The following is a 71,584-nucleotide window of genomic DNA, read 5'->3' as shown; positions in this document are numbered from 1 at the left end:
AGAGGAGTATACCAGTAGTTAATCAGCCTGTCCTGATATGTTGTTGCAGACCCTATGGCATGAAGCAAACTCTTCTGCCTAAATGGCAGAAGCTTGCAAAAAAAAAAAAAAAAAAAAAAAAAATTAAAGAGGCGGGGGGGGGAATAGAATACATTCAGTCATTTAACCCCTGCATTTGCTTAGAAGGAAACTGAGTTGCTTTTAGTTCATATCACTGCATTTTGTGAGGCCATCAGAGCAGGATATTGATAGTTTTGTTCAGCTTCCCACACTTATTGCTGGGGCATTTGCTGCCAGCCACCACTAGAGCCAGGACATTCTCCCTGATGAACCAGCACTGCTCCCATGAAGCTCACCCTGCAGAAGCAATATTCAGGAGGAAGCTGGTTTGCATACTTTTTGTTTGCCTTTGCTGGGGAGGAGGTGGCAGCCAGGTTGTGCTTCAGCCACAGGTGCCCTGGGGAGGAGGCACCACAGCATGGCATGTCCCCAATGCGTAGATCAAAGGGAATTCAAACAGCAACTCCTCCTTACCTGGCCCGCCTGCTTGTTAAATACACTTAGTCTTGCTGGGACTGGATGTGAACAATAAAAAACATGGCTCATTGCCTTTAGACATTAATATAACAACAGCTGATAAAGTGGCTGATCTTCAGTGACATGCCTTGTTTTAGCACCATTGCTCCTGGGGAACTTAGTTCTCGTGGTAAGAACTAAATCTAGCTGTTACCAAGAAACTCTGTGTGTTAGCAAGGGACAAGATAAAAAAACCTTTCCACTGACATAGGGCTGAACATTAGATTCCTGGCTCATTGCTTACTACCCAGCTCTACAATTGACATATGGAAAACCATTTTCCATCATCTCCTATGTCTAAAGCAAACAAAAATAATAATAATAATAAATCAATAAAAATGAATTGAAAGGATTTTGACTGCACCTGTGCCACATTCTCTGCTGCACAAAAGAAAACCACACTACATTTTTTGAGTGGATGTTGCAAAAATAATATTAATTTTAAAGTGATTTTCAGCCTGGATGGTACAATAATACGTATCAGGGTTTTCAGCATGTTACAGGACAAAACCCAGAGCTGGATCTTGCTTTCACCCACAGCACACAGTAATTCAAGGATTCACCTGCACAACGACATTGCCTAGAAGTAGGGATGTGCAGTTCTGAGAGAGATGAAACAAAGCGATCAGTGATTCTCCTGATGCTACATCAAAGCTGTGGTTCTTTAGACTCAAAAGAAAACTAACTGCATCCCCTGTGACTCTGTCTCACATTGGTAGAGGGGGTACTTGGAGACCTAAGACAGGCTGAACGTGAGGCTGTTTAGGTGGCCTTATTTCTGTGATTACATTTCTCTGCCTGGTTCCAGCATGCAGTACCTGTCATACCAGGTGCCAGTGGCTGTTCATATTAGAAGTGCCTTCTTGCTTCCTCCTGTAGACCATAGACTCATTTGGCATTGGTAAAACACATTCGTCTTTCCTTTTTGGTTTTGTTTTTTTTTCATTCTTCAACTTATATGTCTAACTTTCCCAGACACTGAGCTGTTGAAATTATCCCAGAAGTTGAATTTAGATATAAATTAAGAAGGAAAAAAAGAAAGGAAGGGAAAGGGAAAGGGAAAGGGAAAGGGAAAAGGGAAGGGGAAAAGGAAAGGGAAAGGGAAAGGAAAGGGAAAGAAAAAGGGAAAGGGGAAGGGAAGGGAAAAGGGGAAATACAATGAGAAAAGGGTCTTCTGTTCTTCAGATTATTCTAAAATTTTGATAAGGTACAGTTTCAAAAGTCTAATTTGTGATGAAAAGGGATTGCTAAACAAAATTGCTAAATATCTTTCTGAACCTTAGAGCACTTAAGATTTATGTAGAAGGCAAGATATTAATCTGGTGCAGACCCATGTAGCTCACTGATTGCAGTGGGAGATTTATGGATTAGGGCTAGCTGAAGGTTTTGTTCACACTGCTTACAAATGTGTATACATGCAGGTATATACATGACAAAATAATGAGAAAGCCTTCTCTACTCTCATTACTAAAGCTTAAACTCTAACAAAGTGTAAATCTGAAGACTAACATTATTTGGCCCTGCAATTACCTGCTTGTATTGTGCTACACTTCATCCAAGCTACTGTAAAATACTGTAGGAGAGGCAGTAAAAACCAGTCACCGTGAAAAGCAGTTTGAACACAGATACTCTATACAGTGGCCGTGCTCTTGTGCTCACAGTCTCCGGCACCACAGCTTCACCAGCTGAGCTGTGGCGACTAACCTGGCACATGCTCCAGTCCTATATCCCACTTGCAAAGTAAAACTTGTTAACTTGAAATGGTGTTACGCTGCCTCTATTTTGCTGCTGTTCCTGATGGATAATAGAGATGAAACTGATTTAGCTTAAATGCTGAGGAGCCAGAGAAGTCCATAACTAACACCCTGTCCTTACACATCCTCTCAGCCTTCCCTGAGCTTTATTTCTTGCTGTGCAGCTCACAAAAGTTCACCTTTTTGCATGGTGGGAATTGGAGTGTGAAGGCAGATCCTGTTTCAGGTAACTTACTCATTCTGGAAATGTTTCCAGTTCAGCATACAATGATCCTGAAGAAGACTGTGACAACTACAACACACAGACCCTAGGCACCACGCACAAGGACACACAAGCTCTCAGCTGCTCCTGGTTACATTTTACAGCAACATTTAACTATTGTGAAGCCCCAAATGGAAAAAAAAAGACAAACTAGCACCTAATGGCTGGCCAAAGAAAAACGGTTCTTTCTGATCTAGTGTCACAGGCACTTGCATTTTTGATACCCCACAGCACTCCAGAGTCACCCCACCAAAAGCATCTCAACCCCACAGCCCCGTCCTGTGCTGGGGGGCAGCCCCACAGCCCACCTGGCTTTTGGGGCACAGGTAGGCAACGCCGGCAGCAGTGCCTGCAGGGGCTGCACTTACCATGGGTAGGGATCTTCTCTTTTTTCATAGCTGAAACTTGTCCAGAAGTAATAGCTTTAATTCTGCTCTGTAGTGGCACTATGTTAACTATCAGATGCTGAGGCATTTGAATACCTATCATTGTGGATTAAGTTAAGCCAAAATTTAAACCCTTCTTTAAGCTTGTTTTGTTTCCTTGGTATCAGTGTCGCCAAAGGAAAGTTATCTACTAAGTAAGAAGCTTTCAGACTATGAAGAAAAAGAGAATAAACATCAGTCATTAGTGAATGAATGAAATGTAGCCACAAATTTTCTGTGGCTGTTAGTTACAGAGTTAAGTGGGGAGAAGGAACCTGGAGTGATGTTGGGTTTGTGATCTGAGAGCATGTGACTAGTGAAGCTTCAGGCTCTCGCTGTGTTATTAATGATTGTTATGCAAGATGCATTAACAGATACTCATCAAGCCCTTGGCTACTGCTGAATGGCTCAGTAACCATGGCATGTATTCGTAATCTCTCAGTGTTTCATGATGGAAGCGAGCAAGTAAGTATAAGAGTCTCATACTCTAAAAGTTAAAGGGTTTGAATTTTTTAAGTTTAACCTGAATTATGAATTTCCTACATTAACAACACTTGATTTTACATAGTTAGAACATCATCATAATGTATTTTACCCTGAATTCTTTGCATGTCCTCTTATTTTCACATTAACATTGCTTTTGTTTGGCAGTAACGTAAGAGAGAAGGCTGATTACGAGTTGTTTATGCATGTACATACACATGCGTAAAGTGTGGCTATACAACAAGCTACATCTTAAAAATGCAGTGAAGCCTTCCAGCCCTCTTGTCTCACAGCCTGAACATTTTGTGGGTGACATCCCGACCCCGCGCCGCTGCCCCTGAGGTGGGAAGGGTTTCCCGCCCCGCACTTCGCCTCCACGTCTCCCTGAACACGCCACGCGTTCGGTGCGATCCCAAAGAACGGCGGCGGCCGACTTTTGTCAGGGCGACAGGAGCGAAAGGCTCACCCTCCTCTACGCGACGCCATACTCACCCTGGGCCTCTTCCAGATGAAGGGAACGGGCGGCTTTTCACTGAAGAAGAGAGAGGAGTTGCAGGCGGGGAAGTCGGGGTCCTCGAAGAGGACCCCCCTGCTCAGGCACTCCTGCTTCAGCTCCTCGAAGGCCTTCCCCGAGCTGTGGGTGGCACGCGCGGCCCCGGGCAGCGCGGGCGGCCTTGGCTTCGAGTCCTGGTACAGGTACGGCATGGCTCCCTCCCACCTGCCAGAGAGAGATCCCGGGGAGCCGAGGCTTAGTGGCCAGTTTGGGGCAGAAGCGAGGGGGCGAGGAAAAAGGAGAGGGAGCAAAAATACCTCTCGCGCCTTGTGAAGGAAAAGAGGGAGGCCGGGGAAGAGCGCGCTGTGGGGAAGCCGGTGGTGCCCTCCTCCGCAGCACCTCCTCGAACCGCAGCGCCAGGCCGACCTCCCGGCTGCTCCGAACCGCGGCGGCAGAGACGAACACCCTGAAAGCAAACAGGGAAGGAAAGCGGCCAGCCCTGGCCACGCTGGAAGCGGGAGCGGCCGGGTGGTGTGCCCTGTCCTCCCCCCCGGGGCAGAGCTGCTGCGCCTGCCTGGCGGGCAAGGGCGTGCACGGGGCCTGGCACCGCTCCCTGTCAGGGACAGGACGGGACGGGACGGGAGGTTGTCACCGGGACAGGGATGGCTTCGAGGGACACAACACCCAGCCGGAGCCCTCGGCGTCATGCGGCAGAGGTGAGCCCCGGGGAGAGAAACCAGAGCCGCGCGGCGGGGTGTTAGCCGCTGTTTCTCACAGGTGGGAGAGCAGCCTGGCGTTCCCGGTGGCAGGGCCGTCTTGGCGGGCAGGTGTTGTCCCCGTCAGATGAGATGCAGGAGGGGCAGCAGGGCTGAGAGGTGGCCACGGCCAGGGCTGCTCTGCCGGCAGGGGTCCAAGGGCTGGGGGTGCGCAGGAGGGGTGGTGGTAGCTGGTGGGGAGGGCTCGGAGCAGGACGTGTACCGAGCAGCAGGGCAAATCCCAGGGGAAGTGTCAGGAAATGCTACCCTGAGGAGGGACTTTAATGGGCCACACACTGAAGGAGGTTTTAAAAACATGTGTACTTGCTACTGATTTCCAGGTTTCATGACCTTGTTCGTCTGTCACTGTACTTCTGCTACGCGGCTTTTACCTGCCACATCGTATCTCACGTTGGACAGTAAAACACTGCGCTGGAGAGGACGCTGGTCAATGCACCGTGGATGCTCTGAAGGAATAACGGCAAGGCTCAGAGCCAGACGGGCATAGATATTCCTCTCTGCTTGGAAAGGGAAGAGATGCCACCCTCTTGGAACAAATTACAGTTCCTGTAATACAAAACACAGCCCTGAGTACAAACAGCATTCAGCCTCCCTTTGCTTTAATTGGCCCTTTGGTGGACCAGTCGAGCTTGCTGCCAAGAGATGATTTATGGAGAGCAATTGGGTGAAACAGAATTAGTTGCTTTCTGTTCTGCTATTTTTCACAGCAGTGCTGTGAGGAACGTGTTCTTTTTCAGAGCATATATTCCCTTGTTTATTCCCCATAATTGCATCCATTGTTGATGTCTGCAGGCTCCCTGCTGAGACCGAGTTCCCATTGTCCAAATGTATGGATGCTGTCCAAATGTGTGAGAAGAGGCAGGCCTCGTGCTCCAAACGTGGCCGTCATTTGACCGAACTTTAGGTCTGCAGAATAGAGTCCAAGCTACTCACCTCAGCTTTTTCTACAGTAAGTGCAGAAGATCGGCACCTCCAGAAAGTGATTCACTGTGTTCTCATCCATAAGATCCTACTGGAGATGACTGCATCTTTCATTTGGCTGTAGACCATGGACTAGCTCAGGGTAGGTGCCCAGCTATTAAATGCGTATAGTCAAGTGAGAGGGATCCCAGCCACGGGGCTAAGGCAGGCAAAAGGCATTTAAGTGCCAACACAAGCCCAGGGACGCGATGTATCCAACATCCCACGTTCAGCCAGTGGCAAAACCAGGAGCGAACTTTATCCACAACACCTCTGTGTGGTCCAAGGCATGTTCCCAATCACCAGACTAACGTGCTGACTGGGGAAGGAGATGTTCAGCGTCCCAGACATGCAGCCTCCACACCTGCTATGGCCCAAGGAGAGTAACCATATATCACTTCAGGCAGTTTCTGCTTTTCAGAGTTCAGCTGCATTCAAAAATGTGTGAGCTGAGCTCTACAGGTTCTCATCCTGCTGCAGGGGACTTGCAGTTTCTCTCCTATGTGAATGTTCTGGTGTGTGGGAAGGGATGTTTTCATGCTGCAGCCTTTCTCCCAGAGGGCAGGGATAGCCTTTCCCTCTCCTCACCCTGCTGCTTCATGTCATGCAGGGTAAGTTCACATCTCTGAGATCTCAACCTTGGTGTCAAGGCACTGAAAGTGCCCAGGAAAGATGGTGCCTGGGGAGGGCAGGTGGAAAAAAGAGAAATGAGCAGAAAATGCTAATAAAATGGCTCAGTTCTGATTAAAATACAACACTTCGCTAGTCACATGTTAAGAATCATGGGCTCATCCCTGAGGTTCTCTGGTCTGGAAGGGCAGAAACATACAAACATATGTATCACTTATATACTTACCCCAGTCAAGTATTTTACAAGGAAAGGGACTTCAAGCAGTTTTGCTCTTTTACCATCAAAACCCCTTTTGAAAGCAGTGAGAAATGCATTTCTCCCCTAAGATGACTCTTGTAATTGCTGCCACTTGGTGCTCTTTGCAGATACTCAGGGACTGTTATAGGCGGGAGGAAAGTGAAACACAGGTCCTGTGGTACTCTGTTATGGACGGACAACAGCTATATGTTGTTACTAGCTCAGGAGAGTGGCCAGCAGGGTTTGAACAACTGACCTACAACAGCTTTGCTCCTTAGATGTGCTGGTCCACTGAGTAAAAGCAGGGTAGATTTTAATGCTCCCTGAAACAGTGGGTGAACACAGACAGTGAGAGGCTGCAACACCAGGCTGCGTACATTTTAATTTAGCACGCCATTGCAACAGACATATTGTGACATTAAAGCAATACAGGAGAGCCCTGAGTAATAAAGTCCTTCCTCCATGATGACACTGTCTTGGAGACAGTAGGTTTCCAGCCCACCAGCCCTCTCCCAGCAGGGGCCATAAGGTAGGTCTGTCCTTGGGCTGCGAAGTGAGTGCCTGCCAGCATGTGAAGGCACTGCCGGCTGAGAGACAGATGCCAGATCAAATGCAATTCATTCCCAACAGGCCACCTCTGGACACCATTAGGCTCCTGCAGTCTGCAGAGATCTCTCTACGAGCTGCATCGCCAGGCAAGATTTCAACGTGACAGCGTAGCAGCATGAGTGATGCACAAGCTGGCAACGTATGTTAAAGCTGGACACTTTTCTTCCAGACATAATCATTAAATGCCTGTCCCTGAAACACCAGGAGTTTTATCTGCTACCTTCAGCCATGGCTCCAAAGCGCACAGAGTGTGAACACCAGTGAATTGCAGCTGCCCGCAAGCATCACCCTCCTGCCTAGCCACACTGCTCATCCCATGACATCCACAGAGGGGACTGCGTGGGCGTTGCACTGAAGAAGCAGTGGCTCTTGGTGAGCATCCTCTGCCAAGAGCAGAGCCTCAGGCACACTTACTGCTGATAGGAACAAGAGCAGAGTCACTTCTGTCATTTCTTTTTCTATCATCAATGCCATTGGGTCATACTTCCTTGGATCTTGTTTTCATCAAGAAGGCAGAAAATCTCATTTGGTTTTCTGTAGTTTTAACTGCTTTTTATCTGGGAGAGACTCTTTTTTTCTCTCTCTCTGCAGCTGTAGTTCACGGAGTAGAAGGTGACGTAAAGGGAACCCAAAAGGCCTGATGTAGGAAACTATGATTTCCACTTCTCCTTGGCCTCCTCGCTTAGCATCATGCTGCAGCTCTAACTTTCAGTCCCCACTGTTCAGCATCTGGCGTGTGCTTTTCTGAGTCGCACTTATGTAATTCCTTCCCCGTTAACATCAGGTGAACCCTGGTCACTCAGGATTTAAAGTTGGTTATTCAAATGACAGCAACCTGATTAAGTCTTTCATAACCTTATTGTCATTAAACCTCTTGCCTTGTCATCAGTTTAACATTGGAGGGTTTATCCATAGCCTTTGACCTGACTGATCCCACATTCTCCAGTGCTTGTTGCCTGCTGGCTAAGAGCCTTCAGTGTCATCTGACCTTCTCTGAGGGACTGGTTTAGGCAAGATTATTTCATTTTGTGCTCTTTCTCCAGGGGTTTGAGATATGACTGGTTTTGTCTTGGTCCCTTTATAGCTCTCCTTATATTTGCAAAGATTTAAGGTAGGTAGATGTTATTATGTGGACCGAGGTACCATCTGTGAAGCTCAGCTACTCTCTGTCCTTCCTTCCTTCCTTCCTTCCTTCCTTCTCCGAATTTGTATGAAGTTATATAAAACATCTTTGTCTGTCTCTGAGATTAGTCTCGTTTCATACTGCTTGGCGCCCTCTGAACCTTTCATTGGTTTGAATCCAAATGCCACAGTCATGGTCACATGAAACCATGCTGTTTCTTAGACTTTCCATTACTTTGGCTCAACGCAGAGCATGGACTTTTGCCCGGTGGCTTGCAGCTTGGCAGGCTTTGCACATGCTCCTGCACACATCTTTGCTAACTGAGGAGATGTTATATTGCTCTAACAACAGTGGAGACCAGATAAAATTGAGCCCAGCTTGGGGCTGTTTTTTTAAGGACTTTTCCTTTGGCTTCCAGCAATAAGGTAATATACGCTTTCTCTGGCATTTCCAGGGTTCGCTACAAGGGGCTAGAACATCCTTCTCTCCCTCATTTCCAGAAGCAGAAGTGAGGCGGAGGGAGGGGAGGTGAAAAAGGTCATGCAGGGCTTTAGGGGTTTGCAGGGACTGCAAGGCAGGCCTGAGGACTGGATGGCCCTACAAAATGTCGTGGACTGCCTAGTGAAAAATGCTGGAAAGCAACGAGAAAAAAGGTGCTGGAGAGCAATGAGGTAAAGGGTACTGGAAATCAAGGGGAGGGGTTTTAAGAAGTGCCCTTTGAAAATCTTGCCTGGACCTGATTAAGGAAAAAAGAGTCTTGGAGGAATTGCAGGATATCAAAATCTCATTCAAAGGAGGATCCTAAAATTACAGTGAATGTTCATTACCATTCTGCATAGTGGTGAGCGGCCACAGCCTGGCTGCTTTCACTGCGCTGTGTGCTTTGGTAAGTAACAATGACATTATCCGTGCTGGCAGCTGAAATATTATGGTTAGACAGCCATCTAAGTGCTTTACCCAGCCAAACAGGCACGGCTTTCTGAGCTGTTGTTCCAGGCTTTTGTCAGAGCTAAGCATACACCACTGCATTAATTCATTACTTTGGAGGAGGGGCCGTTTTACAAACAAAAGAGAGCTTTTAAGCTTATTTTTATTCTTTTTCTTTAGACTGTGAAACACCAAGTGGCAGTGTGGGAGAGGAGCCAAGTTGCAGCATGTCTTCAGCCCCCTGAGTCAGAGGCAATCCCTACGGGAGCTCAACTTTTCCTGGGAGAATAGCTGTAAGAGCACCCACCAATCTTTTTGGGGGGGCGGAAGCTTATGGGTTTCAGAGGCTTTCATCGCAGTGTGTTTCAGCATCCTGACCATGAGGCAATCTTAATTCTTTTCTCACTAGGAATATCCTGGGCTGAATTTTCTGTTCCTCAGCTTTATCCATTAAGCAGTAAGCTAAAATGTTATTTCATGTTTTTACAGTTAACATTGAAAAGATGGAAAAAAATAAAGCAAAGTAAAAATAAAATTAAGCCAAAACTGAAGCAAACATTTAAGCCTTTGCTTAAAAATCGTCCAGTAAAAACAGAACAGCAGGAAATTCTGATCTGCAAGAAGACTGATTTTTGCCACTTACTGAAACCCCAGAAACTTCAATTACAAGCTCTTTCATTATTTCCTGTAAAAAACTACCACGGGGATAAATTTAACTTTTCCCTCCTCTTGCTTTCAGAATTATTGGTTTAACAAAGTCCAGTAAGGTAATAACTTTTCCAAATGTTACTGGTGCTGCAGCCATGACGGCAGGCGCTCAGCACAGCCCTGGCCCAGCTGGGAGCAGCGATGCGGAGGCACTCCGCACGGAGGCAGCTTCGGCTAAGGAGAGAGGGATCTGGCATGATCCCTGCAGTTCTGCAACTGGCTGGATGAACGCCTGTCTTCACCCTCTTCGCCTTTTTTTTGCAAACTTTAGACCTGCAAATAGTTCCACGTCGGTGCTGGCGTGGGAAGTTGGTTCCCACTTGTACGTGGCATGGCTGGAGTTGGTCCTGAAGGAGGTGATGGGTCTGCAGAGCGGCCCTGAGGAGAGAGATCCTGCGAGGCTCTAGCAACCTGGACAGCCTTAACATAATGCTGCCTGGCTCAGTCTCTCTCTCTGCTTTCTACCTTTCCATCTTTCTACCAGGATCTGAAAGCGGGAGGGAGTCCAATGTGGCCAACAATTTTGCTATCGTCAGTTGTACACCCCTCAAATTAAAGCGGATCTGAAAGCCACACTCTTATCTCAGGTTGCAAATGGGTCCATCCTTTTTTGTACTGTAGATTATATTTAGAGCAGTGAAAATTGCTGCTGCTGTCCCGAGAGTGTTGCAGTTTTGCCCCCATAGCTGGCTGGCTGTGTGGGAGCTGCCTTTCAGTGGCTATGACTCCACAAAATGGAAGAGTCCCGTAACCCCCGCAGTGGGGAAGGAGTCAGTCTGTTTCTCACTAATAAATTGCATAAACTGTAGAGAATTAAAACCACTCCTCAAGGGAGGCAGGAGACCACCACAGATAGTCTTCTCAGAGGAACACCGAATAGCAGCCAAAATAGCGGAGTCCTGCTGCTTGCAACTATTCGCCCACCCAGGGCAAGAAGCTGTGGGCAGAGGAGTGGGAGGAGGGATGGAGGTGGCTTGAGGAAGGCTGGGGAGAAGGTGAAGGGGAACCTGAATTTGCCCAGGGAATAGGGGTATCCCAGCTTCCAAATGTCTTTCTATGGCTATGCTTTGAATTTCCAGGCTAGGAGACAACAACTATCGTGCATGGACCCCTGGGGACAATTTGGCTCGGGACCAAAAAGTGCAATGAGAGTTTCAAAGTCCCAGTAGTGACAGTAAGAATTAGCCTCCCAAGGTCTCACTTAGAAGACCCGCAGGGAGTAAATCTTCACTGAGCTTTATGCAACAACCTCACAATACTGAGGGGAGCAGGATGTTTGGTGGTGGAGCCTTTTGGAGCTCAATATTGTGGCATCTCCTAGACAGAGGTCACCTGGCTGCTTCCCTCGCTCATCTTGGGGAACAGCTTGAAGACTTCAGTGGCTGACCCAGCTGGAAAATGTTGGGACAGTGCAAAATCCCTCCCCAACACAAAGGCATCCATCAGGAGAGTATCATGGAAAGTGTATTAGTTCTGATAACAAAGCTGGCCCCAGGTCTTTGAGGCAGGCATCTTGCTGTGCAGGCACTGCCATCCCTGCTCCTCTGCCTTGCAGCTCTCATCCCAGGGATGAAGATACAGCGTGATCAAATAGGTAACACACTGGGCTGGGAGTCAAGAAACCTGGCTGCTTGTCCTTGAGATGTTGCCAACCTGCTGCATGACGGAAGGTGAGTCACGTCACCTCTTCATGTCCACTTTCCCTCTTAGGACAGGCTCACTCTGTCCTGGCTGCTTTGTTCTGGGATTGTCTCTCGCTCCTCATAGGCACAGCACCTGCCACAGGGAAGGAACCCAAATCAATTCTAGATCACCGATATAAATGTTAGACTGCAAAGTATTTTGAGATCCCTAGGGTAGGAGGTTCCCTTTGCTCACACACACAGTGGGCACATGGTCATGCCTCTGTGTGCATGTGCAGGCTGTGCATAGACCATTCTTAAAATGCTAATAAAAACTGCGTCTTCCACTGGGAGAGGAAAAAAATAAGGTTACACAATTCAAAGTGATCTCTACACTCAGGGCCTGCAAACAGAAGCCATAACAAACCAAAAGTAATTATAAGCTGGAACAACAAGTGTTAGTGTTAATATAAGCTCATTTAGGTATTAGATCATTAGAAGAGCTCCACAGATAGGGGAACATCAGCACACAGACCTCCCCCAAAGGGACTGTTCCTTGAGAAGCAGAAAGAGATGCGGAGATGCTGATGCTCGCTCCTCCATCACGGAGGCTTTGCAGCACCACCAGGACGTTGGCTGCCGGGGCAGCCGGCGCAGCCAAGGCACCTCTGCTCCTGTGAGGTGGGAGAGCCGTGCCACTTGTGCCCTTTTGGAAATCCCCAGCTACCTGAGTCAGCTCTCCAGTTGCCCACTCACTATGTGCATTTTGGCATCATCCAGGCTGGCACGCTGCATCCCTCCACCCCGGCACAGGGATGGCACGTGCGGTCCTTGGGGTTTGTGGCAGCCACATTACCAATTTCTCCATTGCTCTTGCTGTGGCATCCCATGGCAGAAGCAGGATAATCTCTCTCTTTCATCATCTGTACTTTGAATGCTATTATTGAGAAGCATTTTTGCAATCTTCTTTACACAAAAAATTGGGCAAGCTGAGTACATCCCCCACGCTCACCAGCTGCTTTCACAGAAAAGTGGTTCCAGCCAACAAGGGCAGAGGTCAGGTGTACAGAGAAAACATGGGGAAAATCACATGCAAACCTATTCCTTATCAAAGTTTTATTAAAACAGTTAAAAAAAATTACTTTGCACAGCCTTTCCCCACCAGAGGTAGCAAAAATAAACAAATAAAATCAGGCCCATGGCAGCTTGCCACAATTCTCTCAGAATGGGAGAAAAATTGGTTTACTAACATATAGAAACCTGCCTGACCCATTGCCAAAGCTGTACCCCTTCTTCCCTACTTATTTACTCTGGAAAAAGTCACCGAGTACTTTGTGTGCAGCTAAAATGAGAACAGAGCCCAACGGTCCGGCAGGAGACAGAGACACATTTCAGACCCCAGTGCAGTAACTCTGCCACTGGTGGTACACGTACCCTGATCAGGAGAGAAAAAACCTGAAAAGTGGCTACCTAATACTAAGAGCCTACCTGCAGTTTTTGAAAATTGTTCATATTTTCCAGGGCTTATGTTGATTTTGAAGAGATAGCAGCGGGTTCCTAAACGTGCTGTGCAGAGGAGCACAGCCCAGCAACACCGAGGCTGAGGGTCAAGTTCGCTGGGTGTGACGTTTCACTGGCGTGGCTCTACTGAAAGAGTGTCTCCAGTCTGTGCTGCAAAATGAGCCAGCATGAGCTGGCCTCAGCTCAGACATCTCTATTTCTATCGCCAGTTGAAGACAAGCCCTTAGAGAGGAGTGTGAGAGCTGTTATATGGATCAAGCTAAAATTCATGACAGCCAGCTGTCTGGGGATTTCCCCAGTTAGCAATTGCACCTGGGCCATCACATTCTGCAGCTTCCACTGGCCGTGCCCTCTGTGATTTCATTTAATCTCTTTTTGTACCAACTAAGACTTTCGGCCTCTGCAGCACTCTACGGCGGTGCCTCCTGCAGTTTATATATGTGAAAGGGTCCTTCCTTTCATTTACATTTGCTGCCTGATAATTTTACTGGGACGCCGCTGCTTCTGGCATCATTACAGAACAGTGATTCAGGACTTTCTCTTCATCTTCATCATTTTACGTTTATACTCCTATACCAGTGGTTTCTTTTCCAAACTGAAGTGTCGTGGTCTCCATAGGCCCTGGGCTGCTCTACAAAGTTTTTTCCTGGATGTCTCACAACCAGTGGTCCTTCCACCATCACGACTGCCTGCCACACCTGGGGCAACCACTGCACCAGCTGATGAAGCGATATTCCCCATCTTCCTTTTGTCGTATCCTCCCCCAAGGACATCCTCTTTTTCCTTTCCTTCCTGTCCTTTTCCCAGCACCTGTTTGCCCTCTCCAATGGGTGCCTTGTCCAGACCTCACGCTGTCTTCCCTTACCAAAGCAGAAGAGAGAGGCAACGTTGTGAATGTTGATGGGGTGTAGAGGCTGACGATTAACAATGTCAACCCACAGGCTGTATAAACCAACTGTTTGTGGCCTACTTCTTACTCAAGGTGCTTGTAGTCTTAAAAAAAGAAACCCCCAAATTTAGTAATGAATGATACGTGATCAGGTACATGCTATAATGTCTGAGTTAGTCATATATTAATTCATAATCTATGTAGGTCAGACATACCAACCTAACCTAGCAAGAACCCACATGAAGGTCTGTGGTCCAAGGCTGTGAGCAGAGTAATTTATTACCCCTCCTCCATGACTCCCACCATAACCTTGCAGGAGACAAGAACATCATCACAGGAATACATGTGGCCCCTCTGAGTTCAGATCTCAGAGCAAAATTTGGGAAAGCTGGAAAACAAACTGAACAAAACAGAATAAAATATTTACTGACGTCTCCACAGAAAGTGCTGAATTTTATACACCTTTTCCCAGAACAATCTGGATCAATGAAAACACTTTTAGATAGAGTGGAGACATGATATTCTTCAGTGAAAGAATAGCCGCCTGGGTAATCAATCGAAATTCTAGCTCGGACAAAATCATTTTCCCATTCAAGACCGAATTACATGCTGCTGGCTGTAGGGTTAGTGTTCCTCTGCCAGGGTTAAAATTTCTGAATCCTATTTGATGTTATTTACATGAAGAAGTGCTAGCAGCACCATCACCGAGAACTTTTCGTGGGGCAGGGGAGTGCTTCCCCATTAGCACTGCAGAAGAGTGAGGCTGACCAGTAGATTTGAGCACGGCTGCGAGGAAACCCGTAAGGGCAGCACCAGTGTTTTTCCACCCTTCTTTGCTCCCTCTCAGCAGCAACCATGAATAACAAGCAGGAAAAACAGAGGCAGGTTTTGAAGAGAAATGAGGGCAGTGGGGGGAGGAGGAGGGAGGGCTCGGCTTATGCAAGAGCGGGTATAAAAGGGGGAGCCGACTGCCCCTCCAAAATCGGGAAGAGTGGGGCAAAAGGAGAGCGTGAACCTCTTCGCTGAAGAGCAGGTTTGAGAGGTCTGTGTTTCTTTGTACCTTTACTGTGGCTGTTGCAGGGAGAGATCCGTTAGGAAACGTGCGTGGGCCCTGGGCTTGCTTTGCACAGGGGATGCCTGTAGGAACAGCCTTGTTTTCACCTTCTTCGGTTCCTAGTTGCTGGAAAACTTTTTGCCCAAGTTTGGCCCAATGCAGTTTTTCTAGCACAGCTCTCTTCAGGAAGCCAAATCCTCGGACACTGGAGCAGAAGGGCAGGATAGAGACTCTCTTCTTTCTGAAGTCGAAGCTCTAGCTTTAAGCACACGCTTGTTCCTAAAACCGTGGCAACCCAACAAAAAAGCGCCTGACAACAGGGTCCACACATAGTAATTGGGATAATGCTCGTGCACTGCTCAGAAGTAAAATGAAAGATTAACTGTAAGTAAGTCTTACTAGGATAAAGTGTGTTCCAGGTGTAGCAGTCTATGTTCTTCATAGTCTGAAAGCTTCTCCTCTAGTAGGAACTGTGAGAAGACAAAGATCTAAGAAGTGCACTAGTGCGTGATGCATCCTAATAGGGGAATATTAATTGAGTGAGCATAAGTGACCAGAAAATTAGCGGGGAGTTGTCTCTGAGCTTTGTAGCAGGGCATAAATGTAAGCTGAAATCAAAGGTTCTCCCTCATTACTGAAGCCAGCTGAATTCCCAGTGGTCTGAAACAGGAGGAGCACTGTGGTGAAAGTGGGTCATTGAACATTTTCTGGTGAAACTTTTTTTTCTGGAGAAAGCTGGGTATTTTAATTTGATGACTTTATTGATTGCGGGGGGGGGACAGAAGAAAGACTCCTGAGCTCCTCAAAGACATTGACAATTTTTTGTCAACAGAAAACAATAGAACTGAGGGCACAAACACCAAAAGAGCCCCAAAAGTCATCTTGGCTGAAAACCCTGAAAACTTGCAACTAAAAACTGAACTTTCTTTATGTGACAGAGCCACCAGAGCACCACATTGGAATTATTGTTCAGGTGCCTCCTGCTCCCCCTCTTCTGCGGGGCAGCATCCCCTGCAGCCAGGGATGCCTGACTTGGGGCTGGTACCTATAGCAAAAGGAGATCACCAGCTGCAGCGTGACTTGGTCATGGTCTGCAGGGGAGCTCGAAGCAGGAGATACCCAAACTGTAATGCTCTCTGGGTGCTACAGCACAGAGGTATAATGATTTAAGGAAAAAAAATACAGTGGCTGCGGGTTATGTGATTTCCTTTTCCAGTGTTTATTGTCCACAGCAAACACATAAGTCTGGCAGCTGTAGTATATGTTATTAGCATCACTTGTAGCTTATTAGCCAAAGTCAATAGTTCTTGTTAATAAGGATACTTTTCAGACACAAAGGTGCCCTTCACTGAAACAGCCTTCGTTTCTGTGTCCTTGATGCTGAGAGTATCATGCTGGGTTTGCTTTTTCCCTGTGTTCAAGCCTCTCCCAGGAGGATGCAGCAGCCCAGCTATAGCTCACAGGCACAGCGTGGTCCGGCCACTCGCGCATGCCACGGGTGCCTAGTGCCACACGCGGACCCGCGTGGCTGGCGGTGCAGGAGACACGGATTTGGGCTGTGCTGTCACACGTCCCACCCGCACCTCCACTGGCCTCGAAGGGACCAGCTTTCTCCCCCAGCCTGCCCGCGGGAAGGACTCTCCAGGGGAAAGGGGAAAGAAGGGGGATTGCCATCCGAAACCTAGCTCATTCTCTTAGCATTTAGCTGAACAAAATGCAGTTTTAATGGAGGAACTACTTCTCCCATTGCCTGGATCTGTGGCTGGGCTGCACGCATTTTATAGCTGTCTGGAGATGGTATAAATGCTCAGGGACTATTCTGTTGCCAGATGCTGCCTTGACTGAGATGCTCAGGCAGCAAGAGGACAAAACACCTTGAATATTTCAAGCTGTTTAAGCCTTGTGTGCTGATAGCATGTCATACGGGCCTGTGCTCAGAACCGCTTTCAGACCTCGTTAGAGCTAAGGTAATCGGATTGTTTCAGTGAAGGGCAGGGCTGCAGAGACAGAAATTTCCCATCCCTTTGGCATTAGGCACCTGGCACACTGTGCTCAGGCTGGCAGGATTCGGCTGTCCCTGTCTCCACCTTCAGCTCCACCAGCTGTGACTGCTCAGGTACACTGAGAACATTCCTCTCTCTTGGCTCTCTCCTTGAACCCAACACATAACTGGGCACCACAGTATGAACCACGCCTGCCTGGCCCTCTAAAATCAGGGCATGGATGTTAAATCAGCCCTACTGCCATTAAAGCCATGCGATTTTAATTACTAACTATAACAGGGGTACTGAAAGAGACCCAGTCTAGCCCAAATGCATCATTCCCAGTTTGATACACCATTTATTTGCTTAAAGAGGAAGAAGGGGCACTCCAAATCCCACCCCTTTTGCCAAATAGGACTTGGGAAGCTGAGCCTGGCAGGGATGGAGTCTCTGTGCTCTGGCTCTGGCAACCTAATCCATCTATATTTCATCCTCTCCTTTTCAACACATTTTGTTTTGAAGAGGAAAAAGAACAAACTTTTGATCTTCTGGATAGATCAAGAGGGAATGAAAAGGTAAAAATTGAGAGCTTAATCATTTTACTCTGCAGTAGTGTACATGTCCCACTCACTGATGGGTACCCAGGCTGCAAGGCAGAGATTAAAGTCAATTTATCCAAGAAAAAATCTGGTCTGACTGTACACCAAATACAGGTACAAAGAAATCTGTGTTCCTTTCAGTCTGGCACAAAACGAGCTGAGTTATTTTCAGGTCCTATAATCAGTTCTTCTGCATAGTAAACCACCTGTGTCTGCCTTAGTAAATGTGTAACTGCAGGCTATGCAGATGTGCTGGGTCCGGTTAAAGGTTGTGTATCCCCCCTGGAACTTTCTATGCAGCTGGTGTTAAGCCGTGCCCAGGTTTCATCGGGTCCTGTCTGGTCCGAGCTAACTTTTTTCGGCCCCCGAGCCTGTGATGTAAAGTAGCTTTGCGCAATGCCACTGCAGGCAGGTAGAAAGGGCCCTCCCGTGGAAAGGGCATAAATCCATCCACAATCACATCACCCTGCTCCAGGGAGAAGAGGTGTCGCGAGGAGCCTGCCCGAGGGGGGACGGCATCGGAGGGGCCGCACACACCAGGACGGAGGCGAGTAAGCACGCTCACTGGATTTGCTCTGAATGCCAGTTTTTCAACTCAGGTTTTCATGCTTTTTCTGAAACCCTCGGGGCTGAGTTCTTTAGGGAAAAGCTTTCCACAGATGGGGCTTAGTGTAAGTGCTGGTAGTGAGAACTGCTCCTCTCACTTCTGCTCATGAGAGAAGAGCTGGCATGGCAGCTCTGGCAGCTGTAGAGAAGTAACCAGCGGGCACCAGTGGTGCCTAATGGCACAGCCTGACTGGGTGGCACAGTCATCCTCCCTGCTGCTACAGGACAGATTAAGAAATCCTTCAACAGAATTGTATGATGGAGATGACAGGGTGGGAAGGGCAGTGCCTCTAACTTGTGGCTTTTTGGTTTGTTTTCCTGAGCTGTCCCAATCTGGAAAATGCAGCGAGTAGTCTAGAAATGCACTAGCACTGTGGCTGGGCTAACTGTGAGGATGAAGTTAGGAAGGCACCTCCCAAGACAATTTTTTAACCGGTCATAAGCAATGAAGAAGCTCTGTGATGCATGTCAGCTGCTGCCAGCAGGGCTGGGGAGGCAAAGACAGAGCAGGGAGCAGAGGGGACAGCAGCACCGACTGCCGCTGCCTACACGCTAATTTGGAGGATGGGGTGGGAGTTAATGGGGAAGAGCAATCCCTGGATGAAGGTAGAGGGCTGGAGACCTACAGCAGGGCCTCCCCTGCATGCCTCCGGGGAGCAAATAGTTTCAGGCCTGATGTGCAGGTACTCACTAGGAAGATGCTCAGACATCCCGAGGGACCATCACAACAACAGAAACTCCATTTGCAAACCAAGCTGTCAGATAGGAGCCTACAGCCTGGGAAAGTAGATGTGCACGTTAGCAGGCATATGTACTTAGCAAGGTATGGCTAATTACCAAGCATCTGCACATCTCAGTTTTTGTATTTGCAAGAGAGCGGTGATACTGCAAACTGGGGTATTATTAGGCATGAAACACTTGGGGATCCCTCAGTGAAATGAATATGGTTATACATCGTAAATCAGGCTGGGAAGGTGCCAGGTCTTGAACGGCTGGATTTAAACCCAGACACTTCCACCCTGTGTAAATTAAAGTGTCGGTGAGACAGACATTGCACTGTGTCCTTTCAAAAGGCTCAGGCTACCAGAATTACAATACCTGACAGGCTGGCGCGACTCAAAGAACCTTGCAGAAAGAAGGCGGAGAGCAGAGCTTGATTACTGGCAAGGCTGTTAGTATTTTGCCCATCCAACGAGCTCTGCAGAGCTTGGAAAGGGCCAAAGAGGGTGAACAGAGCCACAATAAACAAGAAATGAGTAGTAGAATAAAAATACAGCTCTGAATAACAGCGTTTTGGCCAATGATAAGTGTTATAGATGCATAATTTCCAGCACATTTGGATTTCAAATACAGAAATTCAAAGTTGTATACTAGAAATCCAGGGAAGGTACAGCTGAGCTATTAGTTATAAAAAAATTGAATGTAGGAAAAGTGAGAATTATACAAATGCAAATTTTGTCAGCACTTTTGCATGTGTATGTGTGTGTATGTGTGCCCATGACTTTCTCACTCCCAATACATATCAGAGCCTTTGTGCTAAACACCAGTGACATCCACATCCAGTAAAATTCTCTACTCCTCAGGAAAAACAAGAGGAGCAGGTGGTCTTTCTTTTAGCGCAGGAGAAGATTGCCTGTACAGTAGAGCAAAACTCAGCTTACCCCTTCCAACTCTGTATTCAGATAAAGAAGGTGGTTTCACCGTTAGCACATTTGTATAAGGAAGCCTTGAGTGTGTTTGCCTAGAAGCTAGAATGAATGTTTGCACCGGGCTATGAAAACTCTGCTAGTGCCAAGTGTTATGCTGACTAGACATACAAAGCGGGATCATTCAGTGGTTGGACCTTAAGAGACCTGGTTTCCAAACCCACTTCCCGCTTAACAGCAGGCAAATCGCTTAGCCTGTCCATGTGTCAGCAAGATTTAGTGCAGCAGTTCGCAGAGACAGCTCTGGCCAGGTCCCAGAAGCAATATAGTTGCATTATTATAATGTTTTGCCAGAACTAGCACACTTTAGTTTGCAAGCCTAACCAGTTGGCATACCCAACTGTAATGCTTCCCGTGCTAAATCGTTAGGGTACTGCAGCGGGTAATGGAGGCAAATCTGTGCTTCGCCTTTCCCCACCTGCCGCCATTGAAACTGGTGGCCATCTCACCGTGGGCTTTTCAGGGGGCAGAGTCAGACCAGCCAGCACTAAATACTGAAATTCCTGCCTTTGTAACTCCAACGCAATACTAGCACCTCACCTTGCGAGTAAGAGAAACTGTATTTATAACAGGCTGATCAGTCTTCCTTCCTCCCCACTTTTTCTTTCAGCAGACACCTTGGAAGCAATTTTTCAACATGAACCCGGCAGCAGGTCTTCTCTGTTTGTTGGTGTGCCTCACCGCAGTGACTTGTGACCGGGTCTACGTCCACCCTTTCAATTTGTTTTCTTTCAACAAGAGTACCTGTGAGGAACTAGAAAGCCTGGTCCAGGAGGGAAAGAAAACTTTTGTCCCCATCTCCATCAAGTCCCAAACCACACCTGCCTACGAAGACCACCTGAATGACGAGGATAAGCTGGAAGCCCCGAGCCTGAGCGGCTCGGGGAGGCAGAAACTGAGTTACATGAAGGACCTTGTGGATACCCTGGCTGCACGGTTTTACAGCGTGCTGCGGAAAGCACAGCGGGGCCAAAACGTGCTCCTGTCCCCAACCAGTCTTTACAGCTCCTTGGTGTCTTTCTACCTGGGCGCCTCAAACCAGACGGCAGCTGATTTGCAAGTTTTGCTGGGATTTGTTCCCCCCTCCGGGGACCCTGAATGCACCTCCAGGGTGGACGGACACAAAGTCCTTTCCAGCCTGAGGACGATTGAAAGCCTTGTCAAGAGCAGGGACAAGGAGCTGCTCTTTTCCAAGACGCTCTGCCTGTTCTCTGCCCCCGGCGTACCTCTGTCCCAACTGTTCGTGCAGGACTTGCTCCCCTCCGCCGATGCTCTCTACGCCCGAGCTGTTGACTTTACAAACCCAAGCGAGGCAGCAAAGCAAATAAACGCCTTCGTGGAGGCCAAAAGCGAGGGGCGAAGCAAGTGCTTACTGACAGACATCGACCCATCCGCCAACCTGCTGTTTGTGGTGGACGTCCGCTTGGCAGGTACGAGGCAGCGCTGCTCGTTTCGGGGGCAGGCTGGGTGGAGGACGGGGAACGGCTCTGCTCCGGGAAAGAAGGAGACAGTCACGCCTGACCAGCGGCGAGAGGGAAGGGCTCAGATGAACGGCTGGATCGCTGCTCCACGGACAGTGCCCTGCTCCCTGCCACTGTGCCGGGGGTCCTGCCTGCACCCTGCCACGGGCCAGCAAGGGCAACGGGGAAGAGGTGGAGGGAGATGGCTTCCGAGAAATTTTCCTTGTCCAGGAAGCTAAGGATTAGGAAAAGTGTGGGAAGGTCAATCAGAGAGGATTGCACAGCATTTCTCGCTGATGGCAGTAGTTTCTTTAATGCCAATAGGGTTATTTGTCTAACTGGGCAGCAGCACTGATCTATGGCAGTGAGCAGATAACATGTTGAAATGCAAAGCTGCGCAGAAGCAGCGGGAGGTGAGAGCAAGGCTTCCCATACTTGTGAACTGGGTAAGAAATTTATATTAAGGTTTAGCAAGCGTTCAGGTACGTCCTTTTTAACCTCCTTGGCTCAATCAACACTTCGGTGTTATGCTTACTACCTTTCCCATTGCTTTGGTTCGTAAGATCGCCAAGGGTGAGACCTCAGCCAGAGCTCGTGCTGCCTTCCCTTCCCTTCCCTCTCCCGAGCCCACCCGGCTGCCTGAGAGTGCTCCTGCAGCACAGGCTGGCCCTGATGGATGTGTTCCCAAAGGTGCCATCGCTGCCACTCGAGGGATGGAGAGAAAATCCCAGCAGACCCTCCGTGTAGGCCTGCAAGCCAACTTGGAGCCATGGGGCAGCTTGTGAGGAAGCAGGCAACCAAGCAAGCAGAAATGTGCCCAGGAAAGGGCACAAAGCCAGTAGAAATATAACAGAATTGGCCGCAGTCATGATGGTCGTGGTCCCTGTGCTGTGAGCCTGCACCAGCCTCTGTCTGATGCTACCAGAAGGCACGTTAAAGGCAGGATACGTAAGTTTACGGTAGCTAAACATGATTTTATACACACAGCCCTTGTCTAATGCACAGTGTGTTGTTTTTAAACAAACATACATACCAGCTAAGGGGCAGAGGGAAGGAGTGAAGAAAGAGAAGAATCAATTTCTTTCTCAATCTGTTTTTCAGTGAACATTAAGCAAGCCTCACGGCTCAAAGAGCCTCAGGAGTTCTGGGTGGATTCAAACACGAAGGTCTTGGTCCCTATGTTGTCAGTCCCAGGGACGTTCAAGTACAAAACTGATGCCAGCGGGACTTTTTCTGTGGTGGAAGTCCCCATCAGCAAGACCGCGCTGCTGGTGCTGCTGCAGCCCGTCAATAGCAGCGACCTGGAGCACGTGGAGTCGGAGCTGCTGTCGCAGTCGTCAGCCTGGCTTCAGCAGCTGTCCCCAAGGTAGGGCACGGGCACGGGCACCCTGCTGTAGGGACGAATGGGACAGGGTGTACCATGCATGCCTGCCTGCTCACTGACCGGGGTCGGATCCTGCCAGGGAGGGTTTAACACCCAGCACAAAGAGAAACACCTGCAAATGCAGCGGACCTCATGCCGAGGGAGCTTGACTTTGGTGCCATCGGCTTTTTCTCTGGGGGTAGTTCAAGGAAACAAGCAAGTGCCTTTCTGCAGGTGACAACGCAGGACCCATGAAGTGGGATGATCTGGGGTTTAATAGCGTACCCAGGGCAGATTTAGGGTGACTTCCCACTTGGAAACAGTAACATGATGCCCATTGGCCCTTTGTAGTTGTCTGTCCCCACATACCAAACACTTCTTGTGGCTGTTTTCACATGCCCGTGCCCCAGGACTGCCCAAACACCATGATTTCATAGTGGAGAGCACACACTCACTTGTCTCCCTCTCTCTCTCTCTCTTTTCTGCAGAGAAATTAAATTAACACTGCCTGAGTTAACAATAGAAGGCAGCTCTGATCTACAGGAGCTTCTTGCAGCTATAGAACTGCCTGCACTGCTGGGAAAGGGGGCAGATCTCAGTAAAATAAGTGATGCCAATCTAACAGTTGGAAAGGTACAGTATATGTCACTGATATTTAAAAAATAAGCCTCCTGCTCAGTTTCAGCCCCTTTAACTGTATAAATTTACTTAGAACAAACCAGTCAGAGCCTCGTAGGACACATGCTCGGTAAGGGACTTTCAAGATGACTGAACGATGCAAATATTCCTTAAATTAACCTCTTAGCAGCAACAGGTTTGCATTAAACTATTCAAATTTCATCACTGCAGCAAACACAACAGGCAACACAGAGATGAACTTCGAAATCTGAGTGTGCTGGGCACTGTATGTACAAATTAGGCTACATTCATTACCACCTCCAGCTCAAACACCTCCAGGCACCACAGCTGGAGTGCGTAGTAGAGGCTGCAGCTACCGGGCTGTTGAGGATAATCCTCCATCACATAGGGACTACTACTCCCAGAAACTGCAAACACAGAGGTGCATGCGGCACACAATCTCACTTGAAAACAGGCTGCAGCATTAAAATCCCACAGGGAAGACAGGAGAGGGCTGTCTTTCATAACAAGGTGAAAAATTATGTTCCAGAAGTATAATTTGAGTGCCTTTACTTTTATTTAATTTTATTTTGAGAAGGTGCCCTACCGTGGAAGTTCTGTCAGGGGCTTCAAGGGTACCAGGATTTCACACAGCCCAAGTGTACAAACAGTTGTAGAGCTTTTTCACGTTATGGAACAAGTACTCCAGCGTCTTTTTTAAACATCCATGGAGTCTATCCTGTGCTGCTTACAGCTGATCAAAGTTATTGATTTCTTCATGTGCTTTATAATTTATTCAAACTCTCATTTGTCTCTTCACTATCATGCTTTGATGACTCCAGAGTCACTCATGTGTTTTGCTTTACAGGTAATAAATAAAGCCTTTTTCAAACTGACCGGTGATGGAACAGATCAGCCAGAAGACCCTGCAGCACAGAAGGAAGATGCAGTGTTCCTGGATGTAACACTGAACAAGCCATTCCTTTTAGCTGTTTTTGAAGAGAAGTCAAGGGCCATGCTTCTCCTTGGCAGAGTAACAAACCCTCTATCTGGGGTTTAAATGCAAGCACAGGGGATGGGGAGGGAGGGGAATGATGCACATTTCCCATCACCTTTTTCTTATTCATCAGCTATTTTTATGATCTTGAGTGCTCTACTCAGCTTTGAGACAAAGCAGGTAGTGTTTGAAATACAGCTTTTTTAAGCTAAAACATTGCAACATTTTATCCTTGTTCATCTATTTCACCTGAGGTGACTCCAACTCTTCCTCCAGCTTCTCTTCTTTCCTTATTCCCACTTTGTCTCCCTTCTGCCCTCAGCTCCCTTTTTCGATGCAGTGGGGACAAAGCAGTAGCCAGCAGGGCATTGACTTGAAAAATATAGTTTTATAAGTGCAAGCGGCATTTACTATAGAAAGGTACAGAAAAGGACCTCTTCATTCTTTAAGAGGTCACTTTTTAATCTTTAGTTTGGTCAGTTTTGCAGGAGAGACCCCCTTCTATGTTACCATGAAAGTTTTACAGTTATCCACAGAGATTTCTAGCTTCATCAGCAACATTTTCCTTTAAAACGCTGCCAACAGCACGGGCAGGCTTCACTTGTCCCACTGAGACAAGATTTTTTGCCTTGGAAGCAAAAACGCATTCAAAGGAAGTTTCTTCTTTCTGCAGCCCAGATGGATACGTTCATTTCTTAACTCTACGGAAAAGCTAAAAATAGGGTTTTGGTAGCATTAATGAACTGTGCTGGATAAATTCTCATAGCCTGACAGAATTATCTCTGGGTTGTTTTTTTAGAAAAAAAATAAGGTCTACTATTCCAATACAATTCCATTCCTTGGATTACTTTCTAACCTGAGAGGCATTTATTACAGCCTTATAGCAAAAAAGAACATTACTGGTTAAAGCCCAGATCTGTCAACTTTAACATATCCAAACCATATGTTCTTGAAAATTAGTATTAACAGCAATAATCTATACTAGTATAAATGGTGGATGTGCTGCTACACATGAATAAAAAGGTTTCAGTGGTCCAATCCAACTCTTAGCAGAGTCATAAAGGTTTGAAACATTAAACTGGAATAACAGATTATCAGATGACTCTTGAATTAGGAAGCGAGGAACTGGGAGTGAAATCTTGGTACTACGGAAAGCCTCTCAGCAGAACAAGGATTTCCACCTCTCATCTCTAGATTTGTCTTTAGCACTGATGGCATTTAGAAAAGAACCGCAAACCTCTTTGCTATATGATGCCAGATGTACCCTACAGAGCACGGTAGCTCATTGTTGTCTACAGTGGCTCAAATGTCTGTCTAATCCAAACCCACTAATGGCAGTGGCTTGCTATCGGTGATGTAGATACGTGACAGATCCTTCTAGCTTAATGGAAAAGACTAATAAAAACCACAACTCACTCTCGAGAATACTAGGATTTTAAGTGCTACGGTATAGCATCCGCATATTTATCCAGTTACAGCGTATGTATTCCAGATGCTCCAACATCTAAATACTGTACTTGTATTATATACAGAACCAATTAACTATAAATATGCAGAGATGGAAAGATGCAAATAAAACCACTTCTAAGTTGCATTGCCACAGTTCGGTTGGGTTTATGTCCATAACTACATCCCTTGCTCTGGCTTCTGAAATTTGCTCCAAGTCAGATTTATGGTTTTTAAGACAGTAAGTTGCAAATTATCATGCAACACAGCCAAATATACAGTTGTAAGCATGAAAGAGGCAGCTTCCAAGTGTCCATGCTAATTTAAAAGTTATCCCATTTACTCGTTGGAAGTCAGATGGTAGCATCAGCCACAAATAAAATTTCAGACCACAAAATGTTCCGCTTCCATGATGAAGATGGAGGATAACGGAAGGGAGCCCCTGGCCACGCTGCCAGTAAGTTCTGGGACAAAATGCCATTATTCACAGGCAGGGGCTGCATGCTGTTGGAGGACTCCACACCCTATTCAGTGGTCACAGGCAGAAAAACAAACAAAACCCACCACCCACAAAACTAAACACTTTTCAGAAAAGAAACTCTGTGGTGGTGAGCACCTCTCCACTGACACCCTGGAGAAGAAAAGGAAGGAAGGACGGACAGAGGCAGGGAACTATACTACTAAAGTATACTGGCCAAAGCAAGGACTGGGAAGAGAGAGGTGCTGGAACAAGTGCTACAGTACCAAAAAGATAAGCTATGTGTACATGTACCCATTCTCCCAGATATTCAAATGGTTAAAAAAAACAACCCCAAACAAACAAACCACCCCCCAAAAACCCAACTAATTCTCTCCGCTTCCCCAACAACGTACGCTCTCCTGCAATTTGTTTCTGAGATCAATGTTACACCTAAAATTTTTATGGCATTTTATAGCTTTCACTCGCCTCCAGCGGTCTCCTCCTGTCCCACCAAATTCCTCTGCCAGGCACACCATGAGGCACGTTCCAAGCATCCTAAGCATCATTCACACACTGAGCTGTCAGCTGCAGTCTACAGCTCAACAGTCTACTCAGTGAAGCGTCTAAAATCATGCTCTAACAGGTGGGAGATTTCGAGAAAGAAAAAGACAAGGACAGGCTTCTTAAGTTTTGATAAAACAACAGAGTTTATACCTGAGCATAGCTGAAAATTATGCTGATAAGCTTAAACAAAAACAACCTAGGCAATTTGCTTCCTCATCCCTCCAGCTCAAGCGTGAAAATACAACTGCTGATAGAAAAAGGAGAGTAAATATTCCTGAATATTGAGTGGTCCAGCCAAATATACATATTGCTTGTTATGTTTAAGTGATGAGGTTAAAACAGTCTGGTCCACTTCTGATATAACCCACACACTTGAGAATCCAATTACCGTTTTAGAGGAAAACATGCCACCACTCTTTCCCTCCTCAATGCTATTAAGAAAACCTCTTGCAGCTAAACTCCTTCCAGACTTAAAAAGGCATAGCAAGTTTTCTAGAGGTCCTAGAAGGGAAGAAGAAAAAGGCACAAAATCTGCATTGCTGTCATGAAGTGAAGTGCACTTAAAAAAATCCCATAAAAATCTGAGGAATAGAAGAGGATTAGTAGCAGAAGACATCTCTATCAGAACACACTTACTTACACCATAGATCCTCTCCTCCTGACTGATCCACAGCATTTGAAAATGCTGAAATTCATTTTACCAAAGACAAAGTCGATTCACACCTCTTCTTTCTTTCAAGAGGGGGATCACACAAATTTTTAACTGATGTCGTATACCACTGAAAGAAAATTAAATGCTATTCAAGTGAACAAAAATAAAAGATAGGGAACTGACATAAAACCAGCAACATAGACATTTACAGCAATCATAGGACCATTCAATAATTTTGATTTGCTATACAATGTTATTTCCTGCCCTGAAATTCAAGCTGGTCTTCAAAGGAAAGAACAGAATTCAGCCTGTATACTCAGCAAGCTGATGATGACAAGTAGGAAGTTGTGCTATTGCAGGAAGATGCAGGAAATCACATGCAACAAAAGGGCAAGTGACCTTTTCATGCCTTTTTGGTTTGGTACACAGATTGCATCCTTATCCCTGATTTTGGGGGATACAAACAAAGCTGTTCTATCTTCAATCACTAGTATGCACAGATCTCAGCATCTGCTAGTTTTGTGACAGCTGTTACAGAAATTTAGACTTACAGGGATACATACCTTCCAAAATAAGAAGTTGGACAATGCGTTTACAATACTGCAATCTCAGTCTCAGACTATAACTTACACCTTCATTTTATAACAAGAAAAATTGTTGAAAACAACAGTAGCTAGTGGTAGCAAGACACCTCCACTCCTGACTCTTAATAAAAGCAAACGAAGAGATACAGGGAGACCAAGCCTTCTAGATTCATCAGTTAGAAGCCTGGAAAAATACAATACAGTCAACAAACTTCTTGTCCATAAGCAGTAAGAGTTACGTTCATTCAGCAGTGTATACCTAAGCCCTTGGCTGGCTGAGGATCTCCACATCCCTGAATGAGACAAACAGACCTGACACCCAGCAAGTTGGTTCACTTTGCTGTGTGCAGAAATAAATTTGGATGCTCTCTCAATTGTATGTGTTGCCATGAACAGAGAGATGCTAAGAAAATTAGAAGAGCCAAATCCTGCTCTCCATTACTCAGATTAAATCCAAGAAGAACCAACATAATTTTAAGCAGTAGTACTTTCCCCACTGCCCCCCTTCATAAAATTAATTTTAGAGAAGTCATAATAATCACCTATCCTAATCGCTTCAAAAGCGGCAATCACATAATTGTGTCTGCTCAACTAAAATATGGTCAATTCTCCAACAGTGAGGAATAAAAGCCTCAATGCTGTGAAAGGTTTGCTCACTACAACTTCAATGCTATGTAACAGCTGTGCCCTACGAACTCCGTATCTCTAAGTACTTGGAAGATTTGCATCATCTTTGGCTCCCCCATTAAGATCCAAGCTCTCTAAATACTTTAGGAAGAAATGGGTATTTTTAATTAATAAACATGAACTAGAATTCCAGTGTTAAATTTTCACAGGGTAAAACACAAACAAACAAAAAAAAGACACACAAACAAAACCTTCCTTCACTCACACAGAGCATTCTCTCATTTCAAAGCCTCAAATTCACCTCCTACTGTGCCCAGACTGTTACCTGTCCCTCACATACAAAAGAGAAATGTCAACAGGCAAATCACTCTAGGTTCAAGAGAGCTCTTTGTTAATCCTTCTACCATTTAGAACCCTAATAACACTTTCAAATTTCCTGCTATATAAAGATGCAGCTTGTACTGAAGTAACTAGGTTTGAAGTTACAAGAATTCTACACATATTCAGGCAAAATATTGCCCTGAATTCTAACAGACATTATAATACAAATCAGAAATACGCCAACTCTGAGTCAATTCTAGCTTAGTGAGTTAAGTTTTAGTTTGAAGGAAAACAGGTAGCCTGAACGTAACAGCCAGTAGAAGTTAGATACTGATACTAGAAATTATTTTTTAAATTTAAAGTAATTTAAGAGCTTTTTTTATGCTTTTTTTCCTCACGAACAAGGTCCATGAAAAAAACCAAATCAGTAAAATGAAAACATTCAAAACCCAAACAAGAGCTAACTATATCCCACGATGAGGTTAAGTGCAAGGCAGTAACAAGAAATAGCAGATTCCTATCCCTGTAAGCACTTTCTTTATTCCAGAAGAGCTGGAATAAAGTCCCTTTGAAAACTTTTGACAGCCATCAATGAATACATTTGATTTAAAAACATATGGGACATCAAAAGTTAGGAAGACAATTTATTACATGTTATTTTCATCATATAAGTTCATTCTTCTACATTTTAAGATGTACAACAAAAATAAAAAAACATTTTCTTCCACTTTTATTCTACAGTAGAAAGTTTAGAACTTTTCATTGCTTTCCATATAATGGAAAACTATGGTAAATTCTCAGTCTTTTGGTGAAACAAGCCTATCTTGACAGAAGATGCACTGATTTGTTGCTCGAGATACATTAGGAAGCACTTCATTGCTACTTATTTGGTAAAATAAAGAAGAGTTAAATTCTCTTTCTTTTAGGGACATTGTTTATCTTCAATCACATGCTTTCGAAAACATCTAGGATTGTTCTGCTGTAGGCTGATCCTTGGCAGTTAGAACCAGCTCTGTAAGGGCTGAAAAGCTTTTTATGCTGCTTGTTTCCAATCCCATCTTTCGTATCTAAAAAGACACATAAGAAACATCAGTTTTCTTTAAAACATCAAAAACTCACTAATTATTCTACTTAAACATTTAGCAAAGCACATGTGTTGTCCTGCATCAACATGCGGCAAAAAAACACAACTGCATATAGTGCACACTATAAAAAAATTTGTATCCAACTTCACTCAGTTAAGTCTTTCCAGTTAATGTAGTGTCTTGCAGGGAAATATTGAACCATCTTCTAGGCAACTTGTAACTAAAGCCAGTTGGAAGTTTTCCAATGAAACAGAGAGAGAAACTTGGCTGTAACTTTGTTTTCATATGCATTGATTTCAACTGAAATTTTTTCAACCCCCAAATGAGGTTTCTGGGCAAAACTTTAAAGATAAACATGAATACATCCAAGAACAGCCAACAGCATGATGATGAAAGCATTTCAATAGGCTGCAAGGGCCTATGGTTCTAGCTTCGAACTTCCTGGGGGATGAAAACAACTCTACAAACAGAGAGGTTGCTACGAGTCATTTCTTACCCAGGAAATCTATTGCTCTGACAATTAGAAAAATACAACCATGAGAAAACTAAGAGTGCACTGAAGAAGAAAAATCTGGATCTAAATAAAACCATAATGAAATGACTCTGAAAAGGTATTTGCTGCTGGAACTCTTTGTAATGTTCACGTGTACCAAAACAGCTCCTGAACTATTATGAATAATCTATCCCAGTTCAGCTTAAATTCACATCGGAGTGATGTTAGTGCACATAACAGGAATAAAAGAACAAAAGCCCAACACCAGTCAAAAACCGCCAAATAATAGTTCTTGTTAGTAAGAGTTCTGTACTTCCACCCAAATCTTCTTCCTTTGTGGTAGGTCTCAGATATGAGAAAAGCATTTGCTCACATACAGGCTTTATCTACGTGTTATAATGCATCAACAGCTCATAAACAAGACTGATGACAACTGTTTGCAACTAATGATATGGACCTGCACTTGGAACATTTGTTTATTTCTACATATAATTTTCAGAAAAAAATGAGTACAAAACAGTATGCCTATACAATTTGATGTAGCTACTGCACACACTTCCTGGAATATTTTCTTCTTTTATTTGTTTTGTTATTTAAGGTTTCATATTTGGCACTGAAAGGAACTTACAGGCTAACATCTGTAAAATAAGGCTAACATCTTCAAAGCTCTTGGGAACAGACCCTTGACTATGCAGTAACTCAAGGCTGGAAATACCCAGAGAGAAGGCAAACAAAAGCAGGGCCATAAAGATGTTTCCATCAGAGCTAAGGAAGGTCCCTGCCCTCTGATCCGTCCACACAGTGTTTCTTCTTTGTGCTTCTAAGCACCTAAGCAGTACTTGAATTTTGAATAGTAAGAAACACAAGCTATGCATGTGTATAAGAAAGGACAGGAAAGCATGCATTGCTCAAGTGGTATCTACAATCACCAAAGTCTCAAGTCACCTCCATTATACAGATGCGAAAAAACAATGCAAACCCCCCCCAAACCAAAAAAGTAAGTGAAGCTTCCCTTTCCTCCTATATCTCACTCCCTTCCAAAACCAGTAGTAACAGTAAACAAACTTGTTCCTCATAACTTACTTGTTCTCCAAAATACTCAACATCTAGGGCCAGCTGTAGTCGGATTTTGTTATCATCACTCATGCCCCCATTTGTACCAACAGGGTTTGAAGTTGTAGTTCTTCTGGCTTGCTTCAACCTTTTTAGGCTCTCTTCCATTTTCTTAACAGAACTTAGCACATCAGATACAGTTTCATAATACCTAAATTAAGGAAGATTAATGAGAAATAAAAAAATTACACAGTTACAGAAAAGCCTACTTGATACACATTAGTACACCACTGGCCCTGAGAAAAATGCTGAACAATGCTGGTAGGAATGGTTTTCCTTGTGAGGAAGGTACTTATGTTTCCATCATTATCAATTAATCAGTATTTCCATCATTAGTTCTAGAGGTCAATCTGAAGATTACTATTCAGTGTTGAAGCCTCCTTCTTATCACAACATTTTTGACCTGCTCAAGATGTTTGAACTCCATAGAGACCAAGGAATGCAATTGCTCAATTTCAAAAAGTCTGAATCAGCCTCTATTTACAACCAATAGAGCGCTAAGTTAAATTCCTTTTACAAGCAGGACAAGAATAACAGCCTGACAGACCGAAAAATACATAGTTTTAGACAAGTTATAGAAGTGTGCATGTATATGAGAGTGTGCAAGTGCACATCAGTCAGAAGTGCCTATTTCTAAAATGAAGAAACTGATCTAAACAGGACTCTCAGGAAGCTGGCAGGAAAAGTCAGAAAAACAGTAATGCCAAGTTAGAAATAGTATAGACGGAATAAAACACCACTTCCCACATACCGGGATCCACAATAAAGCAAGCATAGAATCAAACAAGGTAAACAAATCAACTAATCAGCAAAAGTTCCAAAAGCCTTATGGACTGAAATCTCATGCCTAAATGGAAAGGCATAATATCATATAATTAACTAACAGATGCCCAGGACAGCAAGTTGTTAAGAATAGCTAAGAGGAGAAAATAGAGCAACAGTGGGAAATTAGAGGATCCATAATCAAACAACTACTGTAAGAATTAAGGAAGTTGAAAGAATCTTCCCAGTGCTTACTTTTAAAAAGGGAGGCAACAGAAAGCAGGCAAGCTTTTTAAGGGATAATTAGATAGGAATGGCTAAAGAAAAAGTGCCTGCCAGTGCCATGGAAGCTGTTTCAAGATACCATTCTACAAAAAGTAAAAGTATACCAATAGAAGTCAACCGTGCTCTCTTTTCATACGTTGTGGTACTTCCTAGTACCACTCACTTGTGAAGACTTCCTACTTCTGCTGTACTTTGAAGTTCTTCTGCCATATAAGCAAGTTTAGTCCTCAGAGGTTTTTAACCAGTTTATGCTCTTTTCTGTTTTTTCTCATTTGGATGCCAGAAGATATTGTCACAGCAGGCAATTAAATTCATTACTTGCATCTACATTCTCAACGAAGAAACTACAATATTCCTCCATTTAAGAAATTCAGTTTCTTTGCCTCTTTTCTTGTTCAGTGAGGATAAGACATTTTAAAACAAACTGATAAGAATAGTAGCAACAAATTATGAAAACAGAATTCAACAGAAAATTCTAAGAAATTAGCAAATGACCCTGCCGATCTTACCCATGTTTAACTATTACCATTGTGTTTAAGCTAGCACTTAAGTTGGTTTTGGCAATGCTGACATGGAAGGTGAGAAACCGCTCTTTTGGGGGAAAAAAAGCTCTGGCTGGATCCAAGGAACTACAGAACAGCTACTTAATTTGCATGGTATCACCAGATTTACTGAAGCTTTCTTTAAAAGCAAGGCTTACTAGACACAGAGAGGTACATAGACTGACAGACAGACAAGAATTCTCTCTAAGATATTTTAGCTCTACAAGCACGCAACTTGACATTCCAGAAATCTTTGGAGTCCTTCAGCAACGTTACCTAAACATAACTGCTGTGGGTTAAGAACAAGCTTCTTTTTATGGACTAATAACTGGTTAAGAAAAGAGACACCAAGCTTGAAAAAGCAGGTTTTGTGCAAAATGGAAGTGACCAGTGGAATCCGGACCAATCTATGCTCAGCCCTGTCCAAAATACTTAAGAATAATTTTAAGGACAGTTGGTGAATATTTGAGTGTCAAAATTGTCTTATAATTTTAAATTTATTCTGAATAACCAAAAAAGTGAGTGCAAAGCGCTGCATAGGCATCGGGCATTAATAAGTACCTGAGAGGTGCCAGAAGTGGAGCAGCAGGGAGGGATAAGGAGGCGAAGGGCAGGCAAGAACTCATGTTCTGACTAGTGTTTGAAGCCTCAGTATTATGTGGCTAATTCTCAGAAAACATTAATCCAATGCTCGGCAGCAGCCAACAGACAAGACAATATGCTAAGAATTATTAGAAAAACCATGTAAGGACAGACAGAAATCACAGCATCACACTTTAACCTGCAAGGATTCTTCTGACCATACCATCTATGACCAGAAAGGACAAAGAAAATGAGCAAACAACAACTATAGAGAAGGGAAGAGGAAAGAAACATCAAAATCGGCAAGGGGACTCTTTAGTCTGAAGCAAGATTACAGAGATATAAAAAATTATAGCTGGCGCAAGGAATAAATTCTCCACAATGCAAGAAGTAGGGGGTATCCAGTGAAATCATCTGGAAAAACTTCCAAAAAGTATTGCCTTCTCATGTTACTCATTTTAACTGTCTGAACTCACAGAATGCAACATCCCACAGCAGTATGAATTTAAAATACAGCTAGACAAACAGACAGAAACAAAATCCAATAACGAACTTAATTCAGATGGATATTCATGCTCAAGAAGTCTTCAAGATGCTAACTAGGAAGCAGAAGATCTTCTAAAGAAGGTATTGCTTTATGACTGCCTTATTAAACCGTGAAGTTACCTCTTCAGCAGTTAAAAAAAATCCAAAGCTTTTTTTTTTAAACCACTAAAAAGTTAGACAATCATTACATACATTAAAAAAGTCAAAGAAAAGCATAACTCAAGTTTCTTGAAAATTCAACCACTGTTCACTGAAAATAACATGAGGTTAAGGTTTTATGTTAATTCTGAAACAAAATGCAAATTTTTAGTTCACTGCTGCATTACTACAGCCAAACAATTTTTCAAATGCCCTATCCACAATGTCACATTTGCAGAGATCTGAGCAGAAGCCAGGTCTCTGGATTCCCTGCCCTGCTTTTCATCTGCTGAATACCTAACACCAGAGTATCTGAAGAAATACACCCTGCCAAAAGAGGGGTATATTCTTGGATTTTTACACTTATGCTAATTCATAGTGTTCTGTTTTTTTCCTGTGCCCATTCAATGGACAGTGGAGTTTTTAATTAATGCAAAGAACGTTCTCTATGGTTGTCTTACTTTTGTGTGCTTTCAGAGAGGGCACCTTCCAACCATTGATGAACCATGGGCTGCTTCAATGTATCTTTGTATTCATTCTGTAGTAGGTAGAAGGGCTTAAGAGCGCTATCAACATAAGGTGAAGCTTTAGTTGGCACCTCCTGGTAGATGACAGGGAAACAAGATGGGGAAAAAGAACCATTTACTTACTGAAAGCATCAACACCAAATTCTAGCACATATGTAAAATGCCAAGCTGCACCTAAGCAAAGAGATACATACTCCATTCACGACAAATCCATGTAGAGGTCATTGTACATAGCAAAGACACCATCGCAAAATCATTCGGTAGTGTTATACAATGTGATATAATATAAAACAAGGTTCAAAATGACCAAAGCTTTTTGAGATGCATGTGCCACCAGCCACTCCTATTATCAGGGCGTGATCCTGAATGCCCTTTCTGCTTATGCTGATTTCAGAGAAAGCTGAGCAGACTCAGCGTCCACAACAGACTATTAAACCTTTTTAAAAATGCCTACTGTTTTGTACTATACTTCACTAAGCTGAAGACATTGTTCCTTCTGTTCTTATACCATCCTGCTCCCTCAGTATATTTTCCAGGAGAATGCTTTTGGGATAACTAATATCCCCTCAATATCTTCTTCTCAGCTAGTTTTGGTTGCAGAGTGCTTCATCTCTCCGGGGATGACCCATACATAGCTTGGGTGAATCTCATGCATTGCAAAGCAATGGAACGTATCCAGGGTACACACAAAATCTGACACCTGAAATACCTCATTAACCTCTTAAGAGTTTCAAATCTTAGAACTTGGCCAAGCAAAAGAGCTTTTGCACATCCAATTCCTACAAAGACTATCCTCATGCCAAATTCTGAATTCTGGTGAAAAATCAAAGTAATAGAACATAGTAAAAATAAAGTTGCCAGCACTTAACATGACTGTAATGAAGTACCTTCTCTACCCAAGTTGTCTCTCTCCTGTTTATCAGTTCAGGCTTTGCACCACACAAAGCCAGTTAGACTGATGGCCAAGAAAGCAATGCAGTCACACTCATTGAGTACAGAGCTCAAGCTAGCAACTCAACTGACTTGAAGGTGGCCAAGTCCTGCGTCTTTGCTTTGGCACAGTTAGCCCACCATCTGCTTAAACATCCCATGGACAACTGAGAGATTATGGCAGTCCACTAAATCACTATGCAGAGTTTGCTTTCAGATAACTGAGCTAAGCAGTGTAGGATTGTTGGGTTTTTCACCCTCCTTGGACTTACATACTTTGTTCTGTCTCTAACAAAGAATATTTTTACTTAAGGAAAGAGTAGAACAATCTAGTCACTACATAGATGAATTTTATTAGTCTTGAGGTTGTTTCTGTTTTTTAAATACAATTTCTGATTAAGTGTGTCCTTAAAACTAAGACAGTGAGAAACCTTAGTAATAAACTGAAGTAATAAACTACTCCCTTAGGAACAACTTCTCTTTCAGCTTACCCTAAATATTTAGCACACAAAGAAAATTTAATACCTTTGAAAGAAGTAGACTTAACAGCTCTAATTTTTTCCATGTAGCTACTGCATTGCTGGTGGCAGCACAGTTTCTTCGTGATAGCCAGGAAAGTGCTTTTGATTTTGGTGAGCCAAGGTAACCTTCACCCCACCCCCAACCAAAACGACCCCACAAACAAGCAGGAAGAGAGAGCAAGGGGAGAGGGGTGAATGGGAAAGAACAGCCTTCTGTGTTCAAATTAGGCAAGGATGTAGCAGTCTGTGGTTCCTGTTACTCAAATCTTTCTCTGTTGCCTGAATGATACCAAGCTAACTACCAACACAACTCTGCAGACAGACTGGCAAAGGCATGTCACAGTAGTAGAACAAGCCAAGATCAGACAATTGGGTTTGATACTGTATTTCACCATTACTTTTTATTAGTTTCTCAACAAATTACTCTTTTTAGCCATTCTCATCTTGTTCCTTCTGTGCAAGATACTTCTTGAATCAAATCCAAGCTGCTTGCTCACTGGGAAGAAGTTTCTTGACATAGCAGGCAGAAAAGTCATCCTCCCAAAAGAAGCCTGCCACTCAGCAGCACTGCCTCTTATGGTATATGTTATGACACGAGGGCAACACATTTATTCTCATTAACCCTTTTTCTTTTGCACATTAACCGTTCTACTCCTTGCTCTTCCTTCTATCTCAGGCCTGTGCTCTCATCTTTGTTAGCCTACCTAAAATTTTGAAAATACCATTATTTTTTTCCTTTGCAATGAGGTAAACAGTAAATCACTAAATTATCTCATGGTATTTAACAGGGTTCTTGACTGTCAAGCAGATATGGACAGGCCTGAAGAACTCATAAATGTACTACCCCGTTAGCATTCTTAGCATAGGCCTTACTGATTTATTTTTTCATCTGCAACCAGCACTGACCTTGTTGGTTCTCCTATATAGTCTTGGAACTTCCAGTGCACTCTTCAGGTAAGCGAAGGAGGACTCACTGAGATCCTGGATAATCCTGTTATTCAAGGTAGGCACGCAGGCTGATAAAGAAGTCTTTGAGTCTTCCAAGGCTCCTATTGAAGTAAAAATGCTAAAGTTTAAACTGAGCTACCCTGCCCAATCACAACATAAATTATGTGAACTCTGCCATCATCCCAATCTCACTCACTATCCTAGATGGCTGCGGGTGTCAAATACAGGATGCTTACTAAATAAATACACACCAGCCATTTATAAAATATAAAACATCACCAGTAACATTAACCATTCCTTAGCTGGAAAAACTGATGGAGGGACAGAAAGAAAAATAGGGGTCAGGTAACATTCTCCAGGTTCACAGTTTTTTCAGTATTACCAATGTAGCAAGGGGCTCGAATCAAAAGGCTCTGACCTACCAAAGAATTTCACTACCACAGTTTCCTTCTCACAGTACCTAAATTCCCTGTAGGAGTGTCTGGAACATGCTCAACTCAAAGCTCTGATTGACAGCAGACTATCTACTGAGCAGGGGATGTGCACAAGCTCCTACCTCTCTTAGGGACTTGGACATCTACCAATAACCCTGATTTAGAGATTTAAGTGGAATTCACAGCACAGAACTTCTGGCTGTACTTGAAGACAGAGACTAGTTCACTCACCCAGCTACGTGCCTGGCTTTAGTTACTAAATTAAAATCAGACTCCATGTTTCACATAAAGAATGATCAGACTACAAAAAAACCCCACAAAACAAACCAAAACCAAACAACCAGAAAAAGAGAGGCTAAAATACTTAATTGCTTCTGTCCTCTGAAGTTAAGGTATTTAACTATGAAACTTTGATAACTCTTCTCCTTACATGATTCATCAGGCCAGAGAGAGAAAAATCTTTTTAGAAAAATATTTTAGTTTCAACTGGATAATGGAAAGCCTCTCCTTACTTCTTCCCCATTTCCTTTACAAGTAGGATTTTAAAGGTATGATATGAATCTCCTTGTCTTAGGTCCCCCATTTCCTGGAGAAGCATCCTAATTACTGGACAATGACAAGTTACTTCCAAAAAATCCCACCAAACAAACCCAACCCCTCCCCTAAAAACCCAAAGCACTTCAGACTCACTCAATTGTAATCAAATGTTTTCCAGACTCAACATGTGTTCAAAAGTTTCTATTTAACAATTTAAACCTAAGCAAGCTTCATTAAATAATAAAAACATTAGTATTTTCAAATTTTTCATTGTAAATAATGAAACTGTGTGTAAAAGCTGTTTTTGTTTGGTTAGCAGGCAGAAGGGATTTGGGAGAAAGGGGAAAGAGACTGAATTCAGCCTCTCAGCTTTACCTGCAATACAAGATACATTCTTGAAGCCAATCATTTCAAGTTTTGGTTTAATCATTTCTAAGATATCAGGAATCTGAACAAAAAAACCCAAGAGATACAGTCATGTTATAAACATATTTTAATTACTTTTCCTACATTCTTTAAGTTTCCAGTGCATCAAAAGACACCTTCAATCTTTTCTACATTTTTACTGCATTTATGGGAAATCAGTACTAGAAGAATACAATATTCACAGGAATTAAGGCCTACGCAATAAATCCCCTATCTTACTATTGCCCTCAGAGGAAATAATTAGAATTAACAAAATATTATCAACCCACATGCAACTTACAACTTCACAAATTACAGAAATACCATCCTTATTGACCAAAAATACACAGAATTCACCCCTATTGGAAGAAAATTTGGTATCATACATCTCTTTTCCAAGGTTCTGGATCATTAGTAAAGTATAATCATAATGAGAAAACCTTTTTCAACCTCAAAGACTAAAACCAGTAAACATTTAAAAGAGAACATAATATTAAAGCTGAATATTGCACCACACTCCAGAGTTTTTACTAGCAAAGATAAGACTCTGACACAGTGACGCTCTGCAGCAAAAATGAGCAGAAACATTATTTTAGGGGTTAAGTCCAGCAGCTACTGATAAAAACAGTTTAAATACCTGAAGTGGTTTCTCTGTAATCTGCCATTCCAAATAAGCACAGAGTAGACCATTTATTTCAGGTGATATTTTCTATATCAGACTACTCCAGTTTTAGCATTTAAGATAAAAAAAATTGCTTTATGGTACATTATTTTAAACAATTTAATGTCCTTAACAAGATGCCAAACAATATTGGCACAAAGATCAACAAAGATTCTTTTGTAAGTAAAGTCACAAGCACAAACCTGATCCTGGAGTTTGTCCAGATCTGCAGCAACATATACCAACTGAGTACTAGATACAGAAGGCAAGGGCTGACTTTCTGGAGCAGCCCCGTTCCCTTGGTCCTCACCAGGGTTGAGGCTGACAGAAGATTCCTTTCTACCAACTGGCACTGATTTTTTGCTTTCCTTCATATTCTCACTGGAAATGGGCCTTACAGAAACCTGAAACATGAAATTGAGATGTGAGTGAGCCCTAGCAACAGTGAAGGCAGCTAAAGTTGGACAAACAGCACATAAAGGACTTGTAAGTTCTCAGCATTAGAATGCCACACTTACAAGGGATATTAGCGTTCCTAAATTACGTTAAAAAAAGGTATTTTTAAAACAGTTTTTGGTGCACTCAGGAGTTGGATGATTTGGAGCAAATTTGTCACTATAGTAGAGGGCAGTCCAGTCCTACAGCAATTTTCACCTGTGTGGTGTTCAAATGACCTTCTGCACTGGAGGGATGTGCAGGGCCAAAAATTTGATCGCTATCTGCTTCACAGAAACGGTTTATTTTCATATGCTGGAATACAAAAACCATAACCGCTCACTGCTGTCAAAAAAACCCTTACTCCCACCTCCTCTAGCCCTCTGCTGTCAGGCACATGCTTCACTCAACTACTCTGTTTTAACTCCAGTACTTACCAGTACTTTTCATGAGCCAATTTAGCTGACAACTGAGTCTTTGAGTCTTAAGAAAAGGATAAAGAGTGATCTTACTGCTGTCTTCAATTACCTAAGGGGCATGTATAGAGAAGAGGGAATCGGACTTTTCCTTGAGGTACAGTGAGGGACATCGACTGTAGCAAGGGAAATTCTGATCAAATATGAGGTAAAAGTGGTCAGTCATTGAACCAGGGTTCCCAGAGAGGTGTGAAATTGCCATCTTTGGATATACTAAAAATTCAACTTGAAAAGGCTCTGCACAACCTTATCTAAGCTGGCACTCTTTTGAGCAGGAATTGGGACCAGGTGACCTCCAGAAAACCCTTTAAAACCAAATTATTCTATCATGCTGTCTTCTTATGACACAAGAAACAGGGGGAAACTTGTATGGCTGGGAGCAGGGAGTAGAAGAGCAAAGCACGCAACCTCTCCTGCTCAGAAGCAGGGAATCCTTGATGTTGAGTCAGTTGCCCATCAAACTTCCAGTGTTACAGTCTCAACACTGAGCAACTGATCTGGATTAATTTACACCCCCCCCTTTTTTTTTTTTCAGGGTTAGTTTTTACCTGGCTCAGTTTCACAACCTTGTTCACTGTATCAACAAGCAAACACTTACACAAACAGAAAAAAACCCAAAGATTATGGCTACTTCTCTCAGTGGCAGAGGCAGCCTTAAGCCTACATGGAAGTACAGCCTTGGCAACCATCAGACAGTAATACTGCAGCAGCACTGAAATCTGTGGTTAATAACATATTTTGCAGTGATACTTTTTACAAAACACACTCATGAACTGATTGAAAGTGTTCTTGTTAAAGAATGCTAAATTCAGGAAAAAAGCACTTAAAAAGAGGTCACATACTTTTTTTCAAAAGGTCTCTTATTGATGGACATACCCAATCACCAAAACCATGAGCATGCTGTTCTCTTACCTCACCAACGAACACAGAGTAGCGTGCCAAAATTTGCAGACTAAGTTTCCAAAGACGGTGTGCTAATAATGGTAAAAACATTTGATCTGACCAGCACTTCAGAAGACTCGTCCAGACCATGTGAGTGGCCAAAAGACAGTATGAGCTGCCAGCTAGAAACAATCAAACAACAAAGGTCAAGTTCCTAAGCACATTTTAAAAAGCTGTAACATCAGTGTAATTGTGTTACCCGAGATTTTTTTTGTTAAAAAAAAAAAAAAGTAAAAAAAAGAGTATTCCAAAAGACACAATCACAAAGATAGCAAAGAGGATTTATTAAGCGTTGTCGGAAACAAACTCTTAAAGTATTAGCTCCTCATTGATTTAGATTTAAAATTCCACTAAGTCTTGCTGTAGCTGTGCAGGCAAAAGCAACAAATGAGAATTTGCCTGCAACAAAGGCAGGAACAGCTTGGCCAAATAATCCACTTCAGGAGATAAAGTTTCTAGCATAATTTTTGGCTGTCTTATGAAGGAGTTGTATTAGACATGCTTGCCAGCCTTAACAGTAATACTGTCTTAGCACTAAACTACTGCTCCTGTCACAGTTATATCTGAGATATCTGCTAGAAATATTTATTTAAAAAACAGTAGGAATACCTATATTTAAACCAAATACTTTTAAAGCAGTTCATGCACTAACATTTTATAGTATACAATCAGAGAGCTAAGAAATGTGTCTGCAAGCTCCAGGCAAACACCTCAAAGTGGTAGGTTTTATGCATTTCGTCTCCGTTAGGATTTTTTTCTCCTTGCTCTCTTCAGAGAGCATGTGTGTGCATATATATATATACACACACACAGACACATATTTATCTGGCTCTTAGCTGCGGCATTCGTAAGTATTTACTCTGTTAACTGAAGTAAGTTTTTCTGATTACAATACACTTCTAATGAATATACCACGTTTTCCCTTCCACTCTAATCCTTCCTGTGCATGCCTCCTCATCTTCTCATAATCAATGTATGTTTTTGGAGCAGATAGCAACACTATAAACCATAGGAAGCCTAAATGCTGCCAACAGAGCGCCATTTTCGCCTCTACATAGCCCTACAACAATTAAGAAAAATGTGCCCCAATAACACAGCATAGCCTTTTGGTTGTCACTTAGAGGATGCCAAATGCATGTTTAGTTCCTTCTTGCACTGAGGGAATACTTCCACAAATATGTTAATGGCTGCTGCCAAAAGGGGTGTTTTTAGTAAGTGAAGTGATCACTGAACAGTACTCTCGTATTGCCTTCTCTATAAAAATGTATTACACTGTTTAATCAGCTCATCAGAAAACAGAAAGCTCATGTGAACCTGTAGGATACATGTTACTAAATACTCAGCAGACAGACAGTAACCACTGCTACTTACACCACCGATTCCTTCACAATAGAGAAATTATTTTTTGCAATAAAAGTTTACCTGGTGCTTCCTCTAACGTATCTGAAAGTGCTTCTTCTAAGGCCCCTGCTATTTCTCTGAATCTGAGAGATAGAAAAGTTTTGAATATTACAATTCAACAACTGCTTAAATTGATGCCTAAACATTTTTTCAATGTTTATTTCAATATTATTTCAATGTTCTATCAATGCACATACACAAATTTTAAACATGGGGTTATTTTTGCCCAACATAAATTGGGATATAAACCAGACCAACACTTGGAAGAGAACCTTTGACATTTTACAGGCAGATACGAAGCTTGTAGTTTGGGAAATTATTAGTCACAGTTGCAAACATTATCAAAATGATAGCTCACAGAGTGTCAAGTCTTCAGCTTTTTTGAGGAGTGAAGCTTTTTATTTTGTTACGGTTTTTAAAGTAAAAGTGAACACATTGTCTCGTACTTGCTTTAGCTGACCTTCAGATTTGTCATGTGACACGGGAGGCTTCAGCTTTCTACATGTTTGTTAACATACAGTGGCATAAGGTTCTGCAAACAATTCTGTACCTGATAAAAATCAATAGTTCCTCACAGGATACCTTGACCCCCTTTATAAAAAATTCACCCTTCAAAAAAGTAAAAAAAAAAAAATCCTGCCTCCCCAATTTTTTTCGGTATAGCAGCAAAGTTAATATTAAAACCTCTGATACTTTTCCATATTTAAACCATATTGGATAAACAACATAGCATTTCCCTCATCTAAAAATTGTCAAGCATGAGCTGCAGAAAATTCTTCTTTAACCAGGTTTTCCCACAAAATGGTGAAACAAAGCTATTGTTTTAAGCTCCCCTATAGAAAGTTCTATTGTCATTGGTTTCCCCTTTCTTGTTTTTATGTGCATCATAGTAATTCTGTAACCTTTTCTATCAAACTTACTAATTACAAACCTGTAGGGCTGCTCTTAAAGCCTCTTAATTGCCATTTCCAGATCAGAACAGGGGCGCACCTAGCTTTTCTTGTACACACTCCTAATGGAGTGGATGCACGTTTAGCACCTAAACATATTTTAGAAGTATTTGTGAAATGGCTTCAAAGCCTCACTCCTGCATATGCACCACTTCCACTGACAGAGCACTGTCTTTAAGTCTTATGGTGAAAAAGATTAGAGAATGGAATCAGATTTTTAACAATGACATAATTTTTTGCTGAATGTTTCTTACATAGGAAAAAAATTTCCCCAATGCGGGGTTCACTACAGTTCCACTATTAGTTGTACTGACATAACTGAAGGAATGGCAAGGGAAAGAGTTACTGGGGCTGTTCGTGCTAGCACTGCTACAGAAGAAATGCCTGTACATCGACCTGTTCCTCAAAGGATCGTTTGTAAAGGCTTTAGTGAGGGCTGATTGTTCTGGGTAATTTCTGTAATTGAAAAAAGAAAAAACTCTATAGTCTTAACTATAAATGCCATAGTGTAAGATAATACTTCAATAAAAATCCCGTACGACTTAAGGATATTAACATACACCAAAGAAAAAGCTTCCCTGACATATATAATGGATATGTTGCATTATTTTCACAGCTGTGCACTAAAGAATTCATGGGCACTTCCAAAAGTTATCACATTATTCCAATAGATAGGAATAACACGGTGAAAGATGAACCAGCTCCTGTTATCCAACCATTTATTGAAATAGTGCACTATTTAGATTTACAGTAATCTTGGATTAAAGGAAAATGATTTTTAAAAAGTTTAATCAGTCAGAGCTCAAAATACCTAATGGAAAAGAACATTTTTGAACAGAAAGAATATGGTGAAGCCCCATTTCAATTTTATGAGCAAGAGTATCAAGGCTTGATCAAGTGGTCACTTTTCTAAAAGTTGCACTTTCAAACAAAAGGGGCAGACTCACAGACCTATTAACGATACACATCTGTTAAAAGGTTTATAATGGCTGCAGTTTCACAGACACATTTAGTCTGTGCACTCAGCTCTGCTACTGTAGTGAGTACTCCCGCCCTTTCCCTTGGGCCAGCACGTGTATTTGTACAGTTAAGTGGTTTGGAGAAATTGATTGGAGTTGAACGTCAGCCTTTTGTTGCCCAAGGTAACAGATCCTCATATCAGTTCACTACACAGCTGCAGCACCTGATGTGCAAGCAAGGATGTCAGAGGCTGGGGCTACCATTTTACAAAATGCAGTGAACCACCAAAACACTAAGACCCTGTTCCCAGCCCCGTGCTCCTGTCACTTATCTTATATTAGCTCCAGCACTCATAAGATTCCTGGATGGAATTTTTCAGCAGCAATGTACATTTATCCTGGATTAAAGAAACTGTATAAATGTGGCTATGGTTGTACTGTTATTGCCAGTTCTAGAATTATGCAATAAAAAAGGCCACTAAAGTGATCCAGGTTAAAAATAAACATCAATTTCTCTCCCCTCTCTTTTGGAAATCTACCTTTTTTTTTTTTTTTTTTTTTTTTTTTGAGAGAGAGACGCTCAGAAGGCTGTGGACGATGAGAGATCACACCAGCACACTTAGGTCATAGCAGACTTAATCAACAGTTCTCTTTCTTGCCTTCAGGCTTGCTATCCAGCCCTAAAATCAGATGTGTAGACTACATTTTCTAAAAACATGGGTTTATATTCTATTTTGTTCATTAAAATTCTAGCATTACTAGAATTAAAACGGAGCTTTCTTGGGTCTCTGCTCTCTTCTAGCTGCAAGATCTGTAAAAGGTAATACTACAGGTACATAAGACCTGCTGGAAAAGTAAGCTAAAACTTATTACTTAGCTCCTCAGGAAAAGGGCAATCTTTGGGAAGGCAATGCTACAAGACCCAGCACTTTACAGAGTACATCCTGTGAGACAAAAAGGATGTCAGAAACATGGCTAGATCTGGAAAAGCTACATGTTGTCATGTCCTTTAATTCTGTGTTTCCAGGAAGAAAGAGTTCTTCCCTCATAGTAAGTATTCCTCTAGATTTGCACAAGTGGCATCCTTCAACATACAGTTTAGTTCCAGGGACACTGGAGAAAAAGAATTTGAAACAAGACTTCAAGACTTGCCTAGATCTGTTCCTGAAAGTCTTATGAGTAGCATATCAAATTCAGTGTAACTACAACACAGTACATATTGAAGAGCTGTGATTTTTCTAAATTGTTGAGAGATATAGAAAACAGTTACTTGACTTCATAATTAAATTCTTAGTTTGACTTCTACTATGATTTGTTGACAAGTGAAACTGAACAATGAGGAGATCCGAGCCTAAGCCAGATCATCTTGCTGTGACTGAACTCTACTTTTGAAAGAGTGAACAAAAAAAATGCATACTAACCTTATTTGAAAATATACAGGCAAATTCCATTTGTTGTTAAAGCTGTGGTAAGAAGGATGAGATCTTAACCTTTTCACACTGGCTTGGGAGCCACACTGTCGTTCAAATTTCCGTACGAAATCCATACTAGTAGTGTACTTCTGCAGAAAGAGAATGAGCATTCCGATCACGCACAGCGTCCCAGCAAACAAGGAAGGCCACCACCCATTCAGCAGAACTCTTGTATCATGCTACAGTTAAGCTTGATGTTCAGAATGGGCTGACACTGCCCCCATCATCTAATCATACAAGGCTAAAATCCTGGATTGCAGTGAAACCAAAACCAATTAACTAGTAGGTGTTACTCTGATAAGAAAAGCTAGTGCAAGACACTTCTAAAAAGCATAGAATTGTCCAAGTATCCTGAACAAGCAGAACTGATCAGAGACATGCATCAGTATTTCTGAGCTGAATCACTGTGGTGGAACAACAGTGCTGCACAGCACTAAGAACAGTCAGTTGCAGGAGATACAGGTATTCAACAAACAGAAGTAATCAGGAACAAAACCCAGAAATACACATAGCCAAACACACACAAGAATGAAAGCATGGTATTTTTTTTCTGTTATATAGGGCCTGTATTACAGGAATTTCTAGAACTCCTTCTCTAAAAATATGGTTTGCAAATACAAAATATTTGCAGAAGAACTTTAAACAGTTTCAGATAAACTAACTTTACCCAGTGTATATTTCTAATAAGATGTTTACAAATAGCATTAAGTCAGTTGCAAGCAAAGAGAAATTACATTAATCCTCAAATACACTGAAGGCTCACTCTCAACAGTAACTTATCAACACCCTGAAAATAATGAATAATAAATTAAATCATACACAAAGCAGAAAGCCAAACACTTGAGTGAAAACCAGAAGCAAAATAGTGCATTAAAATGTTATTTCACACAAAACAGACCTTGCTAACAGAACACAAAAGTTATGTAAATCAATTTAAAATCAAAATACAGCTACAGTTAAAATCTACCTCTGTGCAATGAAAAACAGTTTGGCTTATGTGCAATTTTCTTCTATAAAGAAAAAAAATAAATAGAAAACAGCCATAAAACCTATCATACATGCTCATAAGACACTGCTGAAATAATGAAATAAGCCTGACTGAATCTCTCAGTGCTTCTGACTTCACTGAGGCAAAAGCAGCAGTTAGGCTGTAGCAACAAGGCTTTTACTATGATCCAGAGCACTACGCAAGTGATGTGATTTTGCCTCTTAAGAAGCAGTAAAACATTCTCAGGAGAAGCCCCTGAGTTGCTGCTTACAGGTTCTGCTTTCAGAAACTCTGACATGGGCATACTTTTGTGTTGTGTATCTCAGTAAGTTCAAGACTTTCTGTTACAACATATAATTACAGCATATTTGTCTTGTGACATGGCAGTTCCAGTGTGTCAAGGCAGTATTCTAGAAATTGCATGCAAAAGCTTTTAGGTAACTACTTTTCTCCCAACTTGGCTGTATTTATAACACAATGGAACCGTAAAAGGTATGGGAGTTAAATCCAGAATGAATGACAGATTAGTGCTCTTTCAGGCCTCCTTTCTTAGATAATAAACCCAGCACTGTGCAAAGGCAAACAAGCTGTTAATGCTCTGCTACCTGAAATATTAGTCAGAGATATAAACCAAACACTCTGTGAAGACCTATCACTCTCAGAATAGAAGACAACTCAAGAGATGTTTATCTAGTTATCAATAACATTATATCTAAGAGAGGGAACTAACTGCAAGATTGGTTTCCATTTCAGCTTCTAGGATTGGATTGACTGCACAAAGTTATTTAAGAGAAGCTAAAAAGTGGGAAACAAAATGGAGCGATTTTCAGAGGAATCTAAACTTAAAAAATCTCAAATGAATGTTTAGGGATAAAAGAAGTACTTTTTTCAAATACCTGTAAATCTACAAATCTGACTTAGAAATAAGGGCATGACAACCTGAAACAATTTTAAAAAAACTCTGTACAAGTAGTTATTTTAACATACGTGCTTAACACTGCCAGTCTGATTTTCACAGGACTTAAAAAAATATTTTTCCATTCCCCTGCTCTACATCTAAAAACCTCCTAACAGATAATACTGCATATCCAAACTTTTCAGCATTAAAACTCTACATATATACATATGCAAACAAACCTGGCGAAAAAGACTTTTCTGCATTTCTATGAACCTAGAAAACAGAGATAGAAGATTAGTGTCTAAAATCTGTGGTCTGTTACTTGGGTTATCGGCAGTGCAGAAACAATTTTAAAGGGTTTTTTTACCCCCTCTTAATTCAGAGCTATTTGTCTTTAGATAGACATAACAGCATTTTTACACTTGGCATTTCAACTTCTTATTGATTTTTAGATAAAATATTTTAATGACTTAGACTCTGAGTCACTTAAGCAGTCAAAAGCAGTCTGGAAAGTACTTTAGACTTACTACATGATTTACTTGAAAGTCATGGGGGGTGTTGGGTTTTTACGTTGGTTTTGTTGTGTTTTGTTGTTTTTTTTTTAAATAAACACAATGTCACTGTTGGTCAATATCAGCTTAATATAAGATGACAGCCTTTTAAAAATAATTCATTTAAAACAGCAAACCCAACTCTTCTGAAGATAAAATACATTCTTGTGTAAACCAAGCAGCACAGGCGACAAAAGCCCAGCACAGGTCACAATTTGCAGTATGCAGGGCATTAGGTGAAAACTTCAAGAGTGACTGAAACTTTATGGGAAACTAAGTATTCTCACCAGGGTGGGCAAACACCTTATAGTGTCATTTGCATGGCATTACCATAACTTTCTTCAACATCCATTTCATTTGCTTCTTATTCAGAGCCAGCCCTGCAAACGTTCACTGTAATGCCTGCCTGCCTGCCTTCAATTATTCAATGTATCTGTATGACAGAGATCTTAAATTCCAAGAAAAATGTAAGTATTTAGTAAAAGCAGTTTTGCATGAACACAGGAAGAATCGTTTGTCTTATAAACCTCCACCACCAATCTAATATTTCCCTAAGTCATCTGTCCTGATCTGCCTACTATGCCTTCCTTCAGACAATTTATCACTGCCTGCCATCTCCATCTTGAAAATAAAAGGTTTCGCATGAATCATAAGTCAAGCTGCAAGGAAAAAAAAAAAAAATCCAAATATTTCAGCAATCATTATTAAATACAGAGACAGGACATGAAGAAAAGCAGAAAGCTTGTATTTTCTACTTGTGATATACTAATACAGTTCTGCCAGAGCCAATCTTCATACTAGAGCAAGAAATCAGTTTCAACATTAGTAAAAGATGATCTATTAAAGGCAGAGCAGCACTGCCCATGATGAAAATACAAGAGTGACAAGTACTTTAAATTCATTTTATAATGTAAGCTTGCTTCATAATTGGTTGTGATATCAGAGAAAATGCTTCTTTTATGTTCTAAACCATACTACACTGCCTCCAAGTATTTTTATTTCTTTTAGTTGACTTGTGTTTCTAATCACAACATAATCCGCAATTCTGAAAGAGAGCAAAAGCTGAAACAAGCAAGTGAAACAAAGAATTTTTTTAACCTTCCCATAGTATAGAGCAAGTTGTAACACCGGTATTTAATTAACATGAGAGCCCTTGCTATACAGAGGTGCTAGTCTTGGGCAAACACTGGAGTAGTCCACTCCCACCTTCACTTATGTTGTAATTCTACAACTAAGAACGAACATCTACTCCTAAAACAAATACTAAGGCCAAATTCACATGACTAAATGGCTTCCAATAACTTCTGTATGAGCCTTTCTGACAAACTTGAGGGGAGAATTAATTCCTATATAAATTAAATCAAGTGGCTTGAGATAACCTCCTCTTCCAAGCCATGCAACAACATGACTTCACACAAAAGCAGCAGGGGAAAAAAAAAGGTAGAGAACATGACTCATTCAATTCTTGTGTGTGTGTCAAAGGAATCACAAATGGAAATAATTAAAATTAATTACCTCATGAAACACATCTGGGTTTCCAGGGTTAAACAGCGATGGCAATTTCTCTTCTAAACCGTGTACTATTTCTGGCCACACTGAATTCACTAAGAAATCATATCCAGGAACAATATCTGCTTTTTCACTGAAATGAAATTGCAGTTATTCCATGGTTATATTTTACCACCAGGCTTCTATTTGGAGGTAGGGATAACTAAAAACACCTGCACTGTATTAGACAAAATGTAATTAAGTTTTTTTTTATATAGGTATGCTGATTCCCTTAAACCATTCTTCCTTCAAGGTTTCTTATCTGATCCCACAGTCTCATCAAATGCAAGATATTTTTTTATAACTCTCAGTGTTTTAAAATTTTATCAGTTATATATTTTGCAAATGTGTTCTGGAAAATGAGTATATTTCAGCTGAGAACTCCTATTCTTACTTGTATATTTCAAGTTTTAATAGCTCCACACTTCAAAGAGGTACTAAGTAGGAGTAATGTGACTAATGCAATGAAAAGAAGCAGAACTTTTTCATAACTGTTCCAAGCTGTATTTATACATGATATTGTGGTTCGAAGCAAAAGATTAAAAGCTACCTTGATTATGAAAATTTATAAATTGAGAGTAGAAGAGATACAAGCATTTAATTCCAGTTCAGTACACCACAGTACAAAGTAGAAACATTCCATTATTAAGAAGAAAGATTAAAACTTGCTGAGGCATTAAAAGAATTGAAATGTTAGTAAAAATTAGGAGTCATAAAAAGCTCAGCAATGGATGACTAATTAGAAAAGTAATTCTGCAGTCCCTAGGGGCTACATCCACAGTTCTGCTAATTACAGCAGTCTACTATATTAACCAGCCTGCAAACAGATGAATAAATGGATACAATTCAGTAGACCTGAATTATTTAAACTTCAAAACAGGCAATTTAATTGCATAAGGAATTAAGCACTTTTGGAGAAGACAGTGGAAGCACAAATCAATTAAACCTGTAGCTCCAGTGCATGCAATAAATCAGTCAAACCTCTGGGGATCACTCCCCACTTTTCTGATGTGCACTAACAACCCAATAACTTTTGAGCTTATATTTTTTAATAGCATTATTATGCCCTTCTCCTTATATGAAATGTACAGTCATATTTCATGGATTCAAAAAACCAAGGTATAAGACACATTGTATTATGAACAGTACTCAATTCTATTACTGAAATACAGGATTGTCTTTCCCTCTTCTGAAGGTCTGGACTGCAGCACTAAGGAAGTTTGTTCACTGTTGTTTTGAAAAACAGAGACATGAGAGAGAAATCAAACTTGACTATGAATCTTCAGGAAAGGCCAGATAAGTTGTTTGCGCATGGAAGCTAATTATGCAAAGCATTTCAAAAGTATATGATACTTGCTCTAACTTCAGCGCAACTGAAAGAAACCCCAAGATATTTACCTTGAAATAGCTCCCCCTGTTACTTCACGCAAGAGACGGCAATGATGAGGAACAAACTCCAATAGTTTATTGTACATAGCCTGAAGACCATTAGGATGAGATTGAACGTACTGTTCCACAATCACCTGCCAGGAAGAGTTCAACATTAAATGTCAGAAAAGTGAATATAAAATACTGTAATGCAAGACTCACTCAAAACTCCTACCACTATAATCCCAAATATTGGGAGAGTCAGTATATTACTTTTTTTTTATATTACAGTTTCCAATTATAACTTGCCAGCTTGAATTATTACTTCCTTTAATGTAGCACTCTAACTGACAAGACTGGCCCTAAGAACGGGAATGAGCTCCTTCCTTCTAAATGTTAGCCACCATGTCTGGCTCTCCACACAGTGCACACATTGCTGTCACCTGAAGCAGTCTGTGAAGTTAAACAGGTGACTGGCAAAAGCTAATGAAACTTCAAAATAAACTGAAAAATTTCTTCTCAATGTAGAGGTTGTTGGTCCAACCCCAAACGCAGGTAAGCCAATAGCCAAGAATCTTCCATGACAATGCTAAGCCTTTAACACAGCTAGGAAAGCAGTTTGTCCAGACAGTACCTCATATTCAGTGAAAAGGGATAATCTCTGCCATAAAGAGAAAGCAGACAGTAGTTGGACAACACAGGAGAAGAACAATAGCTTGTATTTCTTGGTATTCTTCCACTTGTCTGAACACTTTTGCCTCTTGCTACATAAACAAGCGGAATGGTGCAGAAGTGGGGAAAGAATAGATACTGAGAAAACCAAGAGGGGAAGACTACCTGTAGCAGTTGCTACAGCATTAGCAAGCACCCAAAGAAAGTTTGTCCTTAAGAGGAGAGGTCACCACCATTTGACTCCCTCTCCCATCCAAAAGCTAGGAGTTGGCTTTGCCTTGTAATCTGTATGCATACAAAGTAAAACCAGAATAATTTTAAATGTTTCCTTCCCAACAGCAGGAAAGAAACATCCTACTGACAGTGACATACAGCTCAGATCTTGTGAGACTTACTATTGTTTCACAGGGAAGGGGAAAGTAACAAGTCCATCTCTTGCTGATTACCGAGTGGAAAAAAAGTAATTTCTTTTCCCTATATTGATTTAGAAGAACATCTCCTTCAGCAAAAGTTATACAGATTAACTCTTCACTTGCTTGATTGGGAACACTGGGGCAAAGAGCCCCCAAAATGAAAAAAAGAAGCAAATACCTTAAGGTCATTTTTGCATTTATGTTCAGAAAGGCACATCAGTGTAAGAAAAAGCAACTGTATTATTGTCTGCAGAAACATATTCAATACTTTTAGAAACAATGTTCACATTGCTTTCCTGGGTCTTAATAAAAATGGTTAACTCTATACTGTAAGCAGTCTCATTTTTTTTATAAAATACCAGTAGAGAACGAACTGTTTTAAATATCCTGAAAGCAGAAAGAAGTACCTCACATCACAACATGCTTCTCATGGTTTACTGAGCACAGAGAACACTGTTGAATATCTCAATCTGAAGAGTAACGACAGTAAAAGAAAATCTTGACAGCAAAGGGAAAGATACATCAATAGCATAACTTGGGACTCAAAGCCACTGAAGTGTGCTATGTATTACACAGGGGATGATGAGGGCAAGAGCTATTCCGCCTTCTGTAAACATGCACAAATTCAAGCAAGTGTATATTTGCAACCGCCAAGGCAGCTCTTGTACTTTACAGTTTTTCCTCCTCAGAGGAGCAGAAAATTAATACTGCTGAAAGATTCATAAGGCTAGTTTTAGAACAACAACTTTATAGCCCTGGTGCTGGCCCAGTTTAACTTCTTTAAGGACAGTGAATTTAATGCATTTATGAAATACTCTGACATTCTAGTGAAAGCCAGGGAAACTTCCTGCAATAGGGCAGTCAGGCAGCACTAGTAATTACATTGTAAAAGGGCACTGATTCAGATCTCAGTAGGGAACAAATATCCTCTGAAATGATATGGAATTGTTACCCAACCTGGACATAATTCACAACACACTAATGAAAAGCGTTAAAAGAAGTCTTGGTATTACAGCAACATTCATCAAAAATGTAACCTGTTTCATCAAGTCATTTCAAACACAGCAGACTATGACATATCTTAAAATGAATTTTTAGATTTTTACTTGAAGCTTGAAACTAGAGTTACCATAATATAATTGTAGGCTTTTTAGTGGCAACTGCAGATGTGCTGATATACAAGAAGAATTGAGCACAACTGACTGACTTGCTGACTGTTACACTATTGTGGCAGGTTACTGTCTGTGGGTTTTTGGTTTTTTTTTTTTTTTTTGGGTTTTTTTTTTAGGAATTACATTATCATCAACCACAACAAAAAGAAAAAAAAGTAGTGTAGACTAGTCGACTAGTCACTAACTGTTCAGGCCACAAGAAATGGTAAGAACAAATGGTGCTAAAAGAAAGCGAGGAACAAGTTGCACAGTGAAGAGAATTAGCAGAAAGTCCCCTAATTTCAGAAAATTCAATCAGTGCTTTGTGATTGGTCCAACTCAGTATTGTAAACTGATGGCCTACTAAAATCAGTTTCTTGTTAATTGAGAAACTGGCCATCTGACACATTTTTCCTACCAGACAACAGCAAATGCTTCCCAAACAAACACTTGTTCCTGCTCTTGCTAATGCCCTGGTACAGCTGGGAACTGCAGAAACTGCTTCTTCATACAATGGGAAAAGGACATTGCACTAAGAACTACTTTTACTGCGTTTGCCTGCTACTGAGCCAGCCATGGAGGAATGCAAACCCTAGATCCGATCCAGTTCCCACAGATGCACCTTGGTCCAGAATAAACTGGATTTTACTCTAGTCATATGCTTGGTTTAAGGTTTGTTTTTTGGATTCCTCGCCCCAAGAAAAATGTAGGTAAGAAAAAGAATCCCAACTGGATATAACCTGAAACTGGTGACAGACAGAGAGAATTCCTCCACCCTTTTTTCTTAAATAGCAACAACAAACAAATTGACATCGTGTTGGGGCTCAGTTCTCCTGCTCTCTCCATGAAGGCATTTTGAAGCTGCTAATGAAAGCTGGAGGTTAACAGGAGAAATAAGCATGTTTGCAAATCAGTTCATTTTCTTAGGATTCTTGATTTTATCTTACCTCATCTATGTAAGGTTTTACAAGCACTTGACCAACTAATGCCTCTGCATCTCGTGTTTTGTCAATTGTTGCATAAGTGCGAAGACAGTGACGTATTATGTCAACATTTGAAGTTTGAAGGCCTTCCAAGAGCAGCCCTTCCAGAGACTGTTGCAACATAGCTGTTATTCCAGCTATACGCTATAAAGGGAAACAAAATATAGTAATAAAAAACCAAAAGCAAAGCCTTGCCAGCATTGCTGAAGTAAATTCTTCCAGAAATACCTAACTCAGCTTTCCATTTTCATTTGAAAGATGCACAAGTTTTGATAACTGTCAGCATTAAATGAACATTAACACAAGCTGAATGGGTTACTGATGCTATTTAACACAGTATTTATTGCAATAAGGTTTAAAGGCAATTATTTTCCTCTATATGTTGTAAGTTATGGGGTAACTTACCTAAGGTCCCCTTTAACCTGAAGAAATACATTAGTAATTGTTCCTTGTTCAACTGAACCACTATGTATGATAATACACAAAAGCTTTACAGTAAGTCACCAGGGATAACAACTGTGGCATTTATCCCTCACCGTCAAAAACTAAAATGATAGTGTGTTCTCAGCACTACTTGTCAAATTACTGCAAACCAAAGACATCGAGTGACATTGGCAAAAAAAATGACACGTCGTTAGATTCCTTCTGGCTTCTGCCTAACAGCTGCTTCAGTCAACATATATTCTCCCTTTTGCTAACCATTTTTCCTGATCTCCTGCTACATCTCTTCTGCTAGATCCAGCTCATTGCTACACTACCTGCAGATACACTCCTGGCCCAAGATGGTCCCTTACAACTCTGTATTTGAAGCAAGTTCAGCAACACACATTAATGTAGTCCCAGTTGAACTACCAATTTAACCAAATTTCTTCTCTGCCTTTTCGCATGCTGTATTGTGTCCATCCATTGTAAAATGATTCCACAGAATTTGCTCTGTACATGTGAAGTCAGTAATCCAATTGCTGACTAGTCATGAAACCTATGGTCTGATGACTCTTAGCAACAACAGGTACAGGACAGAATTCCTGGCAAGCATCATTAAGGAAGCCACACAATAACACACAAGAAATGACAGCTCCATGCTAATCAGCTTAAAGCATTGCCCTGTCTCCATACCCATAATATCTATGTTTAAGCACCAGTTTCCATTTGTTCCCTCTCTCCAGTGAATGGATAGAAGAAAAAACCCCACCAAAACATCAATTAATCTTTTACAGTAGATAATTATTAAAAACAGGGAGATCAGTATACCAGCCTGAATAGCCAGAGTTAGGCAAGAAATTTCACCAAAAGATAAACCTGAGTACATTCAAGCCAGCCACTCTGTAGGCACATTCCCTTTATATTCTGGTCTGTACACTGCAGCTAACAAAACCAACATAAGTCTCTAGAACTGGGCCTCAGTATTAGTAAGCAGACAAACTGCAAGATACATTCGGCTGACAAAAATATGTGTTGTATTTCCTACTCTTATTCTAAGTAATTTATCCTACAGAAGTTAGCAAACAAAGCACAAACCCTCAGAAGCAGCAATACTTCTAGTCAACTGATAAAAATGACCTCTTGAAACCCTTTTACCCCCCTAAATTAATTCAATACAACTCTGTGGAAACAAGCATTTGTCTTCCCATTATATGGATTTTGTTTGATCTCACAAGTGTTAAGCTGGCTATCGTGCAATACTTACTGGTCTCACTTTGTCCAAAAGGGGCATTCCTTTGCTTTGTACTGCATGAAATTGTAGTTGATTAAATTCTGTGGCAATTCTCTCTAAAACTTGTCCAGTTAAAAGTGGGCTAGAAGAGAGATGATACAAAATGAGACTACACAGTTAGATCCTTTCAAATCAACTCACTTTCACGTGCAGTAAATAGATAATGCTCTCCCCCAGTGTTTGTGGTTTACTCTAAATATTTGGAATTCTGATAGGTACTACCACAATTATTGCAATCATGCAATAATAGTCTGGAACACACCACATGATTAGAGTTGTTTTGGAGCTACTAAGATAAGAAGTAGGTGAAGCAGAAGCTGAGAGGAACTATAAGATCTTGCCTCAGCAGCATGAAGCACTTTCTTCTATATGGCAGTGCTGTTTACTGTTACATGAAAAGTCAGTCTTGCAGAGCTCAGAAACTGCAGTAAGTGCTCTTCACCATCCAGATTTGTTTCTTATTTTCCCTTTATGTGGTAAAACTAATGACAGCTATCTCTAGAGAAACAGTCCTACCCTTCTCAGGTCTACATACTCCCAGTAATTAGCCAAATTTTCAGCCACTGGAGTACAACCTTGCTTCCAAACATAATTCTGCAAAGTGCCTCACCCTGACTGAAAACATCTGCATATGCTTTGTCCCTCTAGGTATCAACCTATTCTTCTGTCTACCTCCCCCCACTCACTACCATGTGATCCAGTGCACTAAACTGAAGAGACAGTCTCACATGCAAAGAGGTTCATTCACAAAATTGTCTTTTTTCCTCCAGCTTAAGTTGCACTTGCATCCCAGTCAACTATTTCAAGCGTGTGGCTGGTACATCAGTTCCAAAACTGGCTGAAAGACATCTTCCATCCCTCAGCAAAGGCAGAGGGAGAGGACACTTTCCATGTAGTTGTTAAAAAACAAAACTTGGAAGTGTGACTGGAATTTGTCACAAACCTTCCTTGTACCAGAAGCATTACATGTGTGGCTTGCCTACTTCAGACTATTCTTCCAACAGTCCTTTCAGTCATACATAAGCAAAGAAAATGAGAAACGCTATATCCCATTTTACTTCCAAATGATATTGGAATGAACTATACCGTAGAGAGTATTTCAGACACAACAGGATTAGTGACTTCCAAGAAAAAAAAAAAATTACTGCATGCAAACTTAATGTTTACTGAAAGCACTACAAGTAATTCAGAACTTTGGAGGCTAAGTTACATGTTCTGTGAATGACCAGTTTGCAGAAGACTAAAACTGAGAAAATACTAATATAACAGTCACTTATTCCATCAGAGTTACTCTTCCAAACATATATCCTAATGCTTGTAAATTCATCTACAATACCATGAAATTAAGTTAGTCCACAGTTACAAACAAAACTGAACATTACGTATTTTTTACCTGTTTCCCTCTAATGAGGACAATTCTTTAGTGCCTTGGGAATGTAGAATCTTCTCAATTTTCTCAACAGACTGAATAACATGAATAAGTCTCAGGACACACATCTGTAATTGAAGAAAGATTTTTCATGTCTGACCCCAATCCCAATTTACATTACCTAATGACCCTAAAGATAGTTTGGACTGTTTTTTAGGTTTGGGGTTTTTTTGCTGGTGTAAAAGTTTTCTTCCTCCATCTTAATACTTGAGTCATGTCTCAGTTGAAGTATTGTTCACATAAGTCCGCAAACCCCCACAAACAAACATTTGTCACAGACATAGAACAGCTGTTCTTATCCCTGATTTTTTTCCAAGTTAAGCACAAGGACAGTGTTGGTGTGTGTGTCCCCGTATAAAAATTAAACTGCTGTATTTCAATTACGTTCATAATAAGCAAGTTTATATACTACTACAAGCAGAAACAAGAGTAACTATAATTTAAAAACCCCAACCAAATCAAACAAATATGTTTTTGGCAAATAAAGTAAAATAAAGATTTATAATCAACTAGACACTGTAAAAAATGAAGTCTGTCAACCAAAATGTCAACAATTATTTTTACACGTACAAAATCCTGCACAGTGTGCATCTAGACAGCCTAGAACTTTTAAAATTTCACTCTCTCTGGGTTAACGACAAAAACAAAGTCATCCTAAGGAGGATCTTTTCAAGGTAATAATTTATCTGTTGTACCTTTTTTCTTCTAATATCTTCTTGTTTAGCCATCCGGTCATCTACCGCTTGAATTCCTTCACTGACACATGACTTAAGACTCTGTGAGAGAGAAAGTCAATATGTCAAGCTCGCTTTCCAGCCAGGTTTAAAAAACCCCTTAACTCAAATATCTAAACTTAAACCAGGAGACAGATAAATAAAAATATAGGACTAATAAAAGCTACAATACATCAACTGCCCTCTAAGTGAAAAAGCCAGAAATAAGACTAAATAACTGAAAGTGTAATCTGCTCCTTAAGTACTGCTATCACAAATATCACTATTTCAACTGGAAGTGTTCTTTCAGTACCTTACAGAGAACAAACCACCTTTCACCCAGAAACAGGCAATAAAACCAATATGATTTTATGTCTTGAAACTGAAGTTATAAATCAGATTTAAGTAGCATTTTTCACATAATAAATATTTCTCTATGCTAACTGAACCTATTTGCTGTTTTAGACATCAAGGTGATATTTTGAAGGCACATTTATGCAGCAAACATCCTTTTGAACTGTCTGCCAAGATGATAAAAAATTGCCCTTTGCTAAATACCAAGTCACTGTGGAAGAGCCAGATAAGACTCACCTTCAAGGGGGTGATCTTTTATGGTTAAACCGCAGGACTGAGCAAAAAGAGTCCTTAATGGGACTGTGTTGCATCTGAGTTATTTACTACCATCTTTAAGTTATGCAAATATTAAAACAGTTTCAGTATTTCACCACAGACTTGTCCTGCAAGAGTCCATTCATTTTCACGTTTAAGGAGTCCTTTATCTCTTGGTTGAAAGGCATTATAGAAAATGTAAATTTAGTGCTACTTCAACTGCTTGAAAACACAATGCCTCTCCTACTACCACTCTAAGTCATCAATTTTCAAAGAGTTTATTATAATAATTACTAATATGAGTAAAAGACATTCTGTACATCGTATGAAAGCAAGCTGAAGTTTACCAAGCTGTGTATAATGATCGTTTTGAGCATACCATAACTTCTTCCCTTAACTGTCCCAAGGGTACTGAAAGCTGATTAAGAGCCTTGTCCATGCCAACCTAAAGAAATTAGAATAAAAATATTAATTACTTTTTTGATAACTTCATATGGGAATTACTGACAAAGCCTATCATTTTACAGATACTAAAAAAGAACCGAGAAAAGATATCCCTTCATAGTCTCCAGTTTTAAATGCAACGCAAAAATATGTAACCTCAAATACAGGCATAAATATATCAGACTGCTTGTCACACAAAGCCAAAAATTAAAGAAAAACTTGACCTATGGAAATTTTTCTACCCATAAAAATGTTAAATATCAATCTTTGAACCTGTATAACTGGAACCTGGATGAACTGGGGTGAAAGAGCAGAAGACACAGTGGCCCAGACATTTTAATATGAAAATGATTACAATTTTCAGTCAAGCAGGTTGTTTGGGGTTTTTTTTAAGATATATTGACTGTATAGTAAGTTTAAAGATTCCTAAAAGAATCCTTCAGAATGGCCTTATCTGTATAATTCCTATTCTATTTTAACTATTTATTTCCTTCAATTTTACAACTACTGGCAGTTTGAACAAAAAGCTTGCCTTGAGTCTGACTTCCTAATGAATTAGTTTTTCAAGACAAAAAGCATATGTCTAAAGCATTTATTACAGGCCAACAGCAATTCTGTACAGTAGCTAAGTTCTACAGGAAGGTCTTTCAGTTTCTCTTAGTGCAAGGGGTCACAGTTCAAGACATCCTAATTCTAACAATGAAAAATAAAAGGCCTAAAGTTTTCATGTGAAAAATAAAAAGCCCACTAAACTGCATTAAGATTGAACTACACAGTACAACTGAATAACACTTACTAGATTTGTTGAGAGATTAACAAAATCTGCATAGTCCTTATTTATGAGTTCCACCATAGCAGTTTTAAGGAGTTTGTAATAGAGCTCCAGATCCTCTCTGAGCTCTTCCAACTGCACACGTTTCCTGCAGTCTGATACAAAGTGATCAACATCAAAATCCGGCTGAAAACGAAACAGGAAAGAGAGAAGGATCTAAGTAAAAAGTTCAAGCCAGGAACACAACCCTCCCCGCCCCAAAATAAAGTATTCCATATACCAGAGAGTGCACCAAACTAAAGCTCTGGGGGGCAAAAAGGCTACTTAAGGTAGCAGTTTCCCGAAGTCTTGGTCTTTAATCAGAAAAGCACACAATGTCGTGGGTCAGGGTAACTAAAACACTAGCTCTCCAAAATACAGGGTTGTGTATTCCCTGTATACGCTTTAAACAAAACCAGCCACAAGTCGAAATACAGTATTACGAACTACTTTAACCTCTCCAAGCAACGAGGCCTAAACGCTGCTTCTCAGTCTACCTGCAACTTGGCTCCAAAGCACGCCGAGGGCGATTTGGAGGAACTATGACTCGGACCTGCCCGAGGAGGTGAGCTGCAGCACCCGGCCCCGGCCCGGGACAGAGGCACTCGGATCCCCCGGTTAAAAACCCGCCGGCTCTCTCCTCGGGCAGGCCTCCCCCTCCGCTCCGACTCCGGTTCAGCCTCGCCAGGCTCAGACGCAGACCCTGCTTGGACACAACCCCCGAGGTGCAAACCGCCTGGTTTTGCAAACGGCCCGGATCCCCCCTCCCCTTTCAGTGACACACTCAGCGCTTCTCCGGGGCAAAAAAAAATCCCATGGTGGAGCTTCAAAGATCCCGGCCCAAGGCTCCGGGCCCCTCTCACCGCCCCAGGGAACCCGCCACTCCGCTCCTCAGGAGGCCCCCCCCGGGCGCACAGCGCCCTTCCGCAGCCCCCGCTCACCTTCATGAACTCGTCCTTGTCAAAGCAGAGGTTCTCAGGGCCCCGCGGCAGGTTCATCTTCCTCGCCTCCACGACCGGCCCCGGCCCCGGCCCGGCAGGCCCAAGGCGGCGGCAGTGCCCGCCGCTACCACAGCAACGCCTCCTCCGCCAGCACGGCACCGGCCGGCAGGCCAGGGAGTGCGCCAAGAGAGGCGCCGCGGCTGCACGCCGCCGCGGTAGCGCCCCCTGGACGGCTCCCAGCGGCCCTGCAGGCGGCACCGGGCCGGGGCTGGTGGGGGCGCGGCAGGGAGCTCAAAATGGCGGGGCGGGCGTGTGGCGGAGTGGTGTTCGTGCCGAGGTGTGGGGCACCGGGCCCTTAAAGCTGGCCTGCCCAGCCTCTTCGGAGGAAGTTTTCTGGTTCCTGCCACCCTGCGAAGTCAGGGGAGCCGGGCTGTGCTGCTGAAGTGGGTGCCTGGTGCCCCACGGCACGCCCCCGGCACATAAAACTGACCAGATCATGTAAAGCTGTGGGGGCCATTTGTCAGGGCTGTGGCACAAGCCATGGAGACCCAGGGCTGCGGAGGTGGGATGGGGCTCCAGGACATGGTACGGTGCAGCCTCCTGGGGCCCTGAGCAGGGTCACCCAGAGCTGGAGGTCCAGGGCCCTGTCCCCTCAGGGTTTGGGTATCGCCGGGGTAGAGGCCCCACAGCATCTCTGGGCAAGCTGTGCCAGGGTCTGACAGCTCTTAACAGCAAAAGAAAAAGCTTTTCCTTATATTTGAATTTATTGCAGTTTGTGCCCACGTGGTCCTGAGCATCAGGAATTGAGTCAGAGCGTAATTTACCTCCTCCATCCTCCAGCTTTTCAGCAGGCTCTTCTGTTAGGGTCTTGTTTCCTTCAAAATCTTTTGTTCAAGGTCACTTATGCCTTAGTGAAGACAAATTTAGCTCTAAAAAGCCTCCCTGCTGTCTGCCGCCTCAGGATGGAAGACAGCAAACGATCTTGTTCCTTGCACGTACGTTTTATGGATTTAATTATGTCTCGGTGAGCTCAAACAAGGAGCAAGCCCAGCGCCTTACCAAACAGTTGTAAGGGCGCATCCGCTGTAGGTCTGCCGGCTGCTCCGCTGGCAAGGGTGGAGAAGACTCCCCGGACCTGACGGGTGTGGGTTCAGTGGAGTTGCAGCAGTACGCTGGGTCAGAGAACCCCCAGACCTCTTGGACAGCTAGGATTTCAGCAGAGCTAATGTGTACATCCCCACCTAACTCCGGCAGCGCTTCTGCAGAGCCCAGCTGGCTTGTAACCAGCAGCGATTCCTGCCAGTGATTCACGGCTGGTGCTGAGTTCATTAGGACTTCCCTGAGTTATAAAGAAGTATGAAGAGCCGAGCAGTTCAGTGATGAACGTGGTGGGCACGTGCACCCGCTGGCTGGCTTCTTGCATGCTAATTGCCCCAGCTTGCTTTCACCCTGTCCCTTTGGAAAGCTCTTCAAGACTGACACGTTTCACAATGTCCCACCCTCTCAGAGATCTCAAATGTTGGCAGGCATGGTTTATAGCTGTCACGTGTTGTCAGCTAGAGAGCCGAAAAGGTACAGCCACCACATAAATCCACACTGGCACGTTTTTGTGATAGCTATGACTATATGTATCAGATCAAAAAGGTTTTCTTATGTTGTGATATTTAAATGTCGTCTACATTCTGGTACAGGAACAAAGCCACATTACTGCTCAGCTATCTTTTTAATCTAATGAGCTGGATGCTTGACATTAAAATTCTAACCAGCTTTTAGTGTTAACTCCTTAACAAAGGAGTTACCCCTACTTTTTTAAGGTCTTATGTATTAGCCAAGACAAAGCTTGCTCTAAAAAGACCGACTGTTGCCATTTATGTTTTTGTTTACAAAGCTCTAATTACGAAGTTCCTTGAGGAAACAAAAAGTATGCTTCCACTTCAATTTGTTTTTTGATGAGCTCTTTACAGTCTTCGTATTAATTGATAGCAATGTAAATTAAATGTGAAGTTTGTGGAATTTAATCATTTGCCAATGGAAACTGCAATATAGCAATTTCAGTAAGTTAACAGTAAAACCAGAATTAGGACTCATGGGTTGTTTCCACATGCTGTCCCTGAACAGCTATCTTCACTTGGGTCAGTGGTGCACAAAGTAAAGCTTCTGCAAGACAGAAGAGACTAGCAAAGCAGTGAGGGAATTAGCCATTCCAAAGAGTCATACGAAGCTCTCTTTACTTCCATTATTTTTGTGCTAGGACTATTTAGTTTATTTCTACTCCAAGCCCCTTCATCCCTTTCCTTTCCTCTCATCTCTGTCATTCCCAGATTTCCAGGCTTAGAAAACACAGTTTTAAACTTTTTCCCATCATTCTTTCCCAACCACAAAGACATGACACTTAATGATTTCTTGTGAAAACTGTAATCACTATTTAATCCGCAGGTTTTGGATAACATATCATTAATGGAACCATTAGATGAATTAAGAGAGAGCATCTGAAAGTCTGTCTCGGTATTATTGCTATTATCTGAATAGGAATGATGTAGGTGTCAGACAGTAAAAGAGCTACTTTTAGCTCTTGTGTGGGTGCTGAATTTTAAAGATTCCAGCATCCTTTCTTATTCTCAAATAAAGAACATTTCAAGGGATGCGTAATGATATGACAAATGATGTTTCATATAATTGTATCATCATTCTCCTGAAGGCTGCCAATGACTAATCCACTATCTTGGAAATACTTTAATTCCAGTACATATCAGTTAAATTGGGAAGGAAAGCAGCTAGGTTTACCTCCCACCACATTCTTAAGATTTCTCTCTGGTTTTATTGTTTTAAAAAGCTGAAGGCATTACGTACAATTTATGATAAAGGAGAAAAGCGTGACAGTCTGCTGCATGCAGGGACAGAGATACTACAATTAATTTGTGGTAAACACTCCAGGTACCAAGAACCTTCAGGAAATGTAGATAGTATTAGACAAACTAACGTGCCAGTGCTGATTAATTATTTTCAATATCTTGCCTTCCTAAAATGATATCTCCATCAATGTATCGCTTGTCTCTCTGGCAAAATTGTGGAAGAAAAGTTCTGTGTTAGCTGCTTTCAGTAGATGTTAAAAACAATGAACACCAATTAATAAATAGAAGTTAAAGGCGGAAAAGGGTATTTTCCTAATACTGGCATCTTACTGAGTGCCTTTATTTTGTTTTCTTTTGGGAATAGAATTGCTTACATGAATACAGGTAGAAGAGTTTATGTCCCTGGTTGCAGTCCTGAACACAGAAGTCAATGAGTGAATGCTGCTGATTTCTGTGATAACTGTCAGTCACTGCAACATGTGCCTAACTCCAAGGTGTAAATAGTCCTGCTGCAGCCAGTGAGGCTGCAGTCATGCTTAGAAAAGCCTTGGTCCTAAATGAACAAGGTAAAGAAGTTTGCAAATTCCTCGAGTGGTAGGTCTTGGAAGCCAACTATAAAATGCAGTAATGCCATTGTTTTGTGATTATATTAAAACAGGATTTTATATGTATGATTTAAACAAACATACATCTTGCCATAAGAAAGAATTTTTTTATAGTAAGAGCAATCATTTACTGGAACAACCTCCCCAGGGATGTGGTGGAGTTGTCATTGCTGGAGGTTTTCAAGATGCGATTGGAAAGAGCGCTAGGTAATCTCATCTGGGCTCCCTTTCCCATGAAATGTTGGACCAGATGATCTTTCAAGGTCCCTTCCAACCTGGGCTGTTCTATGATTCTAAGATTCTATGATACATGCTATAAGATCTATAGTGAATGCATGTGGAATGTAAACTGCAGTATGAAAATGGACCAGCTTAAAACATGTTTTGAACACATATCCTGTTAAAATATTGCAGAACCGTCCCCTTTCCCTGATGTGTTAAGTATAGACTAATACTTTACATCAAAGATACGTTGAGTACAGAGAAATGAGGAGGGAAGGAGGCAGGAGGGGAGGCAGGGAAGGAGGGGGCTTCAGCTCTGTCATGCTTGAGTTGCCATGCACAAACAAATCATAGCATAAAGGAGCTGCTTAACTTAACAACATCCTACCTCAGTGCCCCAAATAAGAACTAAAAAAAGGCTGTGGGTTTCCACCTTCTCCTCCTCCTGACATGCTCACGATGACACTGAGGAAAGCTCTCAAAATGGGACTTAATTATTTTGAGTTCATCTGAAAATTTCTTCTGGGTTGTTGACTCGTTAGCTGGCTAACTGGAATTCAGTGATATCCCAGGCAGCACAAAAGTAGCAAAACTGGAACTTAGGTAACTGCCTATATCTGATATACTCTTACCCAAAATTCAGCAACTATCAACTTATTTCCATCAGGAAGGGAAACAGATGGTTGAGTTATTTCTTTGATAATGTGCTTATTACAACAAAGTACAAAAGCTTACCTTTTTTAAGACAAGAAGGTTCAAACAACAGCACAATATATTCATCTGTGGATCCAAACCTCCTTTAGCCAGTGCTCTGCCCAAAAGTGCCTGTAAAGCTTTTCATCAGGATTACATTATTCACAAGGAGGGCCATGAAAATGGTCATAGGGCTGGAACACCTCTCTTATGGAGAAAGGCTGAGAGAGTTGGGTTTTTTCAGCCTGGAGAAGAGAAAGCTCTGGGGAGACCTTCTTGCAGCCATTCAATATATAAAGGGGGCTTGTAAGGAAGATGGAGAGAGACTTTTTACCAAGGCCTGTAGTGACAGGACAAGGAACAACAGTTTTAAACTGAAAGAGAGTTGATTTAGATTGGATATAAGGAAGAAAATTTTTACGGTGAGGGTGGTGAGATATAGGAACAGGTTACCCAGAGAAATTGTGGATGCCCCATCCCTGGAAGCGTTCAAGGCCAGGCTGGATGGGGCTTTGAGCAACCTGGTCTAGTGGAAGATGTGCCTGTCCATGGCAGGGGGGTTGGACTAGATGATCTTTAATGGTCCCTTCCAACCCAAATGATCCCTTAGTTCTGTGGTTCTATGATGCTATGACTGTCCAGAAGATCACTGCTGTTGCTTTTCTTTCATTCTGTATTGTTTCTTCAGCTTGTCTTCCTCTGCCAGGCACACTACCTAGTAAAACCCTTATATGTATCTGGTTTATATTTCTCAGTGGTTTCACATGTTTGTTTGTTTGTTTTGCATTGTGATCTGTATCTGTGTTTTGTTTGGAGATGGCATGGTTTCAGCCACTTGCTTTCTTAAGGCAGCTCAATAGTTTCTTACAGTTATCACAAAGGAAAGATAACAGTTGCATGCTGCAACTTCAGTGAGGTATAATCAAATCCACAGTAAGATTGTGTTGTGGAAGAACCAGGAAACACAAATTTTCCTCCCTTCTCCTTTTTCTAATAGCTTTCTGTTAGAGAAAGAGATGGAAGTTTTAAGTGTCCCTTGACTACAGGGGTTATGCATTTTTAGCATTTGCACTGGTAGCCACTGGATGTCACTAATGGTTCACAGAAACATAGAAATCTGTGCACTTTTTCCAAACGGTAAAAAAATGACTTAAAGAGCACAAAGTTTGGAGCAGAAGCATTTCATGTGAAATGGGAGCAAATTTTATGAGTGTGCAGTAAGCATAGATCTGGTTGGGATGGCCAAGCTGTGTTGAACTTGATGACTTTTTAGGTAGCAAACAGATCCTCCATTACAAGACCCCAGGGAACAAAGCCTGCAAAGTTTCTTGCACAGCTCAGTTAAGAGGCACGAGCATAACCAAGCTGGAAGAGAAACTCCACATGGAAAAATGCATGAGTTGTGGTGTATGTATAATAGATATTGCACATAGGTGTACACTCACACACACAGAGTCGACCTAATAACACCACAAGAGAGGAAACAATGAAAAAGGCTCAGATATGCCATTATTGTATAAATCAGTTAAGAGGAAAAATACACATCTGAGGATTTTAATAAATGTACTTTAAGATGGCAAAGCATCTTCTGGCCAACATCACCATATATATATGTGCCACTGCTGCTGTGCCTTTTGCACTGCAGGTCTCAAGAAGACAATATACCACATGACTTAATGCTGCCATGATTTTTGCATTAAATTACCAACCACTAAAATACCTGCTACGGATGCATGTAGGACTTCCAGACTTATGTTCAAGAAATCCTAGAGTGAGATTTCTATTTATGCAGCACATATGCCTGATATCAGACATACCCCAGCTGCTTCAGATTTGCTGTGAATGTACAGATCAACTGTGCAGCCGCCATGCAAGGGATGGCTGTCTACTGCAGTCCAGGCAGGTGTTTTGGTCAGGTCTGCCAGCCTCAGACACATTCCCGTTGCCTGGAATGCCACAAATTCCCTGACATACCCAGTCAATCTGCTCGTGCACCACCAGCCATCTGCCAGGGGCTGCCTGATTTCTAGAAATGCCAGAAAAATAGCCAGATTCTGCTTTTTCTTCTAGGACATAAACTGCAGGAAGGAAAAGAGGGCATGCTAGTCAAAAAATGAATCTATAAGCAAGCGTACAGACAGCAGAAGTAAAAGTACACTCTAAATATAGTATAACCATTACAGTCTGGGGACTGGCCCATATATTAAGGCAGGTTGCCATTATACATGAATACATATTTGATTAAATTATCACTTAATTCTTTGTTCTTTTGCTATCTCTGTTTTGAATACTATTATTTTTTCCTTTGTCCACTGTCAGTTCCTTCCATGTCTATTTTAAAGTTTCATCTGTGTTTTTAAGTTGTAGTTGTGTTAATTTTGTGTCCTCATTAAAGTCTGGGCACAACTGAAAGTCATAGTGGCAGTGGTATATGCAAGGTGTGAATTTTACAGTAAGGGATACAAAAAAACCCCAGGCAGACTATAATAAGGCTCAATGTACTAATCACCTTGGTACAACTCTTATGACTTCAGATGGATTATGCCAAGTTATAGAGCAAAAATTTAGTTTCTTAATATGTACAAAAAGACATGCTGAGCCAGGGGGCAACATTGGTCAGTGGGAGGCGAACATAAGAGAGACATCTGCGGTTTTAAGGGACCGATCCTTCATAGACAGCATACCCATAGCTCTCTTTTATCAGTGCTTGGGCCAAGGACAGATGCTTACAAGATGTGCTATCAGTTCCTTTGTGGGACTGCATCGTGGTCTAAGACTTGGAGAGCTGAAACTTTAATCTCAGCTCTGACATTAAGTTCCTTTTTGATCAGAGGCAACGTGCTTAACCTTTCCTTGACTCCATTCCCGTACATTTTTAACAATGACTCTGCACAGCTAGAAACTTAGAGTGATATTATTTTTTAAAAAATCTTAAACTTTATTTAAGTTACGCTTATTCAAATGTTCAGAAAAACCTGTCTTTTGTGAGAAAAGCTATATTTGATTGGAATTAATTTTGCCCCTTCCTACTGGGATGCTGTCAGGCTGCATCGTTTTCTTCTGAGAAGAATTCTTAATCCTCATGCAGATGGGAAGTAACAATAAACACCATCTGCTGCAAATTAGGTTACTCTCTTAGCAACGAGTGAGATCAGGCTCCCTCTCAGCCTCCCATTTTCTGTGCTGAAGTACACACTGGCACTTCAGCCTGTAACAAAGCAAGTGATCAGAAACAAAGTGGAAATGCGAAATGAGAAATCTTTCTTACTCCCCTCCTGGCGAGATCCTTCTCATCCCTGCCAACCCTGCAGTTTTATTGCTGTACGCCAAAGAGGACGAGCTCTGCTCCTCAGCCCACCTTCCTCCGGCTCCCAGCTCCTCCCAGGAGAGCGGGAGCAGCATCATGAAACGCTGGCAACCTCTCACGGCTGCTAGGTGCTGGGAGCCAGCCCAAAAAAGTAAAGAGGATCAGCAGGGGAGGGCTACGTACCAGTTGAGAGGCGATTTAAAGCTGTCTGCTGCTGGCAGAGCTCACGGGGGAGAGGGTCAGCGAGGCACCCCATTGCTACCTGGCCTCTCCTGGCAGGATCCGTCCCCTGACCGGCGGCTGCCCCGTGGGTGCCGTTTGCCTCCCCAACCAGCCACCAGCCTTCTTCTCCCCAGCTTCACCCCAGGACTGCTCAATGATTACAGCATGTCAAGTTGTTTAGGACAGCAGGTGTCTGAGCAGGCACTTGTCATTAACTTGGCATGGCTTCTCTCCACACTAAGCTCTCCTGCGCCGTGACAAGGTGATTTTAAACGAGAATGGTCTGGTTTTTCTGTTCCTTTATATGGTGCCTGATCAGCACTCTCTGTTGGTAATGTCCACGAGGTCTTGACTAGGTTCAGACAGCTGTTAATTCAAGTGCTGTGCAAATCACAGATTCATATGCACTCTCCAAAGATAGAAATTGACAGTCTTCAGAAGTCATTTAAAGTATCTTTCTGATGCAGCTATATAAGGAAATGTTATCTTTGCCCTGAAGTCACCAAAAATACACTTGTAGATAATTTGACTCGCTGCCAGGGGAAAAATCTCTCTACTCTTTATTCAAATATTTGTGAAAAAATTTGCACATCTTGACAGTTTTGAGAACTCCTCATAGAAACACTGTATGTGTCATTCCTTTTTCATATTTGTCATGCTACGGTTTCCAGTTAACGTGCCAGTAGGTGAGCATTGGCATGATTAGTCACTGGGAACCAACCTTTTTAATCTGCTCAGAAAATTATACTGCCTCTGTATTGGATTTGTTAAATTAACACATGTGACGCTCCCTAAGTTGTGAGACTTGGCTAACTGCAATGAGCCATATAATTGCAATGAGCCCTATAGAGTATTCGATGCTTCTAGGATACGTCCCACTGCTGAGTGTGTACACATGTGCTCATCAGCTGATGCCCCTGCGAAGGGTAGGGTTTATGAGCACATGCGCTAAACCATCCACATGTTCATGTGTTGGTCCTGCACGTCAAGCACTGCACATCTGATCTATTGATGCTTTGAGGAAATATCCCAGCTTTCCGGATATACGATAGCCTGGTTGGAGCTAGTGAGAAATAATGCCAGCTGCCCAGAAACATAGGAAAGATCCCCTCATTCTGCCCAGGCAAAATTTTTGAGCGGAAAGAGACTGTATATGACACATACGATAGCCTGAACTACACATAAGGCTGTGAGTCACTGTCATTGTCTAATGCTGTACAGTTATAGCTGGGAAAAAAAACAACGCTATGATTTGCAATCCTCATTCTGTCCTTAGACCAGCTCTGTCAGATTCTCACTGAGGCTACCAATTAATTTACACATGGCAATAAATGATCGGCCATGAGCTCATATTTTCTGTTGATTCCACCATTTTCTGCTTGTCCTCTGCCATCTAAACTTAATGTCTGTCTCTTGTCAGGACACTTGTGCATCCAAGTGCCTTTGTTAAAAAAAGTTCCCCCTGACCTCAGCTACAGTATAGAAAGATAGTGTAACTGCAGATGAAATTTTCAATCAACTAGTTTTATGGTGCTTTTGGTTTAGACAGTTTGTAATACTTCAAAGGGGCCACATATTCAAAAGCCATGCTTAAGGCTTCTTAAGAATCAGATCCCTACAAGATGGATCACATTCGGCATCTGAAAAGCAAGGCAGGCAAAATCATGAGTCATTTATTAAAAAGTAGAGGATGTCTGTGCTTTACCAGTGTTGTAATTATGTGCACTAGGTTAAGAAAGCTCTTTTTATTAAAAAGAATTTTCAGCATGCACCCTCCTGAGATATAAGCAAAGAAATTAGCAACAGAAATTACCTGCTTGGTCATTAAGTCCATCCCTTCACAGCAGGATAATTGCTGTGCAATAAAGAACACAAATAGCTCAAATAAGCTTAAATTTCTCATGGAGAAGACTGAATGCAAGATATGGCTTCTTCATACAGATTAAAAGGGCTTGCCTTGATGAAATGGTCAGTGTTTGTTATAAAAAAAGCATCATTGTGCCAAGAAGACAATGCCCAGCCTGAGCCAGTTTCTGAAAAGCAAAAACCGTGGTTTCATCTTTTCTGACATCTTTGAGTATATGGTTCCTGTGAGATATGGGAAATATGTGCTATGGAGACTGATTAGAAACAGGAGTGCTAAATATCATTTGCTGTGAAGAACTTCTATTCCTCCCTTACTGATCAGAGTTATTGGCCATTCTCTACTTTATGGGCAAATATGTGTGGTCCTATTCTGTAAGTCTTGCATGAGGGGCACTGGATATCTGG

The 71,584-nt window shown here is 42.1% G+C and overlaps 3 protein-coding genes across 8 annotated transcripts in view; 1 reads left to right on the top strand and 2 right to left on the bottom strand.

The window, feature by feature from the left end:
• Nucleotides 1–4,205, bottom strand: part of CAPN9 (calpain 9) — a 27,626-nt gene extending 23,421 nt beyond the window's left edge. For both annotated transcript variants that reach the window (XM_010562678.1, XM_010562679.1), the window contains exon 1: nt 3,993–4,205. In XM_010562678.1, the coding sequence (XP_010560980.1) occupies nt 3,993–4,205 (213 nt within the window). The remainder of the gene's footprint in view (nt 1–3,992) is intronic.
• A 16,375-nt stretch (nt 4,206–20,580) lies between these two features.
• AGT (angiotensinogen (serpin peptidase inhibitor, clade A, member 8)) lies at nt 20,581–24,559 on the top strand. Its single transcript, XM_010562677.1, has 4 exons — nt 20,581–21,373; nt 22,505–22,769; nt 23,255–23,399; nt 24,253–24,559. The coding sequence occupies exons 1-4, from the start codon at nt 20,581–20,583 to the stop codon at nt 24,442–24,444; spliced, it is 1,395 nt and encodes a 464-aa protein (XP_010560979.1). The 3' UTR covers nt 24,445–24,559.
• A 5,107-nt stretch (nt 24,560–29,666) lies between these two features.
• On the bottom strand, nt 29,667–61,502 carry COG2 (component of oligomeric golgi complex 2). 5 transcript variants are annotated; one of them, XM_010562672.1, is made up of 18 exons: nt 61,413–61,502; nt 60,457–60,618; nt 59,596–59,661; nt 58,590–58,670; nt 57,859–57,962; nt 56,439–56,547; nt 54,716–54,895; nt 51,563–51,687; nt 50,132–50,258; nt 46,129–46,268; nt 42,820–42,881; nt 41,368–41,519; nt 39,748–39,948; nt 38,854–38,926; nt 37,466–37,608; nt 35,043–35,182; nt 31,697–31,877; nt 29,667–30,102 (listed from the first exon to the last, which is right to left on the bottom strand). In XM_010562672.1, the coding sequence occupies exons 1-18, from the start codon at nt 61,467–61,469 to the stop codon at nt 30,001–30,003; spliced, it is 2,205 nt and encodes a 734-aa protein (XP_010560974.1). In that variant the 5' UTR covers nt 61,470–61,502; the 3' UTR covers nt 29,667–30,000. The 5 variants fall into 5 exon arrangements, with proteins under 5 accessions (XP_010560974.1, XP_010560975.1, XP_010560977.1 ...); XM_010562673.1 differs by lacking the exon at nt 59,596–59,661; XM_010562675.1 differs by lacking the exons at nt 59,596–59,661; nt 61,413–61,502 and having other exon boundaries at nt 57,859–57,964; nt 58,591–58,670; nt 60,457–60,521.
• Nucleotides 61,503–71,584: the final 10,082 nt, after the last annotated feature.

This window comes from Haliaeetus leucocephalus, unplaced genomic scaffold (genome assembly GCF_000737465.1).
Source record: "Haliaeetus leucocephalus isolate CR32 unplaced genomic scaffold, Haliaeetus_leucocephalus-4.0 Scaffold162, whole genome shotgun sequence".
Taxonomy (NCBI): Eukaryota; Metazoa; Chordata; class Aves; order Accipitriformes; family Accipitridae; genus Haliaeetus; species Haliaeetus leucocephalus.
Note: the sequence above shows the minus strand (reverse complement) of the source record. Positions and strands in the feature narration are given on the sequence as shown.

Coding starts and splice junctions, on each gene's coding strand:
- COG2 (XM_010562672.1), bottom strand. CDS start 61,469: ATGAACCTGCCGCGGGGCCCTGAGAACCTCTGCTTTGACAAGGACGAG. Junction 54,896..56,438: donor TTTTGGACAAAGTGAGACCA/GTAAGTATTGCA, acceptor TTCCCTTTATAG/CGTATAGCTGGAATAACAGC. Junction 38,927..39,747: donor TGGACAAACTCCAGGATCAG/GTTTGTGCTTGT, acceptor TTTTTTGTTCAG/ATTCCTGATATCTTAGAAAT.
- AGT (XM_010562677.1), top strand. CDS start 20,581: ATGAACCCGGCAGCAGGTCTTCTCTGTTTGTTGGTGTGCCTCACCGCA. Junction 21,374..22,504: donor GGTGGACGTCCGCTTGGCAG/GTACGAGGCAGC, acceptor TCTGTTTTTCAG/TGAACATTAAGCAAGCCTCA. Junction 23,400..24,252: donor CCAATCTAACAGTTGGAAAG/GTACAGTATATG, acceptor TTTGCTTTACAG/GTAATAAATAAAGCCTTTTT.